Raw genomic sequence first — 72,089 nt, forward strand, 5'->3', positions numbered from 1 at the left:
GATTCACATCATTAGACGCTTACCCTCTACCAAGGATGGATGATCTTGCTGCTGAAATTTCCAGATATAAAGAGTGCGTATCACCAGATACCCCTTCGAGAGGAAGAAAAGATATGCACTGCTTTGAGGCGAACTGAAAATTATACCAGTTTTGTAGGGTTCCGTTTGGCGTCACTAATTGTGTCGCTTGTTTCCAAAGAACGATGGACAGCATCATCAAGCAACATAAGTTGCAGGGAGTTCATGCATATGTTGACAGTGGAGTAATCCAAAAATTTCGGGAAGTTGCTCAGGTCCATAACCTGACTTTTAACGAAGCAAAGTCCATGTTGTCAACTATCTCAATAGATTTCCTTGGGTATACAATAACACACGGAGCAATTAAACAAGATGGTGAACGAATGCGACCAATCAAGGAACTACGTTTTCCAAAAGACAAAGCTGCTATGCGGTGGGTCATTGGATTATTTTCATATTATTTGCAATTGATATCTAAATTCTCCGAGAAAATAAACGTCTTGTAAACAATGACTCTTTTCCCATCAACACGTACGTACTCAGATGCAAAGCGATCTTCATAACTTAACATTACATAACAATGCCTCTTCCTAGATTGTTTTGCAACGATTAATACAAAATTTAATCCGATACTTCTTGTTATGCAAAACGCTCTATGACTCTTAAATGAAAACTGAAATTCTCTTCCTTCAATAGTAGAAACACACTTAACAGTTATACCCGTACTGTACTGCACCTACATCTTAACCCTCTTGTAATCTAAAATGTACAGTGACTGGGCAAAATTCTTAGCTCAATTCCTAATACCTACTCACACTGTAACGTTATCCTGTACTTAAACTAACATATAAATAAAATTTAAAAAATGTAAAAATTTAAAGGTAAAAGTCCTAATCCCACATTAACGCCTTTCTAACAAGCCTGCACACATAGTTGCTTCCACTGCATGAGTTTTTTCTTTCTTTTTTTAGTAACAATGCCCCTAAATCACTTTGAGGAGTGTAACTATTCAGTAGATATATAACCTCTACAAACTAACCCTGTAAGATTCATTAATCACGCAGGGTCGCAGAAATACCTGGATTAGAACCCAGGCGCGAAGAAAATTCTCTCGGGGCTGATGGACCCATTAGATCTTCCCAGACTATCCATCTAGAAGAAGGAAAACTCTGAAACAAAACTTAAGGGGAGGGAGACTTCTCCAGTCTTGGATGACAACATTCCTAGAGCTGGTGACTCAAACAAATTACCGGTCTGAAAACCTAAACTGCTAAAGGAGTAGATAGGCTCTGTTTGTCTCCCGGATTCCACCCTCCTTTGCCTATTTAGTCAGGCGCAGAGACGCTATCATAGAGTTTCGGCGAAACATTCAGTGGTAGATCTTCTTTCTTGTCGAGGGCAATGAACGCCGTTTCCCCCACTCCGACAAATCCCACCCCTCAAAACTGGGCACTTGGGGGTGCTTGATTACCACATATTGCTGTGCAATTAGACTGGATTGACCTTCTTCTGATGGGTTAGGTGTACCGGATTGACAGTTCCTGGCTGCTGTTTTCGACCGGTAGTACAGAGGCCCTAACTCTTTGGTAGCGCGTAGAGCGGCTGCTCCATTAACAGTTGTATAATATCGGGATGTTTGTCGTGCCATGTCGCGCATGGAAAGGGACCCTGACGCCACAGTCCTAGTTGAAGAAAGGTATACTTGTATTGCATGTCTGATACTCTGCATAACCTCTTGTTTAACTCCCCCTTACTGAAACTTTTTAAAAACATGATGGCAGTACAAACCAAGAATCGGACATTTAAGTCTTTATGTGCTTTAGACTAAACATGCAACATAACATCAGCTACTTTTATTTTCTCTAACGCTCTCCCTCGACCCAAGACTGCATCATAATAAACAAAGTCTCTGACAGCATAGATACAGCACTTTCCCTCGACACTAGCGCACAAGTACATGTATTTGGTGACTTTAATGCCCGCCACAAAAACTGGTTTGGTTCCCTACTCACACAGATGCAGCGGGCAGCACAACTCATAGCTTCTCTATATCTCACTCCCTATCACAAAGGGTTTCCTTTCAACCCGTTTCCCTGGCCAGCAAGAACAACACGCATTACTTCTAGATCTGTTTCTGACCACAGTTCCCAATGATAGTATAACAAATGCTGACAGCCCACTCGGGAACGCTGATCATGCAGTGATAATGGTCGAAATCGACCTAAACTCTAGACCCAAATCTGAAGAGCCAGTGCTCAAAACAACGAGATTTTATAAAAAGGCTGACTGGAAAGCCATCAGAGATCTTATCAGAGATGTCCCATAGTGAAATATGTTCTCTTCCTGCTGAACAGTGCACAAATGACACCACTGAATTGTTCAAACCGGCAATTGAAGCAATGCTGCCAATGCTCCCATGCGGAAATTTTATAGCAAGCCTCACTCTCTCCAATGGTTAACAATAATTAAAGGTATTTACTGAACACTTAACGATTGGACATATTTACATGAGGAACACAATAAGTACAGCGCGTAATAGTGTTGTCAACTACAAGGATAATTTAATAATATATGTACAGGCCGTCACGCAATTAATATGTGCCCCCTCAAAAACGGATAACATAACATACAGATGCGAGTTCAAATATCAGTGAATATTTTTTAAACAATATTAGCAATGTAACAATAATACGGATTTTCCTTTTTAAATACTTTATTTAATTTAGATCAATGGATTGTATTTATATCAAATGAATATGTTTTAATAATTTATTTAATTTAGATCAATGGATTGTATATATATATATATATATATATATATATATATATATATATATATGTATATATATATATATCAAATGAATATTTTTAATAATTTATTTGATTTAGATCAATGAATTGCATATATATATGTATATATATATATGTATATATATATCAAATGAATATTTTTAATAATTTATTTGATTTAGATCAATGAATTGCATATATATATACATATACATATATATATATATATATATATATGTATCAAATGAATATTTTTTAATAATTTATTTAATTTAGATCACTAGATTCTCATTATTATTTATATATATATATATATATATATATATATATCAAATGAATACTTTTTAATAATTTATTTTATATAGATCAATGGATTTCTTCTTATTATTTGTATATATATCAAGTGAATATTTTAAATAATTCATGTAATTTTCATTAATGGATTTATGATTATGATTTGTATATGTATCAAATGAATATTTTTAAATAATTTATTTCATTTAGATCGATGGGATTCTCATTATTATTTGGATGTATATCAAATGAATATTTTTTAATATTTTTTTTTAATTTTCATTAATGGATTTCTAATTATGATTTGTATATATATCAAGTGAATATTTTAAATAATTTATTTTATGTAGATTAATGTCTTTCTCATTATAATTTGTGTGTATATATATAATGAATATTTTTAATTATTTATTTCATTTTCATCAATGGGTTTCTAATTATAATTTGTATATATATAATGAATATTTTAAATAATTTATTTCATTTTCATCAATGGATTTCTAATTATAATTTGTATAGATATCAAATGAATATTTTTAAATAATTTATTTCATTTTCATCAATGGATTTCTAATTATACTTTGTATAGATATCAAATGAATATTTTAAAATAATTTATTTCATTTTTATCAATGGATTTCTAATTATAATTTGTATATATATATAATGAATATTTTTAAATAATTTATTTCATTTAGATCAATGGAATTTTCATTATTATTTGTATATATATATATATATATATATATATATATATATATATATATATATATATATATATATATATATATATATCAAATGAATATTTTTAAATAATTTATTTAATTTTCATTAATGGCTTTCTCATTTTAATTTGTATATATATATCAAATGAATATTTTTAAATAATTTATATAATTTTCATTAATGGCTTTCTCATTATGATTTGTATATATATATATATATATATATATATATATATCAAATGAATATTTTTTTAATAATTTATTTAATTTTCATTAATGGCTTTCTGATAATGATTTGTATATATATCAAATGAATATTTTTTAATAATTTATTTCATTTTCATTAATGGCTTTCTCATAGTCATTTGTATATATATCAAGTGAATATTCTTATATAATTTATTTAATTCTCATTAATTTAATAGCTTTCTCATTATAATTTTTATCTATATCAAGTGAATATTTTTAAATAATTTATTTAATTTTCATTAATGGATTTCTCATAACGATGTGTATATATATCAAATGAATATTTTTTAATAATTTATTTAATTTAGATCAATATATTTCTCATAATAATTTGTAAGCGTATCAAATGAATATTTACATATAATTTATTATATTTAGATCAATATATTTCTCATAACGATTTATATATATATCAAGTGAATATTTTTAAATTATTTATTTATGGCTATCTATATCTTTATATGAAATCAATATTGCATAGAACCTTATTTTGTCCTTTCCGGGTGTTTACAGTATTTTGTTACACTTTTTCCCATTGTTTTGTTTGATTCTTTCAGTTGCATCAATCATAAATATTTTATTTCTTTCAGTATTCAGTGCGAGTTCTTACATATTTCGATAAAATTGGTTATGCAGAAAAGTATGCATACGTTAACAAGAATGCAAATTGTCAGTTTTTTTTTATAATTTCTTATAATCCTGGTATTTTATTATTGTATTCTCGTTTAGCTTTATTGAGGCAATAAGCATCTAAAACACAGATATTGTTGTTGGAAATTAGATTCTTGGATTTTTTATTGTTTTTTTTCATCTGTTGCTTGTGATTAACAATTTCAGGCTTTCATGAAACTGGAGGGATGTTGGCTTTTCCAGGATAAAAATAAAACAAAAGGTCCATCTGCAGGTTGCTGTTCTTTTGTCTTTGATGCTTTGGTTTTGCATATTGTGTTGTCCAACCTTCTTCCCTTTCCCATACTATCTCCTTTTTTTACACAGTGGTCACCACTTATCAATGCCCGGAAGCTACTCAGGGATAAGTGTTATTGCAAGTACATTACGTTAGTGTGGAGATTTGATGAAGTGTTTACTTAAGGGGGCGATTCATTAGGAATTTTTTAACGTTGGACTTGAAGACATCCAAGTTGTAGTCAGGAGGGAAGCAGGCAGACGGAACAGAGTTCCACAGGCGTGCAGTTCTAAGAAAGAAGCTTTGTTCATGGAATCCACGTTTTGATTTAGGCAGGGATGAAGAGTGGGTGGAATTTTTCACAGTCGATTCAGCTAGACGGGTGTTTTTTGTGAAAGATTGGCGAGGGGGACCAGATATTGGAGTTCAGACGAGCACCTGCCATGGAAATAACGATAAAACAAGGATAGGCTCGCAACTTCGTCTTGTCCTCTCATTCATTACCTTATAACGGTCTTTTGTGGTTCTCAGAGCCACACATCTGACGTGATCTGCCTCTTTTTGTGGGATAGTTCTTCCCATATGTGAGATGAGGGATCGCAGGCTGGCAAAGGATGCCTCTTCTTTCTTTGCTGGGAGGTTGAGGCTCTTACTCTTTTGGTAAGTATCTCACCAAGGATGCCTCCCCATTTTTCAAATTTTGAGTAGTGGTAGCAGTGCAGGAGGTCCTGCTTCTCTTTGACAGACCATGATTGGTTTTAATCTCCATTCTGTTTCCATTTAGGCTTGTCAAGCGACATGGAGATAGGACGCTTAGTGCAGTTTGGTCATGGACTGGTGGTTATCCTCGTGTAATGTATTGGCTGACTGTGGTATCACCTTTTATTTTTGTTTTATTTCACTTCAGTCGAAGTTCTCAGAAATCAAGGGGCCCACAACCGTGGGCAAACATTGAAGTCTATATGAGATACATAGATATTCGAATGTTCTATTTAAGTTCCTTATTTCTCAAACACTGAGTTAGTAAAGAAGTTGAGAACATAATTTTCCTCTCCCCAATTAACCATTTACATACGTTGTAGTATATCTTTAATTTTGGTCTCTTGGTCTTACTGGATTCCCGGACAAGAATTTATCTAGTCTGGTGGAGTATCAAGCTTCGTGCTGTTACTTGAGGTAACATCCCTTGGAGAAGGTGTACCATTCATTGTAAAAACTAATCTGGATTAACCATAGTGAGATCTTATTTGGTCAGCAAATACTATGTGATTTTGAATATTTAATCAGGGTTTACGTCTATGGAAAAAAGTATCCTCATGCCAGGTTGTTCCGACAAACCCTTGTACAGAGGACATAAGACACTCAAGGACAGTGTCTAGTAGGAATTTAAGTTCGCTCCAAGGTGTGAGATCTCATGTGAACATTCAAAATTGATTTTCTTGAAAAAGAATATCCACATACTTTACATAAATATGGCTTTTCCCCAGTTTGTGTTCTCATATGAATCTTTAAATCCCATTTTTGAGAAAATGAATATCCGCACACTTCACAAGAATGTTGCTTTTCTCTATTTTTTTCATTTTTCTTATCATTTTGTTTAAGCCACGGATGGGGCATCCTACCAGATGTCAGACATACACCTGCTATTTTAGACACTCCAACCGAGAGATCTTTTTAAGATTCTAACCGTCCCTTTAAGTGCAATTGTTTGAATCTCCTTTGCACTTGGTTTACCTGGTATATTTGTAAGATAGTTTGTAAAATTCTTTTTCATAAGTCCGTTTGCTCCTATAATTACTGGAATGATAGAGATCTTCTTAAGGTTCCAGTTTCTTTTCATGTCATACATAAGACCCTGGTATTTGGTAATCTTTTCCCTCTCAGCTCTGTTTAACCCAGCATCATTCGGGACACTAACTTCCACCAAGGTTGCTTCCTTCTCCTTCTTGTCCCATATTACAATGTCGGGTTTTATAGCTCCGTTTTCTAGGTACGTGGCTGTAGGGATTGCATAGTCATAGTGGATGGTATATGACTTGTTTCCGACTGTTCTTTCGGGTATATGTTCCCATGACTTCTTGCTGCATTCGATATTTAACTTATTGCAGATCGTCCAGTGGAGATATTTGCATACTTCATTGTGTCGCATTGTATAGTAGCCGTCCCCTAGCAGAACCTTACAGCTAGAAATAAGGTGGCGCACACTCTCTACTTCTGTGTGGAAGAACCTGCATTTGTTGCCTTTGCTGAGACCACTCATCTTTTTAAACGCATTGGTCATCAAGCCTTGATCTCGGGCAGCTATTATAAACTTATCCTGGTCATAGTGGAGCGATCCATCCTTTAGCCAGCTTATAGACCCTTCCTTATCAATATAGTCTTGGTTATATTCGTCCAGAAAATACTTGGCCCGTTGTTGGTTGGCCCATTCTTCAACTTTCTTGTCATGGAAAGCTTTAGTGTATTTCTGGCGACATTTTCTGGCTATTTCAGTCGCAGGTATCTTTTCTGTTTCTGTCTCACTTGTAAGACAATCTTTCCCAAAATGTTTGGCCAGTTTTGTGATGGATGTTGTTCTACTGGCTCTTGATTCCTGATGTTGGTGTACCATCTTGAGAGTTGGGTTTTTAGAGCTCATCAGATATTGTCCGGTGCTCACAATAGTTGCACGATGTTGATGGTCAATCTCCGAGAGTCCCATACCTCCTTTCCATCTGGGCAGATACATTCTAGACAGACACTGGTTTCTGTATATTACTTTATACATTGTCTCCAGTGTGAGTCTTCATATGTCTCAGCAAGTTTGATTTGTTAGAAAAAGAATATCCACACAATTCACATGAATGTGGCATTTCCCCAGTGTGAGTTCTCAAATGTGTCACTGATGTCAATTTTCGAGAAAAAGAATATCCGCACACTTCGCAAGAATATGGCTTTTCACCCGTGTGAGTTCTCATATGTCTCAAAAAGTTTGATCTGTCCGAAAAAGAATGTCCGCACACTTCACAGGAATGTGGCTTTTCCCCAGTGTGAGTTCTCAAATGTGTCACTAATATGGATTTTTAGAACAAGAATATCCGCACACTTCGCAAGAATATGGCTTTTCACCAGTATGAGTTCTCATATGGATCAGTAAATCCGATTCTTGAGAAAAAGAATATCCGCACACTTCACAAGAATGTGACTTTTCCCCAGTGTGAGTTCTCATATGTCTCACTAATGTTGATTTTCGAGAAAAAGAATATCCACAGACTTCACAGGAATATGGCTTTTCCCCAGTATGAATTCTCATATGAATCAGTAAATCCAATTTTTGGGAAAAATAATATCCGCACACTTCACAAGAATGTTGCTTTTCCATCGTGATATGTTTCACCAAGTTTTATTTTTAAGAAACAGAATATTTGCACACTTCACAAGAATGTGGCTGTTTCCCAGTGTGAGTTGTCATATGTGTCAAAAATGCTGATTTAAAGGACAAGAATATTCACACCTTCACGAGAATGTGACCTTTCCCCAGTTTGAGTTCTCATATTAATCAGTAAATCCGATTTTGAGAAAAAAATATTCGCACACTTTACAAAAATTTGGCTTCTCTTTAATGTGAGTTCTCATGTGTCTTTAATATTGCTTTTCGAGAAAATTAATATCGTTCCACTTCACAAGCATGTGGCTTTTCCCAGTATGAATTCTCGTATGTGTCTTTTATGTTGATTTTTAAAATCAAGAATATCCACACACTGCACCAGAATGTGATTTTTACCTTGTGCATGTTCTTATGTCTCACTAACTTTGATTTTTCAATAAAAGAATATCCACTCACTTCAAAAGAATGTTGCTGTTCCTCAGTGTGAGATTTCATATGTCTCACTAATTTTGGTTTCTTTAGAAACAGATTATCCAGACGAATGTGACTTTCCTCCAATGTGAGTTCTCATGTTTAGTATTCATTAAAAACATTCCTGCAGAAACATCTGCAAATAAAAAAATATATAAATTAATATTGTTTTTTTTATCGTGCCAACAAACAAGAAACATAACTTTATAACACATTTAAAAATCACAGAAATAAACACTTAATTCACATTTATATTGTTTAAATGTTAAATATTATTCATAGTATTTTGTAATAGATAAAGGAATTATGCAATTAATAAAGTAAAATAAACAATAATATAGTAGGAATTTTTAGAAACGATAAGCATACTACTAGCATAGTTATTACTGCTACGAATACAATAATATTGTTAGCAATGGACATATAATACTTTTATAATAAAGAAAAAGGTGAATTTAAATACTAAGTATACTTTTAAAGTTAATAATCCAAATCATTATAGAATCCAGTTACTTAGCAATGGTTATTAGGATTGTCTTTTAAAGTACTTTCATTTTAAGTCACACGCGGGGAAATATATTGTCGTTTATTATTAACTAGTCTGGGTGCCCGGCGTTGCCCGGATGTTGTGAAGTGTGTGTTGTGCAAAAAAAGTGGTAGAAGGCAAGCAGACTCGAACCCGTACCGCGATTGAGGAAAAGAACGTGAATAAAAACGTGATGTTCTTGCTGTTGCATTCATCGGAAAACTGGAAGTGACGAAAGGTAAGGCTAGTCAATCGAAAATAGGGGATAACTTTTTTAAAATATGGCGAAAAAAGCAACTCCTCATTGTAAAAAAAGTGTTCAGTTGAGGGTGAAGGAGTTAATGTTTTTAGCCAATCTTTTGGTATTTGTTCTCCGAAAGATCGAGCTTCAAAAAGCGATCTCGTGAAAATCCGTCGCCTCTGTCAAAAGTTTTAGGCAGGTATACATGATGATTGCAACGTCTTGTCAGACGAGTGCCACTCCCTCAGACATTTAAAATCCATGAGCCCAAATGCCTGATGGAGTATCTATACAAAGACGACAGTTAAGTCTCTCTCTCGGTTAAAAATGTTGAGATCCAGCAACAAGCAAGAGAAAGATAGCCAGCAACAAATTAAACTGCAGACCAGCTTAATGCGGGTACTGGTCTCCCGCTTTATGTTTTTTTAAATCAGAGATTTTCTTCTCCTAGAAAGGTTGCCTTCACCAGGGCTTACAGGAGCCCTCTCCACCCCAATACACATATACACACACACAAATATACATGGTGCTAGTTGGCCATTGACCCAGAAAAAGAGTTCATTCGCCCTTTGGAAGGTCTTGTTTTTAATCCTTCAGGGAGACTAGCCGCCCTCCCACCAAACAATTCTGGTGGGGGACCAGTTTAGTCGCCGGTGACTATGTATCTATGATGATGATGATTGCAACGTCTTGTCAGACGAATTCCACTCCCTCAGACATTCAAAATCCATGAGCCCAAATGCCCGAGGGAGTATCTATACAAATATGATGTTACAGAGTCTTAGCTTTGTACGACAGCTAAGTCTCTCTCTCTCTCGGTTAAAAATGTTGAGATCCAGCAACAAGCAAGAGAAAGATAGCCAGCAACAAATTAAACTGCAGACCAGCTTAATGCGGGTAATGGTCTTCTGCTGTATGGTTTTATAAATCAGAGATTTGCTTCTCCTAGAAAGGTTGCCTTCACCAGGGCTTACAGGAGCCCTCTCCACCCCAATACACATATACACACACACAAATATACACGGTGCTAGTTGGATGTTGACCCAGAAAAAGAGTTCATTCGCTCTTTGGAAGGTCTCGTTTTTAATCCTTCAGGGAGACTAGCCGTCCTCCTCACCAAACAAGTCTGGTGGGAGAACCAGTTTAGTCGCCGGTGACTATGTATACATACATTCAAACAGACAGCGTTGATTTAAATTATAAATGTTTTCAATATCTGTATTAAACTGTGTGCAAATATAGCCGTTTATTTGTTCTCGTTTGGCTTCGTCCACAAACCTGTATCTGTACTAAACTGGGTATTTTCCAAACACTAAACATTAGTGACTTTTTATAGAATTTATAGAATTTTGTTTTTTACTTTTTATTTTTAGATTTCATCAGTTTTTTCATTCAACGAAATATTACATCCCACATTTTTTAATGCATTTTTATATTTCCTATATGTTGCTATCCAAATGATATAAGCAGTTTTAATGATCGATTATCGCGATTTTATTTTTAAAATTAACGTCTGATTGTGACTTAACCTCTCTCTCTCTCTCTCTCTCTCTCTCTCTCTTTCAGGTCACCCGATTGACCTTTGGAAAAACTTCGACTCGTGTCGTTGAAATCTCTGAGAGGCGGTCACATCAGATTCCTGGTATGCTGAAAACGAATAACAAAACTCACGCAGGCATGGATTCTATTTCTACTGAAGGTTAATTTTACAAAATATATTTACAGACTTTTTTTTACAATATGTTGTTCAGTTCTTAGCAAGTTTTAAACGTCTCAAATCTTTAGTCTTCTCTTCGCAGACGGCACTCAGAGGGGTAAGGATAGGGGACGTAATCAGTCCTTGGGGGACGGCGACATTTCACGCAATCTGTTCCCCTTGGAATCAAACGAGAATCTGCTTAATCTTTGAGCGGGTACACATTATATAGTGAGAGGGCGTCGGAGTGGAACTTCTCCTAAGCCAATCAAATTACGACACGCAGGTTCGGATTGTATGTTTGCAGCTCGACTATAGTCGAGAGTTTGGAAATCTGGGGACCAAAATCAACACTCAATTCCCATGACGTCAAAAGGTCACGTCCCATCATTCAGACAGCCACAGTCTGAATGATTCTCTAGGTCGACAAATACAGTCGATTATTCTAACATTCTCACATTTCCTGTTGTCCACCTTTGCGAGGTGGACAACAATATATTTCCGATTTTTAAACAAAGCAAAATATATCTATATATTTCAGTTCAAGTCTTGGGATATCCGCCGTTGCCCGAGAGATATTAAAGCTATCTTATCATAGTTACCCGGCTCCCCAATGAGGGGCAAATCGCTCCCTCAGGTCGATCACGGTACATGATAATACATGTTTGTATACATAAAAGAAATCGAAATCTGTGAATTAGGTATCTTACCTAACATTACACAAAGTATTTCTTTTATTTTTGGAATTTAACAAATTGTTACTATAATTCAATGAATTATTTCATCCAACTTTTTCTAGCGTTTTTTTTATTTGTATAGTTTTGTTATGATTTTTCATCTTTATTTCTTTTTTTCCACCTTCCATATAAATTAGTAAAATGTAGTAACGTTGGAAGTTCAGTAAGGATTTTAATATGACATTTTGAATGGACCTATTCCAATCATGGTGAACGAACAAAACTTATTCCGTCTGCATATCGGTGTGTCTCAAATATTTTATTCATAACGGGTTGATGTTTTACTGGATTTCGGATTTTAAAACTTTCTAATTCGCTTGAGAATTACGTTTCCTTTTGAGACTAAGAAAACGTGAACATTTTCTTCTTTGATAAATTAATGAAAAGTCTTATTATGTGTTTGGTTTATGCCATGCAATGAAACACGTGCGAGACGCAGTAATTTAAACAATATGTATGGGAATTAAATGTTTAATAAAGTTACATATGTTCTGAAAGTGTAAGTCACTTTCATCGTTGCAATTTTAAGATAGACTTATTGAATATATACATTATAAACGTATATCTCTTTTTATGAAAACGCATATATATATATATATATATATATAATATATATATATATATGTGTGTGTGTGTGTGTGAATATTACCATTGTTATTATGAGAAATATATCTGTAAGGAAATGGATCGAGAAATAGAGGGAGGTGTATAAATTATATTGTAGACACGTTTTACCGGAAGTGAGGGTCAGCTGATCGGATTTGCCTGCGAGTCCCGTGATCAGGTTTGCTAGAATCAGTAGAGAAGAACAGACGGCTAAACAGATTGTCCCCTCCCTTCACTGGAGGAGGGGGGCGCTGACGTGTGTGAAAATAAGACTTTGAAAACGAACAATGCAAGCAAAGAAATTCACTTTCCATTCTTCTGCGATCGACACCTGGAAGGTGAATAAAAACTATAAAAAAACAATCATCGTCTTGGAGTGAATGAAGATTCGTCTAAAATAGGTTCCTACTCTCCCCTCCAAGAACAGGATGAATTCCAGGAGAACAAGAGCAACGACGCATGGAGTTAAGGCATGCCCCCAAAATACATGTAACACATACGCGCGCGCACACACACACACAAAATCATATGAACAATTAAATATGAATATATAACAAATAGACAGAACAACTAGCCGATCACACACACAGTTCCCCTTTATTAGATAAACAACAAAATATATCAAGGTTAATCAGAAAACGTTAGTTTCTGCCTTCTCAAAGCACGTGCATATACTTGATATACGAACATTTTAAATTATCAAAACTATCGACAATTTCTTTAAAGGGAATTATTCAATGCCAAAAACGTAACTAATTCGGCTGGAAAATCCACAGTAAAAGTCTAAACTTCAATCCTGCACATTTATGTTATCAGTTATTTTTTTTTTGTTTTTCTTATATATTTCTCAACTTTCAAGTATATTATTCAAATTTATAGATTATTTCAGGAGAATACTCGTTTATCCCTACTCAACCACGAAAGCGTATTAGGAAAAATCGATAGGATCCATCTGTACTACTGCCAAAAGAATTGAAAAGTGCGAAGGATTACATATCTTGCTGACTGTTAACTGGCCGTGAAGTCAATGTTCATTGTACGTTTAACTTATATAGTAAAGTAATCTCCCACTCTAACATATTTTTTCTTTTTAAATTCCTTCTTTGCGGCAGTTGAATGTAATATCAAAACACTATTTCTTATTTTAAATATTTTTTTTTACATAGGCGGCACTACTTATCAAAGCCGATAGGCCACTCAAGGATAAGGGTTAAAGAGTGTACAGTAGTCAAAAGGACAATATAGTAATCGATAGTAATGGAAGTTCGGTAAATTTGCTAACTTAAATGATGTTGTGATTGATTTGTGTATAATTTTTAATTAATAAAAAACGATAATTTTTTTTTTTACTTTTACATTTTTACACTAAATTTGTGTGTAAAAAATATAATATAATTTTTTGTCTTGAAAATTGTTCATTTGTCGAGATCTGTACACGTTTTTATGAAATATGAATCCGGATGTATTACAATAAAATGTCGACATCCCAATGCTTAAACTAAACCTAGCTACACACACCACCAGAACTACGAACCGCACAATTTTTGGCAATGTAAATATAGTTTCTAACAGATTGATGGTTGTTCCATACTGAGATACAAAACAAATCTTTAATTACAAACATTCCTTTAACAACAAAAGTGACGATATAAGATATATTGCGTTTTCTTTTTTTTTTACATAGGCGGCACCACTTATCAAGGCCGGAAGGCCACTCCAGTATAAGGGATAAGGAGTGTAGAGTAATCAAAAGGACAATATAGCAATCGATAGTGATGGAAGTTCGGTAAATTTGTTAACTTAAGTGTAACAGCTCATCAGAAACTTGTTCACGTTGAACTTGAAGGCAACCATATTATAGACAGCTGGAAAGCAGAAAAACGGAAGACAATTCCACAGGCGTGCAGTTATAAGAAAGAAGCTTTGATCATGGAATCCACCTTTAAGTTTAGGCACAGATAAAGAGCGGGGAGAATTATTGATAGTGTTTTCAGCTAGACGGTGTTTCTTGTAAAAGTTTGGCGAGGGGGGACCATAGATTGAAGCTCAGTCGAAAACTTCCCATGAAAATGACGATAAAGCAGAGACAAACTCACAGCATCTCTTCTGTGAGATAGAGGTTGCAGCGAAGAGAAAAGGACATCTCACACCAGGCCACGAAGTCTATTTTGAACCCTATCAAGGCAGGCCAAGTCCTTTCTAGCAGCTCCTGCCCATATGTGGAAACAGTATTCCATCCTTGGACGTATCTGGCTCTTATATAGATAGAGAATTCCATCAGCAGTGAGATATCTACTGGATCGATAGAAGGATCCGACCATTTTTCCAGCGGCCTTGGCAACAGATTTGATGTACGTATTCCATTTAAGATCAGGAGTAAAGGTCAAGCCCAGAAGCCTGTCAAAACTTGAGGCCTCCCCAAGATAAGAGCCATTCATTTTAATTGATGGCAGATGGGGATCAGAACGTTGATGATGATTTTTAGAGGTAATATTTTTTCTAAATCAACTTTTGTTTAATTAATGATGGCCAATAAATGGGTGTTTATTTTATGTAAAATTTATTTTAAAAAGTGATCCAAATTCAAATAGCAAACCACATTCTCTAACCACATAAGATAGACAATAAACAGACAAAAAAATAAAATGTTAAAACAATTTAATATCGGAAAATCAGTTTTTGTGTTTAGTTATCTAACGATTCGACCAACTTCCAAATAAATTGTCATTAATGGTAAAAATTGGTGTTATCTTCGAAATCACATACGTTTTACTAAAACAAATTTTTGAAAAAAATCTAAATGTCATTATTTTCTTAGAAACCACATATGTTCTACTAAAATAAGCGCATATTTTTTTTCTACAAATATCTAAATTTCAGAATGAATAATATATTTAAGGTAATTTTTTTATTGGGGATTCATAATTTTTAATTCGTGTCGGTTATTAAGCAAGGCAAAATCAATAACTATATTTAAATTTTAAAGATTATTTTAAATGTTAGTGAATGATATTTTTATTTACATTATTTTTCACATAGAGATCATCATATATCAAAGTCGGGGAGCCCATAAAGATAAGAGTGATTGAGTATATATAAGTTAATTGGGTAATATCGTGGTAATCGATAGTCGTGGAAATTTGGTAAATTGGTTTACTCAAGAGGACGATTCATCGGGAATTCGTTACGCTAGATTACAGATTACCAAATTGTAGTCAGATAAAAAGCAGGTAAACTGTAGAGGGTTTCACGGGATGGCAGTTTTAAGTAAATAAACCTTGTTCATGGAATCTACATTTAGGTTTAGGCACAGATAAAGAGTGAGGAAAATGATTGATAGTGATTTCAGCTAGACGGGTGTTTTTCGTGAAGGTTTGGCGAGGGGAACCATAGATTGGAACTCAGCCGAGCACTTGCAACGTCTCTGCTGTGGGAAAGAGCTTGCAGGGAAAAGCAAAGAGCATACCCCATTAGGCTACGAAATATATTTGTCAAAGCAGCCTAATGTATTTCTTGCAACTCCTGCCCAAAGGTTGGCAACAGTACTCCATTCTAGTACTACCTAACTTTGATATATTAAGAACAAGTAACTTAGAATGGAAGCCTTTGTCGAGAGATTCATTAATCCTATGAGATAACCGTTCGCATATCTGATGTAGATCTAGCAGAATTGAAACCATATTGCATGTCACTAAGAAGGTTATTTTTTGCTGAGGTGGTTGATTACTTCTCTATTTAACACATATTCAAGCAATTTACTCACGAATCATAGGAGACTTATTGGTCTCTACTGATAGAAAGATGACCGATTACCTGAATTTTTAAAAACAGGCGATTTGATGAGGTTTTCCAGGGTATTGGAACGCAATTTAAATCAAGCATTGCTGATTTTTGTAAAACATTCGTTAAAAAAAAAATGTTTACAAAATTTTTACATTTTTTCATGACAATTAGTTTATTTGTTTTACAATTAGAATCGAAGTCCAGGCTTCTATTTGTTTGATCCGATGTTTTAACGAAAGGAAAATATCATGTTTCAAAAATCACGTAAATTCTTCAAGTAGTTTTATTTTTAAATAAGAAAGTCAAATGTTATGAGTGTTGGAGAAATGAGTAGCTACTAAATTATGCAGTCGAAATTACCTGAATATTACTGAATTGTTTAAAAAAAGACAACAATTGTAATCGTGTTAGCGAGTGAAAATTGCCGTTATCTTGTTTAAATCAAAACGGAAAATTACCTCCGTTTTGAACTCTCGTGTCTTATGATCGTTTTCATCAAATTCTATTTTTATTTTCTTTAATAAATAATTTTCTATCTTATCGATTTTCGAAATTTTTTGATATAATAATTTTAAAAGTATGAAGCAAACGTTGATACCAAGGTTTTCATGTGAAATTCAGTATTACGATTTCCGAAATTTCATCACAATAGTGTAGAAACTCCGAAAGGTCGAACATGGCGTTGTGCAAACTATGTGTTAATGCTCAACGAAAAACAAAATTGGAAAAAGATGCTGTTTCGGTATGAAATGGAAAGGACAATTTGAGAAATCTAAACTTCTTTACTAGAAAAATATATTTTGTTTGTCCATCATTTGAGTAAAATATGGGACCAGAGCAATTTGAAATAAATTTGAAATTTAAAAAAAAAAAAACAGTAAAACGAAACGAAATTTTAATTTCCATTCCATTTTTAAAACAACCCAAGAAAAGAGTGCTTTCGACAATTTTTAACTTCTATTCTACTTGAAATTATTTGTTTCTGTGTCATTTTTTTGTAATTCATAAAATTTGTACTTATTTTGACATGACAAGTACGTAATTCTGTTTTCGTTTAAAAGATCACTCTAATTTACACACGCATCAAGATATAAAGATGTACATTTTAAATTTTCATTCACACCTATTTTATAACGGTGCCCGGAAAACTCGTCCCGGGAAAACTCGTCCCCTTTCGCTAGGAAGGAAAACTGATCCCTTATTGAATAAATATCGATTGAAAACACATTTTATGATCGTTCTGGAAGGAGATATTGTTTTTTTTTAAATAGACTATAGCCCCATAATATTGTTTGAAAATATTTTTACTTGTTTAATTTTTTTTTAAAATAAAATCGATGTTCTAAGTGTCCGTTTTCTACCTAACTGGCTAAGTTTTTAGTGGTTTCACTTATTTTAAAGCGTTTATTATGTTCATAAACGAGACCGCATTTTTTTATATTAATATAAAAAGAATTTACTTATTTTCTGTTGTTTATAAAAGGGTAAAATCGATTTTTCTATCTCGCCGACTATGTTGTTTGTTGTTTAATTTATTTGGAATCGTTTATTCAGTAAAGAAAAAAAAACACAGAAAACAAACAAAAAACATGTCGAGTGTTACGTGAGAACGAGAAATAATGTCCGGTATATCACATCTTAGGGGTCTTGATAATCGCTAAAAAATAGAAAATTAAAGAAATTACTGAGAGAGATTTGGTTTTAAAAAGAAAATAAAGTTTAATATTTTTAAAAATATAATTTAGAGAGAGAGAAGGGGGGGTAAAACTATCCCCCCCCCGAAAAACAACCAACAAAAAATGAAATTAAAAAGATTCTTGATAAACGATAGAGGAGTTTTCAATAAAATTGATTAATAAATTTATTTAGTGATTACTTTTTCTCTTAATGATTAATTTTAGAATTTTGAAGTAAAAATTAACAAAATTAAAAATTAGTTAACGAGAGATTGTTAGCACATGGGGCACATGGCATCTCTCGCGCCAAAAAAATATTTCGCTTTTAATTTATCAGTTAAGTTTTGCAAAATTTAACAGGACGACAATAAATGCTGATAATTGATAAAATTATAATTTTAAATAACGCATGAGTGCATTTGGTATGAGAGAAAACAAAAACATAACAACAAAAAACTATCATAATTAAAAAAACCAAAGCAAAAAACTACCGAAGAATCGAATCGCTCCCTGTTTTTTAATTTTTTGTTTTTGTTTTTTTTATTATTGTTTTTATGACACCAAAAAAACAGCATTAAAATAAGAACAAACAAAAAATTGTAATTAACTTTGTATGAACATAATAAACGCTTTAAAATAAGTGAAACCACTAAGAACTTAGTCAGTTAGATAGAAAACGGACACTTAGAAAATCGATTTTATTTTAAAAAAAATTAAACAAGTAAAAATATTTTTTTAAATGTTATGGGGGGGGGCTACAGTCTATTTAAAAAAAAAAACAATATCTCCTTCAAGAACGATCATAAAATATGTTTTCAATCGATATTTATTCAATAAGGGACCAGTTTTCCTACCTAGCGAAAAGAGACGAGTTTTCCGGGGTAAAGTTTTCCGGAGACGAGTTTTCCAGAGACGAGTTTTCCTCGAGACGAGTTTTCCGGGCACCAATATAAGTATAACATTTAAATAGGGGCTTTTTATTAGATCTAAAGTCGAAATACAATTTTTCAAATATAGCCAATGGTATCGTCTTTATTGACATGTCGAAGAAAGGAACATATCCAAAAATGACTGAAAACGATAATGTAGACAATTTAATATTACTGTGAATATATTTTGAATACAATCGACGATAATTGAGGTTTGGTAAATAAAAGAAACCAAAGAGATCGAATCGTAATGAGGGAATATTTTTTTTAATCTTCAGCATTTTTAGCAGAACTTTAGGTACTTGTACAGTTTAAGCAAGGTATTAAAAAGTGAAAATATCGACAAAAAATTATATTGTACGTATTCGTTTTGGACTTAAGATCTACGAAAAGAAAATTTAATTTAATTTGATCGAGTAGTTTTTTTTTTACAGCGGAAAAACACGTTCTTATGATAGAGCATTGAAGTCAGCCATTATGTAATTTGTTGAACACGTCACGGGGAGATAACTCCATGTAAAGTTCCGATACTCCTTCCCCATTTTTATTACTAGCTTTTCTTCCTAAAATTGAACCTTTTGATCGGTATCATAGCAAATTGGTTTTTAGCTGTAAAAAAAAAAACAAAAAAAAAACACTACTTGATGAAATTAAGTGAAAGTTTTTTCAGAGAACTTCGTTCCATAACGGATACGTGCAATATAACCTTTTTCGATATTTTCATTTTTTTATGTCTTAATTAAACTGTGCAATACCGAACCTTAATCTTTTCGAAATTTGTTTTGTTATTAATTAATGGTCTACACATCATCGTTTTTTTTTTGTTTTTTTTTTTGTAATTTATGGATATTATTGCGACGAATTTAGGATAATTCATCCCCAGAAAACTCGTACCCGGAAACCGACACTTTTTGCTAGGTAGGAAAACTGGTCCCTTATTGAAGAAATATTGATTGAAAACACATTCTATGGCAGTTTTTTTTATTTTTACATATATTGTTTCTAAAAGAGAATACACATCCCATAATATTTTTAACCATACTTTTACTTGTTTAAAAAAAAAAAAATAATTGATTTTTCTAAGTGTTCGTTTTCTGCCTAGCTCCGAAAGTATTTGGTGGTTCAACTCATTTTAAAGAGTTTATTTAGTAAAAAAAAAAAAAAAAAAAGTACTATCCGACATGAGATGATTACGTCTTGGGAGTCTCGATAATCGCTGAAAAATAGAAAATTAAAGAAAATACGGCGGTAGATATAGTTTAACAGATATTGTTGATTATGTAACGAAACGGAACGGAAGACACGAAAAGCTAAACCCTATATTTATAAAAAAAAAAACTTACTTTAGTTTTTAACATTTCTTGTGTTATTACGAACCAATCAATAAAAAGAAAACACTTCTTGTATTACCAAATAATAAAACAAATATTTTATTTAGAAAATTTGGTACTTCATGGGGAATGTGGGCCCTGAATAAACAGATTTTTACTTTAATGATTGCTCCCTCAAAGCGCATGCGCAAAAGTTTTTCTTTAGTTTATTGAATCACGAAAACTTTTTGAACGTACTATTTGAGGCTAAAAAAAGGAAAGCATTATTTGAATATGTATGAAAAATGATTTAACAAAATATTAAGAGGAGAAACTAAAAAAATTAAAATAAAATAGAAGTAAAATAAAAACAATCACGAATTAAAAGTATGAATCAAATCTACCCAAAGAAAAAAAAAAGAAAAAAATAAAGAATATTAAATAGTTTTTTTAATATGCATAAAAATAAATCTTAATATATTTATTTCATGATTCCATACATTTTAATAATCAATATTTTTTAAACACTATACCCATATAGCATATTTGTGATTTGTTAAAATTCAAAATAAAAAAAAGTTCTTTAATTTAAAGAACAAAAACATGCTTTTAAGAATATATATTTTGGAAGAAAAACCTACAAACGAAAACAAAAGAGCCAAAAAAAAAAAAAAAAAAAGTAGTAACGAATTGGTAAATTAGAACGACAAGATGGCCGACATTCAAACATTCAATTGAAATGCTACTTTCTCGCTTTTTCTTACATTTGTTAAATTTTTTGTTACCTTTTTTGTTTGTTTGTTTTCTTCTCTGCTAAATACCTTTATATTCTTACGTAGTCAGAGGGACCATTTTTTTTTTTAGATGAAACCATTTTTGTATTGATTATGCTTCCTTTTACTTTAAATAGGATGTTCAGATTAAATTCTATTCTTATGAGCTGTTGTTTATTAAATTTTTGATGAAACTACAGGATAGTTTTTTATTTGTTCCCGCTCACCACGTTAAGCATGAGTTTCTAAGAAAGAACGTTAGTATTTCTGATCGGTTCGTGTTTTGTATAAGTACCAAATAGTTAAATTGTAATTTTATTTGAAAGAAAGAAAAAAGTTTGTAAAAGTCTGTTAAATTCCGGATCCATTTATAAAACAAATGGATTTTTATTTTCCCAAAGAAATTGAAAATAAAAAAAAGCAAATTTCTTTCTTTAAATTCATGTACATATTTTGGAAGGATAAATAGTGAACGTTGAAGTGAACTACACAATCGGCAGCCATTTTGAGTGGAAAGTTACGCATTTATCATTTAAATTTCTCTACTGTTTAAATTTTAAATTAAAGTTTAACTAAAGCAAGACTCTCCTCCTATAAAGGGGGAAATCGAGATTTTCATAGCAAAAAAAAATAAAAATAAATAAAATTTAAAAAAATAAAACACTTGTTCGAAATGCATTAAACTCACTAAAAGTTATGGAAAAATATGATTTTAAATGCATGGGATTGTTAAAAGAAAGGAAATAAAATATCGCAAAAAAATCTTACCTTAAATAAAAAAACGGATGAAAAAATTGGTTATTACTTTTGTGTTTGTGTTCAAAACAGGAACATTGGTTGATTTGTATTTCTTTACTAAATTGATCCAAACGTGTATTTAAAAAAATAACTGAACGAAGAACGTAAGGATACAATGAATATAAAAATATGAACATTTTAAAAAAGATTAAAAGCGACAAAAAACAATAAAATATTATTATAAAACTTTGTCAATTTTATAAATTCGTTAATTACGTGTGATGAAATGTTTTCATGTCAAGTTCAGAACGTATTGTCCAATCATAAAACTATGATGAATAAAGGTGGTGAATCGAATACGTCTAAGGTAACTGTTCTGCGTTAGATATCTGCTAACTGTTACCATATATATATATATATATATATATATATATATATATATATATATATCTGCTAACTGTTACCATATATATATATATATATATATATATAATTATATATATATATATATATAAATATATATATGGGGGGTTTAAATATGCAAATAATAAAATTAAATATGTATATATATATATATATATATATATATATATATATATATATATATATATGGGTGTGGGTGTGTGTTAAAAATATATATTTATTTATATTTTCAGATATATTATAAGATACATATTTATAAATATACATATATATATAAATTTGGACTGTATAGCTACACTGATGAGTATCAATGTAAATTAAACCCGCCTCGTAATAACAAATGATTATATATGTTCGTTTTTCTATTCATTTAATTTTACTTCAGTCAAAAATCTGAGAAATCAAGGGACGCTTGATTTATTTACGTGATACACAGATATTCGATTATTCCATTACGGTTATCTGCTATCGTTCAAACACTAAGTCACTAAAGAAGTTGATAACATAATTTTCTTATCTATTCAGGCAGAATGAAAAAATAGGAGCCATTACTTTTTGAACGTCTCTATTAGAAGGCGGTTTCTTACATTAGATGATTGATAGGAGTGTGAACCAGATGTTAATGCTTAATCATGAAAATAATGATAGTACAGAGGAAACTTCGCGACATCTCTTCTTTAATTATGATTGCAATAGATTCCCTACATTTGTTTAGTAAAACTCATGGGAACAAATCGTCTTCTCGACAATTCTTCATTTATTTGTTGCCAAAGTTACTGTCAAAATGGTTGAATCATTTTATCGTTTCATAAAATACTTTACTGTTGATGCAATAGTTTACTTAGATAACAATTATCAAAATATGGTATTGTTGCTACACCTGGGAATGTACTGCTAAGAAGCTCTTTCCTACATAAACAAATTATTAAATCAAATACGCAATCTCATGGAAGATGAGATATTATCTCCCTACAGCCCTTTTATTACCAAACATAGAGAGCTAGTCTTTATCCACTCCGTTTCCATGATAGCTGTTCATCACGAACAATATTCTGATCAGGACCATTTTAAAGTACTTTTCTTTCTTCCTTTATGTATTTAAAATCGAACGGAACTTCCACTGCAGAATGTTGTTTTTAAGTTCAATGTAAACAAATACCCATCGAGCTATGCACTTAAGTGATCGAATTTTGTCAATTTTTCCTTTCGTTACAACCCTCGCATACTATTGTCTTATTGTTCAATTATTCGTTCACATTTATTCGAGTGTCATCCCGGTTTCATCAAAATATATATATAAAACAGATTGGACATAGGACTCTTGTGCGTTTTCTATAACTCATTTATAGAGGTTGTGCATAGTTTTAAAGTCAGCTTTGATTTTAAAGGAGGTGTTATCAAACTTCAGCCTGCAGGCTAGATCTGGCCGCCAAAGTCTTTAATCTGGCTCGTTGACCTCTTATGGAAAACATAAAAATATCAAGAATAAAAAAAATGAAAATGTGTGAAAATAGTGTTTTTTTTCCTTTTGTTCAGAAAATATATATGCTCTTTTCTCTTCCCTGCACCCTCTCTCCCACAGAAAAGACGTTGCGAGCCTGTCTTTGTTTTATCGTTATTTTCATGGCAGGTGCTCGTCTGAGCTCCAATCTCTCGTCCCCCCTCGCCAATCTTTCACGAGAAAGACCCGTCTGGCTGAAACAACTTTTCATCTTTTTCTTCTAGGGAGTGGAACAATGCAACTGACTTGATGTACGTGTTCCATTTCAGGTTATGAGTAAAGGTCAAGCCCATGATCTTATCAAAACATGGAGCTTCCCTTGTACGAGAGCCATTCATTTCAATTGATGCCAGATGGGGATCAGAGCGTTGATGAGTTTGGTTTTAGATGCATTTTCCTCAGTAAACTTTATTACAAGACTATGCACATGCTTTGCAAGAATAAAGATTTGACTATTTTGTATATTTTCAATAACAACACTTTATACCTGCTGTTTTGCATAACAGCTTCGTCTTTGGTTTTCTCAATGCTTTATGAGTCCATTTGGTAAAATGTTTATATCTTTTGAAGACTTTTATAGTTTTAAACCAATTTATTCCTTCTTCAGATGTACTATATTCTGTTCTTCCGCTTAGAACGATCAATTAACATGGTTTGAATGAAAATATTTTTATTAATAGAATATATTTCTTATATGTATCACTAAAATAAAGGTTTTAGAATAAAGAATATTCACAAATTTTACATTAATATGGCTTTTCGAAGTGATTTCTCATGGGTTTGACTAAACTTGATTTGTCATGCACTTAACAAGATTATGGCTTTTCCTCAGTGTGATTTCTCATATGTTTCATTAAAGTTGATTTTTCACAACAAGAATATCCACACACTTTACAAGAATGTTGCTTTTCTCTTTTTTTTTTCATTTTTCTTAAACTTTTTCTTCTAGGGGATGGGACATCCAACCAGATGTCTGACATTTACCCCTATTTTAGTGAGTCCAACCAAGAGATCTTTTCAGGATTCTAGCCGTCCCTTTCAGTGCAATCGTTTGTATTTCACTTGCACTTGGTTCACCGGGTATGCTTGCTATGTACTTTTTAAAGTTCTTTTTCATAAGCCCATGATGACTGGTATAATTGAAACGTCTTTTAATTTCCAATTTCGTTTAATATCATACATAAGTCCTTGATACTTTGTAATCTTTTCCCTCTCAACTCTGTTAAGCCCTGTATCATTGGGTACACTGACCTCTATTACGGTCGCTTTTTTGTTTGCTCTGTCCCAAATCACTATATCTGGTTTAACAGCTGCATTTTCAATATATGTAGCAGTAGGGATTATGTAGTCATAGTGAATAGTGTAGTTGTCATTCCCAACTGTTCGTTCAGGTATATGTTCCCAGGAGTTTTTACTACACTGAATGTTGAGTTTCTTACATACCTTCCAGTGAAGGTATTTGCAAACTCCGTTATGGCGATCTGTATAATAACCGTCTCCAAGTAGGACTTTGCAACCAGAAATCAGGTGGCCCACACTCTCAACCTCAGTGCTACAGAACCTGCATTTATTATTGTTGCTTAGACCACACATCTTTTTGAAGGCGTTTGTCATGAGGCCCTGGTCTTGTGCAGCCAATATCAACCTCTCTTGGTCGTAATGGAGGGATCCTCTTTTGAGCCAGTCCAGGGAACCATCCCTATCAATATATTCTTGGGATAGTTCAGTCGGTAGGTATTTTGAGTCTACCTTCCACTGTGGGATTATTCATGAACTGATTTAATTGGCTAAGTTCCTTTCTACAGGTGTTTATTTTTTTTATCAGCTTGGCTTTCCATTTTGGGGTTGCTTTGGTTACATTAGGTGTTTTATTTCTGCATATGTGATGTTATTTAGCTACCTGAGGTCTATTGCTTCTGGAACAAGCCTTATAAGAGCAATATTGACTTTGATGATCAATGACTTACAGAATCTTAAGGCTTGTATTTTAGGTAACCTAGGCCTTCCTTCCATGCTCATATTGTTAACTTTTTCTATTGTGTTACAGAGTTCTTCTTCTATTTCCAATTGCTCATCATCTGGTTCTGGAAGCAAAACACAAGATGGAGTGTTTCCTGGTGAAGGAGTTATTTCACACGTTGATGGAAATGCAGATGTGTTCCCTGCTTTATAGTGAGAGTGAGCTGGTGTAGAGGATTCTGTAGGTATTTGAGTTCCTGATATAGAGTGATGCACTTCTGTTGTACTTTGTTCTGTAAGGGTTATCTGTTGGGTAGCTACCGATAACTGTTGCACTGATCAAAGGTGGTGGTGTTGCGGACTCACATTTGCGGTCTCATAAAATTCAGTGGGATACAGAATAGGTTTCTCTAGTGGGTTGCCTGTGTGTTTATTAGGACTGTTATTTCATCTCTCATGTATTTTAGTTCTTCCTCGTTAAACACTCGTTCTTTTAAAATATTGTATTTTTGAGAGGTTAAATTACTCCGTGGGACATGCACAGAAATAGAAAATAGAAGATTTCCCTCCAGGTTTCTGTCCTTTGCGTTTGTTTTACATATTTGCTCTTAGCGTATTCAATGCCCAAAATTTTCCCTTTTTTTTCATTTTTCTTAAACTTTTTCTTCTAGGGGATGGGACATCCAACTAGATGTCTGACATTTACCCCTATTTTAGTGAGTCCAACCAAGAGATATTTTCAGGATTCTAGCCGTCCCTTTCAGTGCAATCGTTTGTATTTCACTTGCACTTGGTTCACCGGGTATGCTTGCTATGTACTTTTTAAAGTTCTTTTTCATAAGCCCAGTTGCTCCTATGATTACTGGTATAATTGAAACGTCTCTTAATTTCCAATTTCGTTTCATATCATATTCATATCAACTCTGTTAAGCCCTGTATCATTTGGTACACTGACCTCTATTACGGTCGCTTTTTTGTTTGCTCTGTCCCAAATCACTATATCTGGTTTAACAGCTGCGTTTTCTAGATATGTAGCAGTAGGGATTATGTAGTCATAGTGAATAGTGTAGTTGTCATTCCTAACTGTTCGTTCGGGTATATGTTCCCAGATGTTTTTACTACACTGAATGTTGAGTTTCTTACATATCTTCCAGTGAAGGTATTTGCAAACTCCGTTATGGCGATCTGTATAATAACCGTCTTTGCAACCAGAAATCAGATGCCCCACACTCTCAACCTCAGTGCTACAGAACCTGCATTTATTATTGTTGCTTAGACCACACGTCTATTTGAAGGCGTTTGTCATCAGGCCCTGGTCTTGTGCAGCCAATATAAACCTCTCTTGGTCGTAATGGAGGGATCCTCTTTTGAGCCAGTCCATGGAACCATCCCTATCAATATATTATTGGGATAGTTCAGTCGGTAGGTATTTTGCCCGTTTATGGTTGGTCCATTCTTCTTTTTTAACACTATGGAACTGGCTAGTGAATTTTTTCCGACTTTTCTGGGCTATGTTAGTGGCAGACTTGTTTGGGTTCTCAGTATCATTTGTAAGGCAATCCTTTCGGAAATTAGTGGCAAGTTGTGTTATAGATGTACTACTTGCTCGATTCTGATAATGATCTTTAATTTTCATAAGCTTGGGGTTACAGGAACTTATTATGTACTGACCTATGCTGACGATTGTGGCTCTGTGTTTATGATTGACTTCCGAGAGTCCCATACCTCCTTCTCGCCTGGGTAGGTACAAACGAGGCATGCACTGATTTCGATAAATAACTCTGTACAAGGTTAACATTTTCTTTGTCTTTGTGTCAAGCCAATTTATGTCTTTCTGAGGCCAGTCAATAATGCCAAAACTATATGTTAGTACTGGCATGGCAAGTTGGTTAATTGCCGTAATTTTGTTCTTGTTAGTGATTTCAGTTTTGCAGATTTTTCTTACCCGGCGTAAATATTCTTGGCTTAGTTTCTCTCTCATCTTTGAATGCTGGATGGACTCATTTTTATCAATGCCGAGGTATTTGTATGTTTCCTGTTCATCCAGTTCTCTGATTACACTATTTTCATCGTGCTGTATATTTTCAGTAGATATCTTCTTGCCAGCTTTCAGAGTACACATAGCACACTTATCCAGCCCGAGCTTCATTTTGATGTCATTAGAAAAAGTGTGGACAATTTTTAGTAGATTATCTAAATCCTTATCCGAGCTAGCATAAAGCTTAAGATCATCCATGAAAAATAAATGGTTTATTAACTTTGAGGATTTTCTTTGGCGGCTGTAGCTTAGATTATAAGCACCTTGGCAGTTTTTTAGAAGCTTACTTAGAGGATTAATTGCCAAGCAAAATAGTAGAGGAGATAAACTGTCTCCTTGGAAGATTCCTTTTTTTATTCTTATATTTGGGATGGATATCCTTCCCCCGTTATGGTTTAAGGTAATGGATGTTTGCCACTCCTTCATTTGGGCAGTTAAAATTTTCCCCAGCGTGAGTTCTCATATGACTCACTAATTTGGATTTTACAGTAAAAGAATATCCACATACTTCACAAGAATTTGGCTTTTCTCTTGTGTGAGTTCTAATATGTCTCACAAAATTTGATTTGTCAGTAAACGAATGTCCACACACTTCACAAGAATGTATCTTTTCTTCAGTGTGAGTTCTCATATGTCTCACTAAATTTGATTTGTCAGTAAACGAATATCCACACACTTCACAAGAATGTGGCTTTTCCCCAGTGTGTGTTCTCATATGTATAACTAATGTTGATTTTTGAGAACAAGAATATGCACACACTTTACAAGAATGTGGCTTTTCTCCGGTGTGAGTTCTCATATGTCTCAGTAAAGTTGATATTTCAGTAAAGGAATATCCACACACTTCACAGGAATGTGGCTTTTCTCCAGTAATCAAATTTTGAATTATTTCAATTATTCAGACTAGTGTTTTCATCTTGAATGTTATTTTCAAAACATTTCGGTTGATGTAACCTCCAACCTTCTACAGGTATCTTGCCGAATTCTGAAATCTGCATAGAATTTTGCATGGAATCCTTTATTTAATCCACGGCGGCAGCATACTCTCGTTCCATCAGCCATGACTGGGTAAGAAGTTATTCACAATTGTATTCTTAGTATCCTCAACACTGAGGATTGAACCTTCAACCTCCAGAAGAATGTCACTTGCAACTAAAATTATCAGGTACTTTATCAGTTACATCACAGATCCTTGCAAGATTCCTGAGTTTGACAAGATATACCTGAAGAAGGTCTAATATGACATTATCCAAAATGTGAAAATAACACTCGGATGAGAACAATAGTTTGAATAATCCAAATTATCAATCCTCATCTCAAAAATTAAATTTTATTCATCATTGTTTAATGTTCGTTTCTATGCTAGCATGGCTTGGACGAGTTTGCCTGATGGCTCTTTTCCAGGCTTCTTGGTTTTGTGCAAGGCTTAGTCATAATCTGAATTTCCCAAGTTCATCCTTAACTAACTGAATCCATGTCTCCATGCCCTCTAAACCCATCAACCTCAATAAATCTACATCCATTAATTCTATTTACATTATCCATCCTTTCGACATGTCTATACCAATTCGATCTATTCTGCCGCTAAACATCAACTATGTTGCGAATGTGTAATCTATTCCTCAATTCTTCTGATGATTTTATTAAAATAAAATTTAAAAAATTTAAAAAACAAAACTGCTTGCTATTATCATTGTTTAACGTCAGTTTCCATGCTAGCACGAGTTGGACGGTTTTGCCTACACTGGAAGAAAAGGGTAAAGGATGATTTGGATCGAGATGTTGCGTTGGGTATTATTGAACTGGTACCAGCAGGCACACCTACGATCTGGTGTTCGAGGATGGTAGTCGCTCCAAAGAAAGACGGGTCACCAAGAAGGTCGGTAGACCTACAAAAATTGAATGTAGCAACGATGAGAGAGACTCATCACACACCATCCCCTTTTAATCAGGTGTCTGTGGTGCCTGCCCAAACCAAAAAGACTGTCTTGGACGCATGGAATGGGTACCATAGTCTGCCACTCTCCCCAAAAGCCCGGGACGCGACCACATTCATAACGGAATGGGGTCGTTATCGGTATCTCAAGGCTCCCCAGGGTTTTCACGCATCCGGGGACGGGTACACGCGCCGGTTCGATGACATCACAGTTGACATGCCTCGAAAGACCCGGTGTATAGACGACACACTCCTATGGGACAGGTCCTTAGAATTGGCTTTCTGGCATACTGTGGACTATATTACCCATTGTGATAAAAGTGGGATAGTCTTTAAGCCTGACAAATTTCAATTTGCTGACGATGAAGTTGAATTTGCCGGCTTTGTGATAACCTCGGACGGCGTGAAGCCAACTAAACAAATGACGGAGGCTATTCTCAATTTCCCGACCCCAACGAGCATTACTGGTATCAGGTCCTGGTTTGGTTTAGTTAACCAGGTGTCGTATACATTTGCACAGGCCGATATAATGGCCCCTTTTCGAGAGTTTCTGCGGACAAAGAACCGTAAATTTTACTGGGATGACACATTGAATAGACTTTTCGAAGAGTCGAAGAGGAATATCGTTCAGAAAATCGAAGAAGGGGTGAAAACCTTCGATATGAACAGAGCGACCTGCCTTTCAACCGACTTCAGTAAGGTTGGCATTGGGTATTTTCTGTTCCAGAAGCATTGCCAATGCCCAACGGAATTAGGTCCCAACTGTGGTAAGGACCATTGGAAGATGATTTTGGCCGGGTCTCGCTTCACGAAAGATGCAGAATCTCGTTATTCCCCTATAGAGGGGGAGGCTCTAGCGCTGATTTATGGCTTGGAGTCTTGTAAGATGTTCATCCTGGGATCCCCAGACCTATTGGTCACCATGGACCACCAGCCCCTAGTGAAAATTTTCTCGGATCAGATCCTGGAGAATATAAAAAATCCGCGCCTGTTCTCATTCAAGGAGCGGTCGTTGATGTACAGGTTCCAGATTAGGCATGTTCCTGGGAAACTCAACGCAGCACCGGACTGCACATCCCGATACCCGGTGCCGTAAGACACAGCAGACTAAAGGGCACTGACACTTCCCAGCAAATCGAGGGGAGTATACAAGCATCCATCATAGCTGCATACGCACATGACCCCAAGTTCCGAGCGATCACCTGGGATAGGATAGTCGCAGCTGCAGCCACCGATGAGGAGTGCCGAACGTTGGGGTCATACATTCAAGACGGGTTCCCAAGGTCACGCCACGAACTACCACCAGAAATCCTGCAATTCTGGCCGATGGCAGACCAACTATATTGTCTGGAAGGGGTACCCATAAAAGGGAACAAAATTTTGATACCAAAACAGCTTAGAGCCGAGGTGTTAGAGGCATTACACTCCGCCCATCAAGGGGTGAATTGTATGTTGGTTAACGCCAGACAACGGTTATTTTGGCCTGGTTTAGACGCCAGCATCCGACAAACAAGGGCGCAATGTCGGAGTTGCAATTTGATCGCCCCATCCCAGCCTAGGGAACCACTAATGCCACCCATAAACCCGGAATTCCCATTTCAAAAGACAGTCACTGACTTGCTAGATATGCACGGGAAAAGTCACATGGTATACGCGGACCGATATACCAGTTGGATTGAGGTCGCACCACTACCATCAGGAAGGGCTGCAGCGGTGTGTAACACCCTGAGGGTTTGGTTTTGCACGTATGGTGCGCCGGAGGAAATATCATCCGATGGAGGGCCACCATTCGATTCACTAGAATACAAATTGTTCCTAGAAGACTGGGGCGTAAAAAGGCGCATATCATCTGCACATTACCCCCAGAGTAATGGCCGAGCTGAACTGGCCGTAAAAACGGCCAAAAGAATGCTGACGGACTGCGTTGATGGCTATGGACACCTACATCATGATCGGGCAGCACGGGCGATGATGACTCATAGGAATACGCCCAGTCAGGACCTTGGATTGTCGCCGGCGGAAATACTATATGGTCGAACAGTAAGGGGCCATCTCCCCGCACTTCGCAAAAAATACTGCATCCACAAGCGTTGGATGGAGACCAGAGATTTGAGAGAGAGGGCGATGGCGAAAAGGCATGTACTTAACAAAGAACAGTACGACATACACAGCCGCCCCCTCCAACAGCTCCGAGTCGGCGAGTCTGTGCAGGTGCAGAATCAGGAGGGACCAAATCCACGACGATGGGCGAAAACTGGGAGAGTCGTCGAGACAATGGGTAACAGGCAGTACAGGATACGGTTGGATGGTAGCGGCAGGATCACATTACGCAATCGCCGTTTCCTCAGGAAAATCAAACCGGTCATGGATACGCCGGAGTATCCACCCACTCAACAACCCCATCAACCACCTCCCCAAACACCAAGGAGGGAGGACAGCAAACCACCGTGCAACATGCATGAGATAGTGGAGGTGGAAGAAGCTGATTGTGACACATCAGAAACAGATATTGAGGTGGACCAAGATCCGATCAACCACAAGCCAATGCAGACGAGTCCGGTCCCACGACGCAGCATGAGGGTAACACGAGCACCAAGGCCACTTTCCCCTCAAATGCAAGGACCAACTCACTACTACACGGAATTCTCCAGTCACATGACCACAAAACGACGGTAGTGTGGTCAAATGGTGGGGGGAGGGCATGTAGAGAATAGGAACGACCATTAAGATGGGACACACAAAAGAGTGACACCGTCGTCTGATTAGTAGTATATATAGAGCACGCACGCACCGGGGGAAGAACGACGACTACGACGATAGTCGACTCGGAAACCTTACATACTACAAATTAAACAAACCTAGGTCATTAAACTCTCGCAAAACACCCAACACGATGACTGGGCCGGGAATAAATTTGGATGGGAATTAAAAAACACTACAAATTAAATAAACCTCTGATACAAAACTCTTGCAAAACACCCAACATGATGACTGGTCCGGGAAGAAATTTGGATGGGAATTAAATAACACTACAAATTAAATAAACCTATAATACTACACTTTGGCTAAACACCCAAAACAATGACTGGGCCGGGAATAAATTTGGATGGGAATTTAATAACACATCAAATAAAATAAACCTATGACACTAAAATCTTTAAAACACAAAACACGATGACTGGGCCTTGAATAAATTTGGATGAAAATTAAATAACACTACATTTTAAATAAACCTATAATACTACACTCTGGCTAAACACCCAAAAAAATGACTGGGCCGGTAATAAATTTGGCTGGGGATTAAATAACACTACAAATTAAATAAACCTATGATATTAAACTCTTGCCAAACACCCAACACGCTGACTGGGCCGGGAATAAATTTGGATGGGAATTAAAAAACACTACAAATTAAATAAACCTATGATACAAAACTCTTGCAAACCACCCAACATGATGACTGGTCCGGGAAGAAATTTGGATGGGAATTAAAAAACACTACAAATTAAATAAACCTATAATACTACACTCTGGCTAAACACCCAAAACAATGATTGGGCCGGGAATAAATTTGGATGGGAATTTAATAACACATCAAATAAAATAAACCTATGACACTAAAATCTTGCAAAACACCCAACACAATGACTGGGCCGGGAATAAATTTGGAGGGAATTAAATAACACTACAAATTTAATAAACCTATGATACTAAACTCTTTCAAAACACAAAACACGATGACTGGCCTTGAATAAATTTGGATGAAAATTAAATAACACTACAATTTAAATAAACCTATAATACTACACTCTGGCTAAACACCCAAAAAAATGACTGGGCCGGTAATAAATTTGGCTGGGGATTAAATAACACTACAAATTAAATAAACCTATGATATTAAACTCTTGCCAAACACCCAACACGATGACTGGGCCGGGAATAAATTTGGATGGGGATTAAATAACACTAAACATTAAATAAACCTATGACACAAAACTCTTGCAAAACACCCAACACGATGACTTCGTCGGGAATAAATTTGGATCGGAATACAATAAACCTACAAATTAAATAAACCTATGTTATTAAACTCTAGCAAAACACCCAACACGATGACTGGGTCAGGAATAAATTTGGATGGGAATAAAATAACACTAAAAATTAAATAAACCTATGATACTAAACTCTTGAAAAACACCCAGCGCAATTACTGGGCCAGGAATAAATTTGGAAGAAATTAAATAACACTAGAAATTAAATAAACCTATGATACTACACTCTTGCAAAACACCCAACACGATGACTGGGCCGGGGATTAATTTTGATGGGGATTAAATAACACTACAAATTAAATCAACCCAAGATGCTTAACTCTTGCAAAACACTTAACACAGTGACTGTGCCGGGAATAAATTTGGATGGGAATTAAATAACACTACAAATTAAATAAACCTACGATACTAAACTCTAGCAAAACACCAAACATGATGACTGATCTGGGAAAAAATGGGGATGGGAATTAAATAACACTACAAATGAAATAAACCTATAATAACAAACTCTTGCTAAACACCGAAAACAATGACTGGGCCGGGAATAAATTTGGATGGGAATTAAACAACACTACAAATTAAATAAACCTATGATACTCAACTCTTGCAAAACACCCAACACGATGATTGGGCCGGGAATAAAGTTTGATGGGGATTAAATAACACTTCAAATAAAAAAACCCAAGATGCTTAACTCTTGCAAAACACCCAAGACAATCATTGGGCTGGGAATAAATTGGGTTCGGAATTAAATAACACTACAAAAAAAATAAACCTCTGATACTAATCTCTTGCAAAACACCCAACACGATGACTGGGCCGGGAATAAATTTGGATAGGGATTAAATAACACTACAAATTAAATAAACCTATGATACTAAACTCTTTCAAAACACCCAACACAATGACTGCGTCTTGAATAAATTTGGATGGGAATTACATAAACCTACAAATGAAATAAACTTATGTCATTACACTCTTGCAAAACACCCAACACGATGACTGGGCCGGGAAAAAATTTGGAAGGAAATTTAATAACGCTACAAATTAAATAAACCTATGATACAAAACTCTTTCAAAACACCCAACACGATGACTGCGTCGGGAATAAATTTGGATGGGAATATAATAAACCTACAATTTAAATAAACCTATGTTATTAAACTCTTGCAAAACACCCAACACGATGACTGCGCAGGAATAAATTTTGATTGGAATTAAATAACACTACAAATTAAATAAACCTATGATACTAAACTCTTGCAAAACACCCAACACGATGACTGGGCCGGGGATTAATTTTGATGGGGATTTAATAACACTAGATATTAAATAAACCCAAGATGCTTTACTCTTGCAAAACAACCAACACGATGACTGGGCCAGGAATAAATTTGGATGGGAATTTAATTAAACTACAAATTAAATAAACCTATGATACTAAACTCTTGCAAAACACCCAACACGATGACTGGTCTGGGAAAAAATTGGGATGGGAATTAAATAACACTACAAATTAAATAAACCTATAATACTAAACTCTTGCTAAATACCCAAAACAATGACTGGTCCGGGAATAAATTTGGAAGGGAATTAAATAACATTACTAATTGAATAAACCTATGATACTCAACTCTTGCAAAACATGTAACAAATATGTGTAAGGAAAAATTCAAGATGGCGCCTGACTCTCTTTAACACGGCAAGTTCAGGAAAAGATGTTATAAATGTTGCAGCAATTCAATAACCGTTATACACCGGTTCTGCACGGAATCCAACAATGGTAAAATATCCTCACACGGCACAAGAAGCAACAGCCACACAATTCCCCGGCCAACTCAATCATCGCTCTCCCCACGTCTTTCTCATCACCCCCTTTTATCGTCGTTTTAGGCCGGCTAAATTTTCATATTCCGAGAATTCGTGTGACTTTGCGAGACATCATAATTTACAAAAGACGGCGGCCGCCATCTTGGTCTTTCTTTTCTATGTTTGGTCGGTAATGCTGAGCTGGTCTCGAGATAAGTCTTTTCCCCTCATCCGTCTCTCCCACGTACCCACACAACATGCAAACACGTGGGCGCTTATCTCCTGGATGCACGTTACAAAACACCCAACACGATGACTGGGCCGGGAATAAATTTTGATGGGAATTAAATAACACTAAAAATTATATAAACCTATGATATAAAACTCTTGCAAAACACCAAACACGATTACTGTTCTGGGAAGAAATTTGGATGAGAATTAAATAACACTACAAATTAAATAAACCTATGATACTAAACTCTTGCAAAACACCCAACACAATGACTGGGCCGGGAATAAATTTGGATTGGAATTAAATAACACTACAAATTAAATAAACCTACGAATTAAATAACACAACAAATTAAATAAACCTGTGATACTAAACTCTTGCAAAACACCCAACACGATGACTGCATAGGGAATAAATTTTGAAGGAAATTTAATAACACTACAAATTAATTAAACCTATGATACAAAACTCTTGCAAAACACCCAACACGATGACTGGTCCGGGAAGAAATATGGATGGGAATCAAATAACACTACAAACTAAATAAACCTGTAATACTAATCTCTTGCAAAACACCCAACACAATGACTGGGCCGGGAATAAATTTGGATGGAAATTAAATAAACCTACAAATTAAATAAACCTACAAATTAAATGACACTACAAATTAAATAAACCTATGATACTAAACTCTTGCAAAACAGCCCCATCGAGAAAAAATATGGAAGGTGAATTAATCATTAATGTGATATTTATCGGTAATACAACATCTTCGTGTTAACAACCATAGAACTATTTTGGGAACAGATGTTTTGTAATAATTCAATTTTGTTGATTTTTCTATAAATATGTTTTGTCAAAAAGTCGAAACTTTAATGACTGGGAAGGAAAATATAAAGCCAGAATTAAAAGTTTCACTGAAGTTTTTTCAGTCGATCATGAAAAAGGCACAAAAATGTCAGAGGTGAATTTTAATAGAATACACAAGTATTGAAGATAAAAGAAAATGTACCGTTCATTGATAATTAGTTCATTGAAAGACTTTCAAAAATTGTTATCTTTTTTTAATTACATTTTCACCCCAAACAATTCAACTTGCCACTTTCGTGTAGGAGGCTACTATCAGGGGCAACAACTACTGGGGTACTATGTAGGGATTTCTGCAGCAAGATTTCGGTTCACGTTACATTTGAACTTCCGCATGTCAGTACAGTTGGGGAAGCAGGGACCTGGAATGCATTTCAAAGTCTAGCGGTTCTGGGGAAGAAACTACTGGAGTAGAAAGATCTTTTACATCTAGGGATCTCTACTGTGTGGGGGTGGGATTTAGCTACCTGTCGGGTTTGTCGAGGGTGTCTGCAGTTCGCCAGAGCATTGAACATTAAAATACTTGTAGAACAGGCAGAGGGATGCAAAATTTCGTTGATGGGACAGAGGCTGAAGCTTAGATGCCAGTTGGAGCCTAGCAGATTGGCGACTTTCTTTTGAACCTTGTCTAGGAACGAGAGACTATTAGCAGATGCACCAGCCCAACTAGGACAGTAATACTCCATACATGGGCGAATGCTGGCCTAGTTGAAGTTAGCTAACATCTATGTGAAAAAAGAAGTCAAAAGCAACTCGCGTAAATTTTAAGCAATTTAATCATGCGACCAGTAACAACTTGTTTTCAATAAAATCTAATTCTATGAATTTAGACAGAAAATACTCAAAATTAAAATACTTGTAAAACATAAAGATGCAACATCGTTATTAGATTGTGACTCTTCTTGAATTCTGTCTATGACAAAGATAGTTGTGGTAGTTATACCAGACCAGATGTAGCAAATTAGTGTTTTGACCCTACGAATGGCTCAGAAAAATAAGCACACATGGGTACTTGGTACTTTTCCTGGTTTTGTAATTTTAAAAAGTAAACATTGATTTAATGATTATTTTTGTTGTGTCTTGAGAATTATTTTTATTGAATGACTTTATGTTTGAATGCAGAACCCAGAATGCTACTCAGATAATAATAACAATAATAATAATAATAACAATAATAATAATAATAACAATAATAATGATGATGATAATAATAATAATAATAATAATAATAATAATAACAATAATAATAATAACAATAATAATAATGATAATAATAATAATAATAATAAAAATAACAACAACAACAATATTTAGCTTAATCTTTAGATTCTAACCCAGCATAGTTTACACAATAAAAATTCAAACTCTATATATTTTTGTACGTTTCAAGAAGTCTGCAAAGAAACACTTTAAAAATAATAATAAATATTAAAGGTTTTAGAATGTGGGATAACTTTCCTATTTAAATCAACTTTCAACAGCCTTAAAAATACATCTGCGAAGCTTTAAAATACATCTGCAAAGAAGGAATTTAAAAAAAAATAATAAATATTTAAGATTTTAGAATGGGTTATTAATTTCTTATATAAATTCCATGTAAAGTGAGCACCCACTTAATGGTCAGTTAGTGATCATTGTTTGTGATTTCGAAATTTTACCAAACAATTTACTAAATGAAAGATACCGTAAAAAATATCGTTGTTGGTTTTCTTAAATTTCTTATATTTGGTTTCATATAAAAATGGGGGGGGGGATCATTTACAATTATTATTCGGGGATTTTGTTTTTTACTCTTTCGTTGAAAAAATAATAGATTTTTAGGAGATTTTTTAATCGCAATTTCATACTTTTATTCACGTCTTCTATGAAACATATAGAACCAATATTTTTATTAGATTGTAAATTAAATAAATAAATGTAATTTAACATTTAAGTTAATTTTAAAAGTTATTTAATGGAATTGTAAACAAAAAAGAAGAAACTTACCTTTCATTCCAGGAATTCAATGCGAATAAAAATCAAGTTAAATTCTTTGTTCTTTTGTGTTCAAAACATAAAATTTATTTTGATTTTTTAGGATCTCTTTAGTCGATGAATACAACTTTTGTTTTGTGTGTCCAATTCATTAAGGAATGAAATATATGAAAATATAAAAGAATCAAAATTTGAATATGAAAAACACGATTTAAACGTGAAATTATTAAAAGAGAAAATCCACTGCTAAAGATTTAGGTCATCGTAAAACGGTGTAATCATTATTTCGTTCCTCGTGTAAAAATGTCCGTTACTTAGACCGCCGAATTGTTTTCTTATCAAGTTTTGATTATATTTGTCAATACTTTGGGTATTTCTTTGGTAAATTTCTCTTTTGCGAGTCCAATTCATTAAAAAAAATATGTATTAAGATCAAAAATGAGTTTTTAAAGACTGAACATTTCATTATTATTTGGATTAGTCGAACTATTGTTAACATCCAAGATGAGAACAGTAGTTCGAATAATCCAAATAATCATCATATTAAAAATTGACAAACTAAATATTTCACATAAAAACTCAAATAAGGAATAACACAAACAACGAAATATGGAATTTAGACAATACATTTTTTTACTTGGGAATCACCACTTATCAAGGTCCGAAGGCAACGCGAGGATAGGAATTAATAAACAAGACCGTATGACAGTGATCATTAATTGTGTAAATTTGGTAGAATTGGCTTATTTATTGTGACGGCTCAACAAGAATTTGTTTACATTTGATTTGAAGACTACCATGTTGTATCCAACAGTTCAGACCAAGAGTGAAAGAATCTTGCCAAGACAAAGAACTTCCCCAAGACGAGAGTCACTGATTTAAATTGGGGTCAGGGCGTATATGACGAAAGGAGAGAAGCTTGGTTTTCGATGCATTAAAATTTACCGGCCACCTTTTTCCCCATTGCACAGAGTTCTCAAGATCAGAAAAGAGAATAAAAAATATATTGGTTATTGCTGGCCTTTGAAGTGTAGCCATAAATTGCGGTGTCGTTTGCATAAATGCTTACGAATGATCTAAGAATGTGATTTGAGAAATCCTTGATGAAGATTAAGAAGAGAGTTGGGCCCAGGATGGAATATTCAGGGACGCCAGCGTTATTACTATGAGTTTCTGATTTCGGCCCATCAACAACTACTCTTATAAGACTTGTGGATTACAACAGTAAATACATAGTGATACGGAAGTTATCAGAAGAGTTTGCGAGTTCAAACTTGTAGTTTCAACTAAACAAATAGAGTCTGACAATGTTTCTTACTATAACAGTTTAAAATCCTGGAAATTCGAATCAGATTTGAATTGCAAACATGTAACATCATTAAACCATTATCACATAATCCGTTGAATTGGTTGAGAGACAAATTCAAATAAAAAACACATTAAAAAAATTCGAACGTTTCAATAAACATTTAATTTGCTTTGATAATTTTTTGTTCGTCTGAAAACAGACTTTAATAAACGAAGTAGGTTTTTTTTTAAGAAAAAACAAATTTTACGATTTTTAGGGATAATAAATAAATAAATTGACTTCTTTTAATAAAGAGAATGTGGAAACACTAGTTTTTTTTTTTTTTGGTATTATTATACAAACACCGTGACAGCGTTAGGGTTAGGGTTAGGGTTAGGGTTAGGGTTTAGGGTTAGGGTTAGGGTTAGGGTTTAGGGTTAGGGTTAGGGTTAGGGTTAATTCGCTGTCACGGTGTTTGTATAAATTTACCGTTTTTTTCCGTTTGAAAACAGACTTTAATAAGCGAAGTACTTTTTTTTTAAGAAAAAACAAATTTTACGATTTTTAGGGATAATAAGTAAATAAACTGACTTCTTTTAATAAAGAGAATGTGTCTTTTAATAAAGATAATGTGTCTTTTAATAAAGAGAATGTGTATTTTAATAAAGAGAATGTGGAGGGAGACCATCGACTATTTTTTTTCTTAAATGTCGGTCATCGACTATTTTTATTTTTTTCTTCTTAAATGTCGAAAACACTTTTTGAATTTGTATTTCTGTACACACAGATTCGAAAAAGTTGTCAAAAAACAAATATATAACAAATAAATGTTATCAAAGGCAAGATACGTTACTTCTCTACCTAACTGGATAATTTTCTTGTGTTTTTATTTAATGTAACATGTTTATTCAGCTCGAAAAACATACCGTGTTTACCGATGTATGGGAACATTTAAAATGGCGCCCGACTCTCTCTTTCACACGGTAAGTTTGGGAAAAGTGGTTATAAATAAAAACTAGAAAAATACTGTTAGAAAGTCGCTAAATATATGTTACCGTGACATAGGCTGACATATAATCGGTGGGTTTTTAACAGTATTTTGTATATTTTAATTTTTTACTAATTTTCCCAAACTTCAACAGAGAAGCCGGCGCCATTTTAAATTAACAAAAAACCCTTGCCTAGAATATTGTATTCGGTTTATTGGAAAGAGCATAGTATTGCACGTTGAAACTGAAAATATTCTAAAAATTGAACCATTAAAAAAAATTTGATAGATTTTTAAAGTTTGAAAATTGAAAAAAAAAGTAACTCGTAAAATTCAATTGATTTCATTACGTAAAAAATATCTGCATGAATGAGTGCAGGCATTTTGTAAACAATATTTTTTTTTAAATAAAAATTATATTTCTATTATTTTTAAACAACTTTGTAAACATTTTTTTTAAATAAACATTACATTTCTATTATTTTTAAATAACTTTGTAAACAATATTTTTTTTTAAATAAAAATTATATTTCTATTATTTTTAAACAACTTTGTAAACAATATTTTTTTAAATAAAAATTATATTTCTATTATTTTTAAACAACTTTGTAAACAATATTTTTTTAAATAAAAATTATATTTCTATTATTTTTAAACTTTGTAAACAATATTTTTTTAAATAAAAATTATATTTCTATTATTTTTAAACAACTTTGTAAACAATATTTTTTTTAAATAAAAATTATATTTCTATTATTTTTAAACAACTTTGTAAACAATATTTTTTTTAAATAAAAATAATATTTCTATTATTTTTAAACAACTTTGTAAACACTATTTTTTTTTAAATAAAAATAATATTTCTATTATTTTTAAACAACTTTGTAAACAATATTTTTTTTTAAATAAAAATAATATTTCTATTATTTTTAAACAACTTTGTAAACACTATTTTTTTTTAAATAAAAATTATATTTCTATTATTTTTAAACAACTTTGTAAACAATATTTTTTTAAAATAAAAATTATATTTCTATTATTTTTAAACTTTGTAAACAATATTTTTTAAAATAAAAATTATATTTCTATTATTTTTAAACAACTTTGTAAACACTATTTTTTTTTTAAATAAAAATTATATTTCTATTATTTTTGAACAACTTTGTAAACACTATTTTTTTAAAATAAAAATTATATTTCTATTATTTTTTAAACAACTTTAATAGTTTATTTTGGAAGTATATTCTGTGTCATTATCGAGGATGTCAATAGATTGAATAAGACATAACGACAGATCAGCTTCTATAAAAATGGCGTCTTTATTTAGATCTGCCAAACATGAGTACACCGGTAAGGGGGCGTAATTCCAGCCGGTGAAAACTCCTGTTCAGTTCCTTATGCAACATCTTCCCTTTTCTCAATAATAAAAACAGAAGATAAAGACAAAAAAAAAACACAACAAAAAATTAAAACAGTCTACAAAACACAGTGATCTAGGCATTCCTTGGGCTGATTCTGCCCTTTCACTTATGTTGTGAAATCCTTGAATCTCACAGGATCTCTTATTATTCTTCCTGACTGTGTTGTCCGCAACCTTTCCGGACTTGGTTTTGTTGGGGATGGGATCGGATTGAGGTTTTCTCTTATTTCACCTTCATATTGAGGTGATTCTGAGTTACATATCTCTTCTGTACTCTGCCCTTTATTCTTGGGTAACTCGCTCTGCACTTCATATGGCTGGTGTATTCCTGATGTGAGTGGGGGTGTCTCTGCAGTTTTCTTCAAATCTACTCTATTCCGTCGATATAAGTCCCCATCCACTTTTACATAGTATGATTGCTCATCCAGTCTCCTCCATACAACAGCTTTCCTCCACTCTTTTTGACCATTTATGTGTGGTTTCATCCGTACTACATCTCCAGGATACAATGGTTTAAGTGGTTTTACTTTGTGGTTGAAAGAATGTTCTTGCCTCCTGCGGTCTTGCTTCACTGATTTTCTCAGATTTTGGGGCAATTCTGGCTTGAGTAAATTCTCCCTGGTTGGGAGAAGTGTTTTTGTTCTCCTTGACATCAGCTTCTGAGCTGGTGATAAGAGACCTTTGGCTGGCGTATTCCTGTGATCCAACATTGCTAGGTATGGATCAGCCTTATCGTCCATCGCTTTCCGGAAAATGTTCTTTGCCATCTTTACCGCAGATTCCACTTTGCCATTTGCCTTGCTCACCAGCGCCCTTATGTATGGAAGATAATTTATCGGCGAACTGGAAGTTGTTTAAACTGAAATGGCATAACTACGCCATTATTACGTGTTTGACGAGACAGTCATTACAATATCAAACGGCACTTTTGCTTCACACGTTGGGAGATGACGCATTGAAGGTTTACTACGGATCTCAATTTCTAACACCTGAGGATGAAAGAACACCCACCGAAATTATTCAGGCATTCAATAAATACGCTATAGGGGAAACGAATGAGACCTACGAGCGTTACGTATTTCATTCTAGAAAGCAAGGAGGATCAGAGAATGTGGAATCCTTTATTACGGCACTTCGGACGTTAGTCAAAACGTGCAATTTTTGTGACAATTGCGTTTCATCAGTACTCAGAGATCAGGTAGTGCTGGGAATACACAACCCCCAGACACAAGCTGAATTATTGAAAATAAGACAGTTAGACTTACACAAATGTATTGACATTTGTAAGCTGTCTGAAAATGCCACGGTCCAGTCCAGAATCCTAAGGCCTGAAGGAGTGAATAAGGTTGATTTTAAACCGAGGAGAAAGACATCGGCACAAACTGGCAGAGATTGCTGGGCGTGTGCACTGCGGCATGGACCGAGAAAAGAGTTATGTCCTGCATTTGGCAAGACCTGTTATCAATGTAATGGGAAAAACCACTTTGCCGCGAAATGCAAAGTATCAAGGAAAAAGAAGGTGCAGGCTGTCAAAACCCAATATGAGGACCAGGAAAACGAAAGTAGTAGTTCAGACTCTGGACAGGTAGACAACATAACGATTAAGGAAAAGGAAAAAAAAGGAAAAAAAAACACAACAAAAAGTCTGATAAGAATTAAAACAGTCTACAAAGCACAGTGATCTAGGCATTCCTTGGGCTGACTAAAGGGGGCGTAACTCCAGCCGGTGAAAACTCCTGTTCAGTCCCTCATGCAACATATTCCATTAACAACCTAATTTAAAAAGAGAAATTACGAGTGTTTTATATTTTATTTGAAGTATTTTGTTAGGGTTGTAACCCCCCCCCAATTCTGACAGACCTAATGGGCCGTTCATGGTATTTTTTTACAGAAGCTGTGATAGAGGGAGTATATTTTCAGATTAGGATAATGTGAGTTATTTTCAATAGATTACAATAGATTATGTTGTTTTAAAATAATGTTTTCAAATGCGTATCCTACACTTACATTGACTTGAATGATTTAACTTTTTCAAAAGGAAATATCATTTTATTTCAGGGTACCGGGTATATTTGGCAGGTAGTTTTTCAATTTTCTGTCACCGGGTATATTTGCCAGATAGATTTCCAATTTCCTCTCCTCGGGTATATTTACCAGTTAGTTTTTCAATTTCTTGTTAATGAGTCTAGTTACTCCTATAATTACCATATAATTACATCATTTTAGTATGATTAAGATCTTCCTACGATTCCAATTTCTAATTCCATGTCGTACGAACGACTTTCGTATTTTGTTATCCTCCCTTCTCATCTCCGTTTAACGTTGCATCGTTGGAAACACTCATTTCTACTAATACTACTACTATAAGGTTGATTCGTATTCTTTCGTGTTTCATATAACGATGCCAGCTTTAGTAGATCAGTTTTTAATACGTAGCCGTAGGAATTACACAGTCATAATTGATTGTGTATGACTTATTTTCAACTGCTCTTTCTGTATACGTTCGCAACAACACTTGTTGAAGCATTCGGTATTTAAATTTTTACAGATCGTCTAGTGAACATATTTACATTCATCTTCTTAAAATCATTAGCAAGTCTTGATTTTTGTCAGCATTAATAATGATCATCATTAGACATTGATCCTTATTGAATTCACCCGAAATATGCTTAGCCCGTTCTTCTATTTTTACTGCAAGTCCTTGTATACCTTTTGGGATATTTCTGTAGCAGATTTGTTTTCTAATTCTCTCTCATTTATAAGACAATCTTGTTCAAAATGGCTTTATTAAGTGATGTTGGTGTAATATTCTGAGGTTTGTATTTTGAAATATATTATCCAGTACTCACAATAGCGGCACAATGCAGATGACTCCCTACGTCATGCCAATATGGGAAGATAAAGCCAAAGTCGTGTTCTCCGTGTGAGTTCTCATATGTCTGTTTTTATCGTTGCAATTGTTATTTATTATCGTGTCATTTATGATTGTTTTTTGTTGTTTTTAATGAAATCATAGATTTCTTTGCTCTCCTCATTCTATGTTCCATCATTCATTCTCTAATATAAAACTTCACTAATCCTCGACCTCTTGATTTTACGATAACTTTTCTGCGTCCATAATAAACATTTTAGGATCAAGTAAAGATTAGATACCACGTAGCAGACGACAAAAATAGGCGAACAATTCAAGAAGCACCGTTTGTTCGACCTTGACATCGCCTTTAGTTGTTTCTAAACTTGTAAACAGGTCAAATAGCAGGCATATTCGAACAAAACTTTTAAGGATAAAAACAACAACTTTTTTATTTACGCAAACTTTTTAAGTTAAGTAATAAAACGAACGTATTTAAACAAACTATATTTAAATAAATGGGTGTCTTTCTGAGTACGTTCTTTTTTATATATTTATAGAACTTTTAATAAAACTATTATTAATAATAATAATAATAATAATAATAATAATAATAATAATAATAATAATAATAATAATAATAATAATATAAATAAATAAATGGTAGATTTTTTTAGCATATTATAAACACTTCACCCACCCCCCTATATTAAGAACGGCTTTCGGAAAAAGCACCCCAAACCTCAAAAGCCGTTCTTAACATGGGGACGTTGGGAGGTGTTTATTCCGAAAGCCGTTCTTAACATGGGGTAGTTGGTGTGTTTATACTACGCTGGGACAGGTCGTAAAATAATACCAAATAAATAAATAAACCGACGTTATAACTGAGAATTTCGGATGATGTCAATAAAAAAATACACAATTAAAAAAAAAATTGAAATAAAATTATTATAACCAAACTTTTTATGGCATAAACAAATAAAAAATAACTGACTTGTGCGGAATTTTGCGACCAAGAGTAATTTGTATGTACAGTGTGTGTGTGTGTGTGTGTGTGTGTGTGTGTGTGTGTGTGTGTGTGTGTGTGTGTGTCTTTCTTCGTGCGCTTTTAATACAATTCAATATTTATTTAAAGTGTGATGTATATAGGTGGTCAGTGGCGGAGAAATCCTTCTAGACCGAGCCAATTTTTATGCATAATAAAATCACAAGTATAAACAATCGAGATTTTAAAAAAATATATTTTATTAACATATCTTTTATAACTTTATTTTTATAAAGATGAAAATTATTATCACAAGATACAAATCTTTTTATAATTTTTATTTTTATTTAAAAAAAAACAAATAAAAAACTTGCTATTTGCTTACTTCTCCATAAAGACAAGTTTAGCGTCCGAAAATTTCAGTTTCTAATGTTTTGCAATTAATATAGGACATTTATTTTATTTTATTTTATTTTTTTTTCATCATCATCACCATCAACATCATTATTATTATTATTATTATTATCATTATTATTATTATTATTATTATTATTATTATTATTATTATTATTATTATTATTATTAAAGTTCTGTAAATATATTAAAAAACGCACTCAGAAAGACACCCATTTATTTGAATATATTTTGTTACATATACGTTCGTTTTGTTACTTACACAAAGTTTTTTTTTGTGAATAGAAAAAAGTTGGTTTTTAATCCTTACAAGTTTTGTAAATATTTAATACGGTAAATATCCAGATCCGCTACTACAGAACACCGATCACTCTAATTTGTTTTTTTATAGGTAATTGAGGTCGCTGACAACGAATCTGATAGTCAAACTTGGGGCAAATTTACCGTTTGCATGGTATTGACCCCCGAACCCACGAATAACTTTCTACCATTTTGCAGCCTCCATTTACGCTACGCGCGTGCGCTACAGCATAAACGACGGCTTGCTTCACCTAGCAAACTGCCTTCTCACATGGCGTACCAATCAAAAAATTACGCACTGACATTTTTTTTTAATGACTTACAGTTAAGAAAAAAGTACAACAAATTGGGGGACTTTTTTTTTTTTGTTTCGCGTAGTTTTTAATGTGGTTTACAAAAACATAAGCACCAAACATCTTTATGTTTTTCATTCTTTTTTTGCGGGAGGGAGATTCAATTATAGAACTTATGTGGCTTAATAGGTGCTTTTGCAGTTTAGTTAAACGTTTTTCCGTAAGTAATGCACCGACATTTACCAATTAGAACACCATTTAACATTTTCCGAAGATTTTACGCGCCCCAACATCACATTCGCCCCCCCCCCCTGCTTGCGCCCCCAATGTACACAGTAACATCTTCGGAAAATGTTAAATGGTGTTCTAATTGGTAAATGTCGGTGCGTTACTTTTTGAAAATTTGAAAATTCTATGTTCCAGGTAAAAAACAAAAAAAAAAAAACAAAAAAAAAAACAGATAAATTACCCCCCCCCCCTACTCCAACTTGAAGTGCTTTCCTTTTCTTGTTTTATTTCTTTTTCAGCTAATTTTAAATTTTCCACCCAAAAAGTGCTATAATGTATTTTTGAAAATTAGAAAATTCTATGTCCTGGAAAAAAAAATCCCCTCCCTCCCAACGTAGTTTGCTTGGTGAAGCCGTCGTTTATGCTACAGCGTGCATGCGCGTAGCATAAACGGAAGCTGCAAAATGGTGGAAAGTAGTTCGTGGGTTCAGGGGTAAATACCATGCAAACGGTAAATTTGCCCCAAGTTTGACTATCAGATTCTTGAAACGATATATAAAAAGGCAAAAAAAATGTGATTTAATTAATTATCGATTTGTGTTCTATTCTATTTTCTCACATACTCACACTCGCGAGCAGGGCATTTTACATTTCATCTGGTGCAGTTGCAGTGGTGCTGGTGCACTGGTGCACTGATGAGGATGAAAAGATAAAAGGATTTAAAAGCAACTGTTTATGAACATATAAACTGCAAGATGTTTGTATTTTAGTTTCAAGAACCGTTGAAAGATGTCGCTTGTCAAGGATCGATAACTCTTCCTTTTCTAAAAGTTATTGCCAACTAAAAATATATTTTTCTATATTTTTTAGGCACTCTTACATAATTTGACCCGAATTCTCGTTAATTCCCGTCAAGCATGGATAGGACGAGACCTGCAATCATCGGTATCAGCCGCGCGTCGTAACCTTTCCCTACTTTATAAATATTAATTCTTTAATATTTATAATTTTCTTTAGTTTTGCCATCTTGGATCATTTTGGTAAACTTAACTGTAATCCTTATATATATATATATATATATATATATATATATATATATATATATATATATATATATATATATATATATATATATATATATATATATATATATTATATATTTATATATATATTTATATATATATATATATATTTATATATATATTTATATATATATATATTATATATATATATATTTATATATATATATATATATATATATATATATATATATATATATATATATATATATATATATATAAACAAGTAGGGTGCAAGCAAATTACTGAATGTTCTTAGATATCGATTTTTCTCATATTCACATCTGCGAGTCGTAACATTTTACAACATTGCGGTACTTCTCTATCAAAGGAGGTGGTAATACATGGGAGGGCGGAAAACATGCCAAGTAAAACCAAAAATGTGATAACGCGATACAACGTTGAAATGCGTAAACAAACTAGAAACAGTTACTACACTTCCATCGTTAGTCGTTGATTGCATGTAAAACATCAGGTTTAAGTCTGGAATTATAAGTTAAGGTCATCATAAAGTTAACGGAATCGAATCTGATAAAAATAATTCGTAATTTTCATAATGTAATCATGTGATTATTGTTTTGTTTCTTGTTGGTTCAAATCTAGTTTTTGTTATTTGATTGACTTCGCTATTTGTTCAATTCCTTCCTTTTTGAATTGTTTATGTGAAATATTCAGTTTTGCATTTTTTTATATTTGGATTATTTGGATTACTGTTCTCATCTTGGATGTAAACAGTAGTTCGACTAATCCAAATCATAATGAAATGTTCAATCTTTTACACGAGGAACAAAATAATGATTACACCGTTTTACGATGAACATAAGTTCTTTGTTCTGAAGCAGTTGATTTTTTTTTCTTATAATAATTTAACGTTTAAATCGTGTTTTTTATCTTTTAATTTTGATTCTTTTATATTTTCATATATTCAATTGCTTAATGAATTGGACACACAAAACAAAATTTGTATCAATTTACTAAAGATTATATTAAGAAATCCTAACAAACAAACAAATTTTCTGCGTTGGACACAAAAGAAAAACGATTTTTTTTTTCGTATTAAATTTCGGGAATGGAAGGTAAGTTTATTTTTTTCACTTTACAACAATATTATTTAACAACTTTAGAATAATCTTAAATATTAAAATAAGTTTATATTTTATTGCAATCCAATAAAAATATTGGTTTCGTGAATAAAATATATATGAAATGTGACCATGTGGGTCAATGTCAAGTTTCTTTCCAACTACTCCAAAAACTTTAAAGTGATGACTTTTCTAGGTTTTCAATGATGCTGAAAACGAATATCACATTTAAATTTGGGGCAGATTAGTAGTTTTCATGATATGAAGAAATTACTTTTTTAAAAAGTGAGGGATCACTGTCTTATATAAATTTCACGTAAAAAAAGCACCCACATTCTGGCCACCTAATAATTTGGTCATATAAAACAAACTTGAAAATGAAAAAAAAAAAATGAACGAATCTCTTAGTAAAAAACAGCGCCGGTTTGGTGGGGGGGTGCTGAAAACAAATATCACTTAAAAATTGCTTTATGTTATGAAGAAATTACTAAGTGACCAAAAAGTGGGTTCTCGTTTTACGTTATTTTATATAGGAAAGTGATCCCGAACTTATTGAAAAAGTAATTTCTTCATATCATGAAAACTACTTATCTGCCCCAAATTTAAATGTGATATTTGTTTTCAGCATCACCGAAAACCTATTCAAGTCGTCATTTTAAATTTTTTTAAGGAGTTGGAAAGAAACTTGACATTGACCAAAATGTGTTCATTTAAGTAAAATTTAAATATTAAAATAAGTTTACAATATGAAAGGTAAGTTATTTTTTACGCTTAAAAAATCCCATTAAATACCTTTTAACATAATAATAATTCTTTTACGTTTACATACAATGATTTTTTTATTTCGTTTATATAAAATGATTCTTTTATTTCGTTTACATAAAATGATTCTTTTATTTCGTTTACATAAAATGATTCTTTTATTACGTTTACATAAAATGATTCTTTTATTTCGTTTACATAAAATGATTCTTTTATTACGTTTACATAAAATGATTCTTTTATTTCGTTTACATAAAATGATTTTTTATTTCGTTTACATAAAATAAGCACTTAACAGAAGAAAAGAAAAAATAATTGATAAATGTTTACAATCGAATCCAACGTAGTTTTACTGATAAAAAAATAAAAATAAAATGAATTTTTTTGTTTGCCATTACGTCTGAAAAGCCATAAAAAATGTTCCGAAAATAGAATGAAAAAATTTTTTAATACTGACGCCTTTGTTTCATAAATTAAACTGAAAATGAGCACCCACCCCTTCCTAATCTTTTTAATAATAGATGATTCAATCTGATACTTGGATTTTTTAAATCAAAAATGAGTTTATTTATTTTCGTTATTTCTGAGAAAATAATAATGTTTACCATAAACAAAATAAGTTGATTCAAAGTTTGTCGACAACTGAGCACAAAATGTTTTTTAAATATTTTTATTGTTTTTTTTTAAATATTTTTACAAATACTTTTCTGTCCACATTTACCTAATATGTCGATAGAAAATTGTTTGAATTTTGATATTTTATCAAATATTTGGGATTTTCGAATAAGGATAATTTTATTTAATAAAGTTTACATAAAATGAACCCTCATTTATTGGGCATCACTAATTAACAGAAACTTAATATAGAACAAAATAATTTGTAAATATTTACAATCGAAACCAGCATAGTTTTTTTCGGGTTTTTAAAAAAATATTTTTTGTGTTTCTTTTAGATGTAGTTTTATGTCCACAATTATTTATTATGTAGCTAAATCATAATGTTTATCATAAACACAATAATTTGATTCGATTTGCATTTCTAAGAGTACTAGGAGTCGGAGTCATTTTATCAGACTCCGACTCCTTAAGTCTAATAAATTTACTTTTTTACATGGGTCTCCTGTTTGGTTTTACCTGTTTGTTTTTTTTAATTACACAAAATACGACACATTGGCACTTTGATGTAGGGGGCTACTATCAGGGACCTAAGTTGCAGGGATACTATGTAGCGAGTTTAGCAGCAAAATGTTTGTTTACATTACACTTGGACTTCTGCATGTCAGTACAGTTGGGGAAGCAGGAAGCCAGAAGGGAATTTTTAAGTCTAGCAGTAGGTGTATCAGAATTTTTGTAGGAATTTTTGACACCCCTAACACGAAACTTTGAATAAAATATTTAAAAAAACAACTCGTAATTTCTCTTTTAAAAGTGGGTTGTTTATTTTCTTTATGGATTATACTTCAAAAATAAATTATTAAAGTTGTATGAAAAGTAATAGAAATATTATTCTTTATTTAAAAAAAAGAATCAGTAATTAAATTGAGTTTTACGAGTTCAGCATTTTTCAATTTTTAAACTTTGAAAATCTATCAAAATTTTTCTATTGATTCTATTTTTACGATATTTCCAGGGTCAATCTGAAATTTTATGCTCTTTCCAATAAACCGAATATAATATTTTAGACAAATGTTTTTTTTTAATTCACGCTCCTCCCATTTTGAAATGTCTATTGCAAAGAAAATGATTAATTTACTCAGCAAAGTTTATATATATCACAAATTTGAGATAAAGATCAATAAATAATATATTCAAATTGAAAAGTAAAGTCCGAAGTTAAAAATCCCTTTTCTTAAACCACGTTGTTTTTTTGTTTTTTTTTAATGAAACCTTGGTCCTTGCTCCTTTAATTGAAAAAAAATAGTGGTTGAATTACATTTTTCGGGTAGTTATAAGCTTGGAAAGACAGGGGGTACAATTAATTCACGCTTCCCCTATTTTGAAATGTCTATTAAAAAGTAGATAATTAATTTACTCATCAAAGTGGTATATATCACAAATTGGAGATAAAGATCAATAAATAATATATTCAAATTTAAAACAAAAAATAGTGTTTTTTTAGAAATTTACCTTTGAAGTCCGAAGTTTAAAACCTTTTTTTTAACACGTTGTTTGTTTCTTTTTTTTAACTGAAACCTCGGTCCTTGCTCATTTAATTAAGAAAACATTAGGCGTTTAATTACATTGTTCGAGTAGTTATAAGCTTGGAAAGACAAGGGGTGGCATTATTCAATATTTTTCACAAAGTTTCTGACACACCTAGTCTAGAAGTTCTAGGGAGGAAACTATTAGAATAGAAGGCTTTCATACATCTAGGGATCTCTACTGTGTTGGGGTGGGACTTTGCTGCCTGTCGGGTTTGTCAGGGGTATTTTCATTAAGGGGTACAAGAGCTTATAGTTCGTCAGAGCATCCACCATTAAAATACTTGTAAAACAAGTGGAGGGATGCAATATTTTGTTGATGGGACAGTGACTGAAGCTTAGATGACAGTTCAGGATCTATCAAGTTGGCGACTTTCTTTTGAGCCCTGCCCAGGAGCGATAGACTAGTAGCTGATACACCAGCCGAAATATCACAACAATATGCCATACATGGGCGAATGTTAGCTTTGTATTGGTATAAGATATTTTCAAGTGTAAGTAACTTTCTAGCAAGGTAGAGAGAGCCCACCTTCTTCGCAGCAGTCTTGGCAATGATCTCGATGTATCTCTTCCAACTCATGTTCTCTGCCTTGACAGAGTTAAAAGTAGACTTCGTAGCTTAGTGAGGGATGCCATTTTCTTTTCCCTGCAAACTCTTTCTCACAGCCTGTCTCTGCTTTATCATTATTTTCATGGCAAGTGCTCGTCTGAGCTCCAGTCTATAGCCCCCCTCGCCAAACTTTCACGAGAAACACTCGTCTAGTTGAAAAAATTATCAATAATTTCCCCCACTCTTTATCTGTGCCTGAACATAAACATAGATTCCATGAACAAAGTTTCTTTCTTAGAATGCACACCTGTGGAACTCTTCCATTTGCCTGCTTTTCAGCTGACTATAATATCGTCATTTTCAAGTCCTACCTAAACATGTTCTTAATGAGCCGTTTCCCTTAAGTAATCCAATTTATAAAATTTCCATTTACAGTGTTCCATTGACCACTGTATTGCTTATTAACCCTTATTCTCGAGTGGCATCTGGGCCTTGATAAATGCGGACTCTTTTGTAAAATAACATAAGTCAAACGTAGGTATATAAAATTTCAAACATAAAATTTGCATTGACTCCATAAAATATAATAACTTAAAACTTTTCTTAAACTTGAAAAAATATATTAATTATTGTGTAAAACAACTTTTAAAAAATATAATTAAAACTTTTCTTAAACTTGAAAAATATATTAATTATTGTGTAAAATTACTTTTGAAAAATATAATAATTAAAAGCTTTTCTTTAACTTGAAAATATATATTAATTATTGTGTAAAAAACAGCTTTTAAAAAATATAATAATTAAAAACTTTTCTTAAACTTGAAAAAATGTATTTATTATTGCGTGGAAACAACTTTTAAAAAATAGCAATTGTTAAAAACTGGGGTCACAAATTTAAATCCAAAAAGTTTCAGCACTTTGTAAGAACATATTCTGTGGAGATCATAAAATTCTATAAAGTCTCTCCTGTGAACAACTTGTGCTCTATTTCTAATTAAATAACTTCATACCTCTTAAGTCTGCACCTTATAAACCAAACTCAATAATGATAATCATATAAAATCTTACTTAATTCAAGAAAAACTCAATAGTAATGATAATTATATGAAATAATATTTAATTCAATGTAACAAACTCAATAATAATAATAATAATAATAATAATAATAATAATAATCATGAAAACACAAACCATGGCCGACATTTTGTGCTCGTTTGACTTGTTGATCGTGTTACTCTTCATCAATTCTCTGTTTAGGTAACTCATTATAATACATCATCATATTCCAGTACTTTTTTATTCAAGGCTGTAGACTTATATGAGTTTTTTTTGTTTGTTTCTCCCTTTCAATTGTGAATTAACAATGAAAGAAAGAAGTTCATGAAAACATTTGTAATTCTCTCCCTGTTCCCTGTTTCCCTGACTATATAGACGTGCTAAACTTCAATGTGATGTAAACAGCCATATCACATCACAACTCACAGAACATTTTCCTTAAAACAATATACGTTTATAATGTATTTATTCAATAGACATATCTTAAAATACAACGTTTTATTAAACTCAATGAAAATGATTTACACTTTCAGAGAATATGCAACTTATTTAAACATTTAATTCACATATTGTTTAAATTACTGCGTCTTACACGTGTTTCATTGCATAAACCAAAAAATCATCAGACTTTTCATCAGTTCATCAAAGAAGAAAATGTTCACTTTTTTCTTGGTTCATAAAGGAAATGTAATTTTAAAGCTGATTACAAAGGTTTTAACGAAATAAAAATCCAAAATCGATTAAAGGAAATGTAATTTTAAAGCGAATTAAAAACAAAGTTTAAAAAACAATAAAATATCTACTGGTTATCAATACAACATTAATATGCAGAAGAAAGAAGTTTAGTTCGTATACCATGAGTTGAATAGGCTCATTTTACAGGCGATATTAAAATTCATACAAAGCTTTCAACATTAATATATTTTAATAATTTATACTATTAGAAGGTGAAAATAATTAGGATAAAAAATCATAAAGAAACTAAAAAAATATGAATAATAAAATATGCAAAAATGGTGGATGAAATAATTTTTTAAATTTCCAAAATAAAAAATTATTTTACTCAAAATTAAAATAACTACTAGGAAGATCAATTCTGTAATATTTGGTAAGGTAATGAATTCACAGTTTTCGAGAGCTTTTTTGCTATTCAAATATGTATTAAACAGTAATTCAATAAAAATAAAATTGCAATAGCCGATCATTAAAACTGTTTATATCATTTCGATAATAAAATATGTGAATGATAATAATGCATTCAAAAACGTTGGATTAAATAATTTGTTGAATGAAAAACCGTTAATTTCTAAAAATAAAAGTAAAAAAATAAGAACCTTATTCTGTTTCATTAAATTCGCTATTATTAGTATTAACAGATGTGTAATGTAAGGAAAATATCCAGTTAAATATCAAACACATAAATAAGCAGCTATATTTCAACACAGAAATACAAACGAAAGTTATTTTAAAAGACCATATTAGTATCCATTGCTAAGTAACTAGATTATATATTGATTTGTATTATTTACTTTAATTTACTGAGTATTTAAATTAAATTTTCATGTATTATAAAATTATTATATTTCTATTGTAAGCAATATATTTTTTATTAATTTCAGTTGCAACTACGGTAATTGTATGTATATTAGTAGCAGTATATTTTATTAATTATAGTATGAATTTATAATTTATGTTTCTTGTTTTGTTGGCACGATTAATATAAACAGTGATATAAAAATATTAAATTAAATCTTCTTGGAACATCTCCAAATTCATCCTCGAGCACTCGACGCGTTCTCTCTTCTGGAATGGTGTGAGTAATGAATGAAAAAACTGTTGATTTCTAAACATACAATTTAAAAAATAAAAACCTAATTCTGTTGCATTAAATTAACATGAGTATTAACAAATATGTAATGTTATAAAAATATCCAGGTGAATATCAAACACATTATAAATAAGCGACTATATTTCCTCACATATGACTTAAAACGAAAGCTATTTTAAAAGAGAATATTAGTATCCATTGCTAAGTAACTAGATTATATATTGATTTGTATTATCAACTTTCATGAGTATTTATATTAATTTTCCTGTATTATAAACTTATTATATTTCTATTGTAAGCAATATATTTTTTATTAATTACAGTAGCAACTATGGTAGTTGTATGTTAATTATTCCTACAAATTATTAATATATTATTGTTATTTTACTTTATTAATTGCATAATTACTTTATCTATTACTAAATACTATGAATATTATTTAACATTAAAACCATATGAATGTGAATTAAGTGTTTATTTCTGTGATTTTTAAATGTTTTATAAAGTTATGTTTCTTGTTTTGTTTGCATGATTAAAATAAATGATATTAAAATATTAAATTTCATTTAATTTTATTTGCAGATGTTCTTGCTTGAATGTTTTTAATTAATATTAAGGGACCATCCTTCTCCTTAAACAGTATTCTATACACAATTATTTCCTTACGTGACTGACAACAAAAACGGCAGCACACAACATTATTAGACATATATGTGTGAAGAGTTATTTTATCTGGATTGTTTAGCAAATAGTGATAAGAACATCACACATATTGAAATTTGTGAAATTTTTGTTTAATGTTTTTATAAATCATAAGATATCGAATTTAACATTTCAGAAAAACTCGCTAATTTTAAAAATAGAATATTTTCACTTTTACACTACGAAATATCTCTTATCAAACAAATGAATAGTTATACACACTTAAAATTTCTTTAGCATTAAATATAACTTCATAAAAAACTACAGATTAAAACTGAAAAATCAGGATAAAATCTCATATTGCTTATAACTTTCGCCAGGAGAAATTTAATTTAAATATGAATATACACATTACGGAAAAACAACATTCTTGTGAAGTGTGTGGATATTCTTTTATTCAAAAATCAAATTTAGTGAGACATATGAGAACTAACACCGGGGAAAAACCACATTCTTGTGAAGTATGTGGATATTCTAGTTCTGTAAAATACTCATTAGTGACACATATGAGAACTCACAGTGGGGAAAAGCCACATTCTTGTGACGTGTGTGGATATTCTTGCTCTCGAAAATCATTATTAGTTACACATATGAGAACTCACACTGGGGAAAAGCCACATTCTTGTGACGTGTGTGGATATTCTTGCTCTCAAAAATCATCATTAGTGACACATATGAAAACTCACACTGGGGAAAAGCCACATTCTTGTGACGTGTGTGGATATTCTTGTTCTCGAAAATCATCATTAGTTACACATATGAGAACTCACACTGGGGAAAAGCCACATTCTTGTGAAGTGTGTGGATATTCTTGTTCTCAAAAATCAGTATTAGTGAGACATTTTAGAACTCACACTGGGGAAAAGCCACATTCTTGTGACGTGTGTGGATATTCTTGCTCTCACAAATCAAATTTAGTGAGACATATGAAAACTCACACTGGGGAAAAGCCACATTCTTGTGCCGTATGTGGATATTCTTGTTCTCAAAAATCAGTATTAGTAATACATACGAGAACTCACACTGGGGAAAAGCCACATTCTTGTGACGTGTGTGGATATTCTTTTATTAAAAAATAAAACTTAGTGACACATATGAGAACTCACACTGGGGAAAATCCACATTCTTGTGACGTGTGTGGATATTCTTGTTCTCAAAAATCAACATTAATGAGACATATGAGCACTCACACTGGGGAAAAGCCACATTCTTGTGAAGTGTGTGGATATTCTTGTTCTCAAAAATCAAGTTTGGTGAGACATCTGAAAACTCATACTGGGGAAAAAATGATGCTATCCAGCATTAAAAATGAGAGAGAAACTAAGCCAAGAATATTTATGCCGAGTAAGAAAAATCTGCAAAACTGAAATCACAAACAAGAACAAAGTTACGGCAATTAACCAACTTGCCATGCCAGTACTAACATATAGTATTGGCATTATTGACTGGCCTCAGAAAGACATGAATTGGTTGTACACAAAGACAAGGAAAATGTTAACCTTGTACCGAGTTATTTATCGAAATCAGTGCATGCCTCGTTTGTATCTACCAAGGCGAGAAGGAGGTATGGGACTCTCGGAAGTTAATCATCAACACAGAGCCACAATCGTCTGCATAGGTCAGTACATAATAAGTTCCTGTAATCCAAAGCTAATGAAAATTAAAGACCATTATGAGAATCGAGCAAGTAGTACAACATCTATAACAGCTTGCCACTTATTTTGGAAAAGATTGCCTTACAAATGATGCTAAGAACCCAAAAAAGTCTGCCACTGACATAGCCCAGCAAAGTCGGAAAAATACACTAGCCATAGTGTTAAAACAGAAGAATGGACCAACCATAAATGGGCAAAATACCTACCGACTGAACTATCGCAAGAATATATCGATAGGGATGGTTCCCTGGACTGGCTCAAAAGAGGATCCCTCCATTACGACCAAGAGAGGTTGATATTGGCTGCACAGGACCAGGGCCTCATGACGAACGCCTTCAAAAAGATGTGTGGTCTAAGCAACAATAATACATGCAGGTTCTGTAGCACTGAGGTTGAGAGTGTTGACCACCTGATTTCTGGTTGCAAGGTCCTACTTGGAGACGGTTATTATACAGATCGCCATAACGGAGTTTGCAAATACTTTCACTGGAAGATATGTAAGAAAATCAACATTCAGTGTAGTAAAAACTCCTGGGAACATATACCCGAACGAACAGTTGGGAATGACAACTACACTATTCACTATGACTACATAATCCCTACTGCTACATATCTTGAAAACGCAGCTGTTAAACCAGATATAGTAATTTGGGAGAGAGCAAACAAAAAAGCCACCATAATAGAGGTCAGTGTACCCAATGATACAGGACTTAACAGAGCTGAGAGGGAAAAGATAACAAAGTATCAAGGACGTATGTATGATATGAAACGAAATTGGAAATTAAAAGACGTTTCAATTATACCAGTCATCATAGGAGCAACTGGGCTTATGAAAAAGAACTTTAAAAAGTACATAGCAAGCATACCCGGTGAACCAAGTGCAAGTGAAATACAAACGATTGCACTGAAAGGGACGACTAGAATCCTGAAAAGATCTCTTGGTTGGACTCACTAAAATAGGGGTAAATGTCAGACATCTGGTGTGATGTCCCACCCCCTAGAAGAAAAAGTTTAAGAAAGATTTTTAAAAAAAGGGAAAAGCCACATTCTTGTGAAGTGTGTGGACATTCTTTTTCTCAAAAAACCACATTTAGTAAGACATATCAGAACTCACACTAAGGCGAGAACTTGAATGCCTACTAGACACTATCCTCGGGTCTCTAAGGTCTCTCTGTACAGGGGTTTGTCAGAACAATCTGGCATGAGGATACTTTTCCATAGAAGTAAACCCTGACCAAATATTCAAAATCACATTTTGTATTCGCAGCCCAAATAAGATCTCCTCACTATGGCTACTCCACAGCTTTTTCTGGGGAATGGTGCACCTTATCCAAGTGATATTACCTCAAGTAATAGCACAAAGCTGGATACTCCACCAGACTAGATAAAATCTTGTCCTGGAATCCAGTAAGACCAAGAGACCAACATGAAAGATATACTACAACATATAAAAATGGTTAATTGGGGAGAGGAAAATTATGTTCTCAATTCTTTACTAACTCAGTGCTTGAGAGATAAAGAACTTAAATGGAACATTCGAATATCTATGTATCTCATATAGAGTTCAAGTGTTAGCCCCTGGTTGTGCGCCCCTTGATTTCTGAGAACTTCGACTGAAGTAAAATAAAACAAATGGAAAAAGCTACATTCTTGTGAAGTGTGGACATTCACGTTCTCGAAAATCATCATTAGTGACACATATGACAACTCATACTGAGGAAAAGCCTCATTCTTGTGAAGTGTGTGGATATTCTTGTTCTCGAAAAACATTATTAGTTACACATATGAGAACTCACACTGGGGAGAATTGAATGTCTACTAGACACCAACCTCGTGTGTCTTTGGTCTCACTCTACAGGGGTTTACCAGGGACTCTGGTATGAGGATACTTTCAATTTTTAATTTAAAGTAAACCCTGACCAAATATTCGAATTTAAATTAAAATGAAAAATAAAACTAAATCAACAAACTGGCAGTATGTCGCCAGAGATAAAAAGATCCCCTCAGCATTGCTATGCATTGGGTCATAGGAAAATACTGGTGCACCTTCTCCTAGGTGTGTTGCCACAAATAACAACACTAAGCTGGACACTACCACATTAGTCAAATTCTAGTCCTGTAATCCGGCTAGACCAAATAAAGAATACGAGGAAAAGACAATATAACCAAGTAAAGGGGTCTATTGGGGAAAATAATATTTTTTTTACTGCTTCATATACTCAAGGTATGAGAAATGAGGGAGATGTCTACCAAAAATAAAAGCTACAGTATTTGAGTCTCAAGTTAAATCTTCAACCTTACCAAAAGAGAAAACATCACTAACTACAACTAAAAACTTACTTTCAATTGTATCCCAAGTACATAAATATCTCCCAAAAGATGTTAGAGAGTCAATTGAGAAGAAAGCTTTTAGGGAAACAGCGATTGATTTCACCAAATCTAACAAACCCAATGGAGTAGAGAGGAAAAATGGACATTGATTTGGTCAATGGAATATTCACCAATTAAAATAAAATATAATATGGAATATATGGAATATTCACCAATTAAAATAAAATATAAAAAACTAACAGAAAGTTGTAAGCAATGGAAAGGACTTTTAAACGCCGCTGCCCAAATGTCGTGTGAAACCCCAGGTGAATAAGTTTAAAACTTACTATTCCTTCCGAAACCCAGCGCAGATGTCAGAAAATCAGGCTGACATAAAAGCCTTAGCTGCACAAAAAAAACCCACAACTTTAAAGCAAAAAGTACAAATAGACTTTTGCAACAAACCCAAGAATTGTTTATAGAGGCCTCGTTAGACAATAAATAAAGGTGAGCTTCCCATCAACTCCAGCAGATGTTGAAAACTTCTGGAGGCCACTAAAGTACATAAAGAAAACAATTGGATAAATAATACGACTGCTCTCATGTTGAAGTCCTCAACTGTCTTTTGGCGAATCTCTGCGAGCCTGTGTTTTTATACTGGTTACATTGTCAGATTATTCACTGATGTTATTTTATCCGACACTGGCTTACTTGTTGGTGCTGATGAAAGCATATCTGCTAATGAGATATCTTTCTCTGGCTTATATTGGAGTATGTAATTGTATTGCTGTGCCCATAGTAGGAGGTTCTGTAGGCGTTTTAGTGCTGTTAATAGTGGCTTTTTGCTGATTGAGACGACGGGCTTGTAGTCAGTCAAAACTATCACTTCTCTTCGTTGAGTATAGTGGCGGAATTTTTGTAGACCATATACAACTGCCAGCATATACTTCTCAATTTGTGCATATATGTGTGTTCGTCCACTGATATTGACCTACATTTAAACGCAACTGGTGTGTCAACTTGTGTTAGCACTGCTCCTAACCATACTCACATGCATCATTCTCCAGTGTCACTTTCTTGTGGGGGTCGTAGTATGTAAGAATGGGTGAGTTCGTGATTGTTTCTCTTATAGTCTTTAAAGGTTCTTGTTGGGAATCTGACAATGTCCACGAAACAGAGTGTAAACATATGCAGAGTGGCTGAAATGACCTCAAACTACAGTCAAGGAATGCGACTAGATACAGCCCAGGTGATGAGGGTACGTAAAACCAGTTGAGTGAAGGAACCTGTCTCCAAAAGAACATGTCTTTTGTGGTTATACACACGTGCCTAAACACAGCAGATCGCAAACTGGGGCATGCATGCAGCAAGAAGGACGACGCGAAAACAGGCACACACCACACGAACAAATGAAAACAAGAAGATCGTTGCACCTCAACCACGAGTATATCAATTAGACACATCATCATCAGAGAAGGATGAAGATTACACCTACTAGGTGAATACAATAAAACCGCCAAAGACAAAACAGTAAAATGAGGTCAAATGCCTTATGCTTTTGAATAAAAAAAGTTCTTTTTCAGATTGAGACAGGGGCATCTATAATTACTCTCACTGAAAAGTTTTCCAAGAGGATGAAATCCTATAAAGAGGTCTCATCAATGTTGAACAAGTCGTTGATGAAACAACTCGTTGTAGATCATCAAGATATTGGCATGTTGAGCTCGATGATGCATCCACCTTTCAGAATGCTTTGACCAATACTGTTGGCGTCGGTTATATTTGACCTGAACTCCTCAGCAAACAGATTCCACAGAAAGCTGAATGAACAATTTCAAGTCATGCAGGGAGTAATTATTGTAGATGATCTAGTAATTTATTGGAAATTCGAAAAAGAACATGACGGGCGGCTCCCCAATTTACTCCAGAAATGGTAAACAATAGGAGTAAAACGTAACCCAGAAAAACTAGAGACCCGACTAAACGGGATCTCTTTCATGGGCATCATATCACCAAAAATTCGACCTAGAAGAAGTGAGGCCTATCATGCACTTGTTTAACGTTGGCAAAAGTGTTGATTCTAATGGTTTTTATTTAAATCTATATTTGTTTTACTTAAGCCGAGATATGCTCATCTGAGTTTAAACGTTTAAAACCGTAAAAACTTTCTTGTCAACCTAATAGTTTTCCCCCACCTTTAGAAGACTAGTATGTAAGTAGCCTCGTACAAAGGCAAATAAAAATTATTTTATACAATTTTCGCTTCCTTTTTTTGTTTTTAATACTGCATATAACACGATTCTTGTTCTTTTCTCAAAAAAGAAAACTATTTGCTTGTTTTATTTTGTTTTTATTTTAACTCCAAACTCTCTTTTGCATTCATGGTTGGTATTTTTGGATTATTAAAAATATCACTAAATTTAGTGTATTCGTATATACAAACAACTATCAAGTTTAACCCGATTGTGTTCTTTTAAAACTATTGTTTCAATAAGAATACCCGTTTATGATACATCAAATTGCAATTAAACGAAATTTTTACAATTCGTGTCATCCATAATTTTTGTGAAAATTATTCTATCTAAATAAGCATACCTTTTTATGATACATAAAATTGCAATTAAAGAAAATTAAATTGTTCAGTGCATTTTTGGTAATATGCCATATAAATGTCTTTTTTTATTTTTAGATGTCTAAAATCTCAAACTAATAAATATGTGACTGATGTTTGATATATATTTTTAATAAGAATAATACATGCACTTTAGTATCAGTTCAAAGTCCAATTAGTTTATCGTGAAAAACGTGTTCTCAGAGAGTCGTTATATAATAGGATCAGGGCTAAGAAGTCACTGCTGTCAATGATCAACTTCCTATGACGAACAGTACAATTATGTCTATTCATAGATTGCTACAATCTTAAACTAATATCAACATAAAAATGTATATTTATTGATTTTACAATGAAAAGCTCATCAAATTTCTTATACAAACGAGTTAGAAATCGAACAACATGAATAAATTATTATTCATCCTTAAAAGTTCAATCTTTGATAAATAAAGAAACAAAGTTATACAGTGATGAAATAATTTTATTTTCAAACTTTCGAAGTTATTCAACCGAGAAATAGTTATAAAAATGGAATTGAAAATTTACCAAACAATTGGAACATGACAATGAAATTAGGAAACCTGGGGATATTACAATAATTGTAGAACAATATTGCCAGAATATCGATTGTATCAACCAGAAGCATTAATATATGTGTGGCATTTGTTGACATATAGTATGCTGTCGTTTTCCTCAATGCCAATGTATTTGTAGGGTTCGTGTTCTTCTAGATTTCTGATGTCAGTGTTTTCATTCTTCGTATATATCTTTTTTTCAGATCTGAGCTGCATATTCTTGGTATAGATCTTTTTTGAGCATACACTTCGCACATTTATCTCGGCCAAACTTCATTCCGATGACATTGGAGAAGTGTTATTCAGGGCATCTATTTCTATATAAAAAAAATAAGAGACGTTTACATAAGAGATGATTGTCTTTCCTCCTTGTGACTTCGTAGTATGGTTGTTTTCCACACCAGATGGATCTTGCATATTTCAAGGCACCAAAGTAATAATGACTGTCAAATGCCTTATGGTTATCGATCCATAAAATGTGATTCACACTTGAACTCTATATAAGATACATACATATTCGAATATTCATTTAGAATTCTTTATCTCTAAAAACACTGAGTTAGTTAAGGAATTGAGAACATAATTTTCCTCCCCCAACTAACCATTTTCATATGTTGTCGTATATCTTTAATTTTGGTCTCTTGGTCTTACTGGATTCTGGGACAAGAATTCATCTAGTCTGGTTGAGTATTCAGCTTTATGCTATTACTTTGCATAACATAACTTGGAAATGGAGCTCTGTTCTTCATAAAAGATAATGTGAGTTAGCCAGCATGGGTAGATCTTATTTGGGCAGAAAATATGTGATTTTGAATATTTAGTCAGTGTTTACTTCTATAGAAACAGTATCCTCATGCCAGGTTGTTCTGACAAACTTATGTTCAGAAAGAACTTAGACACTCAAGGATAGTGTCTAGTAGGCATTCAAGTTCTCTTTTTACTGCTTGTGTTTATCCTTTTTCTTCTAGGGTGGTTGGGACATCCAACCAAATGTCTGAGATTTACCCCTAATTTAGTGAGTCAATCCAAGAGATCTCTTTAGCCGTCATTTTCAGTGCATTTGTTTTTATCTCACTTGCACTTGGTTCATCGGATATAGTTGCTAAGTACTTTTTAAAGTGTTTTTCATGAGCCCAATTGTGGCTATGATGACTGATATTATTGAAACTTTATTTAGTCTCCAATATCGTTTCATGTCATACATAAGTCCTTGATACTTTGTTATCTTTCCCTCTCAGCTCTGTTACGCCCTGTATACACCGACCTCTTTTATGGTCGCTTTTCATTTGCTCTGTTCCAAATGACTAGATCTGGTTTAGCGGCTGCGTTTTCTAGATATGTACCAGCAGGAATTATGTAGCAATATTGGATGGTGTAGGTGTCATTCCCAACAGTTCGCTCGGGTATTTTTACTACACTGAACGTTTAGTTTCTTACATATTTTCCAATGAAGGTATTTGCAAACTCAATTATGGCGATCTGGACGAAGGTTATTATAATAACCATCTCCGAGTGGGATTTTGCAACTAGAGATCAGGTGGTCCATACTCTAAACCTCAGTGTTGCAGAACTTGCTTTTATTGTTATTGCTTAAATCACTCATCTTTTTGAAGGGGTTCGTCATGAGGCCCTAGTCTTGTGCAGTAAATGTTAACCTCTCTCTCTCTCTAAATCGTAATGAAGGTAACCATGTCTATCAATATATTCTTGGGCTCATTATGAATGTTGCCCGTTTATGGTTGGACATTCTTCTGTTTTAATTCTCATTTGTGGGGCAGTCCTTTCCTAAATAAATAGCAAGTTGTGTTATGGACGTTGTAATACTTTCTTGATTCTCTAGATGATCTTTAATTTTCATCAGGTATGGGTTACAGGAATTTAATATGTACTGGCCTATGCTGAAAATTGTAGCAATATGGTTAACTTCTTAGAGTCCCATAACTCCTTCTCGTCTAAGTATATACAATCAAAGCATGCACTGGTTTCAAGAAATTACTCGGTGCAAGCTTAACATTTTCCGTGTCTTTGTGTCAAGCCAATTTATATCTGAATAATGCTACAGTGGCATGACAAGTTAATTAATTGTTCTAACTTTATTCTTGTTAGTAACTTGGGTTTTACAAATTTTCCTTACCCGGCGTAAATATTCTTGGCTTAACTTCTCTCTTATATTGTCATGCTGGAGGGACTCATTTTCATCAATGCCGAGGTATTTGCATTGTTTTTGATTTTACCACGTTCATCGAGCTGTATGTTTCAGCGGATGTCCTCTTGCCAGCTTTCAGAGTATATTAAGCACACTAATCTATCCCTTTTGACGTCATTGGAAAACGTGTGGACAACTTTTAATAGATGACATAACTCCTTATCCGAGCTATCATCAATGGGAAATAAATAGTTTATTATCTTGTGTGATTCGTTTTGGCTGCTGTAGTTTAGATCATAAGAACCTTGGCAGTTCTTTAGGAGCTTTCCGAGAGGCTCAATTGCCAAGCAAAAGAATAGAGGAGATAAACTTTCTCCTTTGAAGATTACATTATTTTATTAGTATCCAGGAATTGGGTGCACTACCAAATGCTTCCTGAAAATCTATCCATGCCATGTTAAGATTCCTTTTTCTTTTCTGCAATTTTCCAAAATGGTCTTGTTGATGAGCAATTTATCTTTGGTTTCCAGGCAGTTTTTTTTCCTGCATCCTATTTGTTCTTCCTCAAGATAATCTCCGGATGCGAAAAGATGTTCATAAACGTTATCAACTATCAATCCAGTGAATAGCTTGTAAGTCGTGGCCAGGCAGTTTATTGGACAATATTTGCTAGGGTTTTTGGTTTCCGTGCTTGTATTGCCTTTTATTAGCCGGGTTTGTGTCGGTTCATAAGCTTTAAATATTCTGGTGAAGCATCTGCTATAATGATCGTGTAGTAATGTGAACTGTTTTAACCAGAAATTGGATATGTTGTCAATGCCAGGTGTTTTTTTACAACTCGTGCCAGCTTTCATCCAATTTTATCTCGTGTTTTTTTTCTGTAGAAAGTTTAACTCTATATGAGATACATAGATATTTGAATGTTCCATTAAAGTTATTTATCTTTAGTGTGAGTTCTCATATGTCTGATTAAATTTGATTTATCAGAAAAAACATATCCACAAACTTGACAAGAATGTGGCTTTTCACCAGTGTGAGTTCGCATATGTATGGCTAAATTACATTTAGCAGAAAACGATTTTCCACAAACTTGACAGGAATGTGGCTTTTCACCAGTGTGAGTTCTCATGTGTATAACTAGGACTGATTTTCGGGAATAAGAATTTCCACAGACTTTACAGGAATGTGGCTTTTCCCCAGTGTGAGTTCTCATATGTGTCATTAGGTCTGATTTTGCAGAAAAAGAATGTCCACACACTTCACATGAGTGTGGCTTTTCACCTGTGTGAGTACTCATATGTTTCACTAACGCTGATTTTTGAGAAGAAGAATATCCACATACTTTACAAGAATGAGGCTTTTCGCCAGTGTGAGTTCTTATATGCATAACTAATGCTGATTTTTGAGAAAAAGAATATCCACACACTTCACAAGAATGTGGCTTTTCCCCAGTGTGAGTTCTCATATGTCTCACTAACTTTGATTTTTCAGAACAAGAATATCCACACATATCACAAGAAAGTGGCTTTTCACTAGTGTGGGATGCCATATGTCTCACTAACCCGGATTTATATAAAAAAGAATGCCCACAAACTTCACAAGCATGCGTCTTTTCCATAGCGTGAGTTTTTATACACCTCACTAAATGTGATTCTCGAGAAATTTTCTTTTTATAACGTCGGACTTGCACGTTTTTCTAAAATTGACCTGGAATAAGATTATTAACTGAGTTCTAAATAATATACTTTTTATCCTCGCATTGTTTTCTAAATTCACAGATGTTTAAGCAAATTCGCGAACAGACACATACCATTCCCAGAAAATATCATTTATTTTACATGCTTAAGATATATTTATGGTGCTACGGTTTCTCATATTATATACAATATAGTTTTTTTGGCAAAGACATATTTTCTGCCATTTGTGATTTGATCTGTTCCTTTTGATTCATTTGAACATTAAAGACAAATTTCAGAAACAAAATCTTCCAGATTTCGTTAAATAATAGAATCCTGAGAAATACATTTCCAAACAATAACTTTGTTTCTTCACGTATATTTCAAAATTTTTTAAAGAATATTGTTTAACGATTATGATGATCTATTTAGATTCAATATAGGCGTTCAGGCAGGAACATCTGTAAATAAAAAATAGATGAAATTAAATATTTTAAGTATCACCATTCACATATTAAAGTTCTGTTTTTGTTCTTGTTTCCAATCTTAATTGATTGAACTCATGAAATCTAGATTATTCTTATCGAAAAATATACATAAGACACATAGGAAAAATATTTTCTTGACGAAGAACGAGTCGATACAGACGTGCTTAAGGATATAGTGTAGAGAAAATTAAACAGAATTACATATGATTATAAAGAAACGTTTTAGTTTTAGGCATATTTCATTGAATTAAATAGAATTACATATGATTATAAAGAAACGTTTTAGTTTTAGGCATATTTTATTGAATTAAATAGAATTACATATGATTATAAAGAAACGTTTAAGTTTTAGGCATATTTTATTGAATTAAATAGAATTATATATGATTATCAAGAAACGTTTTAGTTTTAGGCATATTTTATTGAATTATATAGAATTACATATGATTAACAAGAAACGTTTAAATTTTAGGCATATTTTATTGAATTAAATAGAATTACATATGATTCTCAAGAAACGTTTAAGTTTTAGGCATATTTTATTGAATTAAATAGAATTACATATGATTATCAAGAAACGTTTTAGTTTTAGGCATATTTTATTGAATTAAATAGAATTACATATGATTATCAAGAAACGTTTTAGTTTTAGGCATATTTTATTGAATTAAATAGAATTACATATGATTATCAAGAAACGTTTTAGTTTTGGGCATATTTTATTGAATTAAATAGAATTACATATGATTCTCAAGAAACGTTTAAGTTTTAGGCATATTTTATTGAATTAAATAGAATTACATATGATTATCAAGAAACGTTTTAGTTTTAGGCATATTTTATTGAATTAAATAGAATTACATATGATTATAAAGAAACGTTTTAGTTTTAGGCATATTTTATTGAATTAAATAGAATTACATGTGATTATAAAGAAACGTTTTAGTTTTAGGCATATTTTATTGAATTAAATAGAATTACATATGATTATAAAGAAACGTTTTAGTTTTAGGCATATTTTATTGAATTAAATAGAATTACATATGATTATAAAGAAACGTTTTAGTTTTAGGCATATTTTATTGAATTAAATAGAATTACATATGATTATCAAGAAATATTTTAGTTTTAGGCATATTTTATTGAATTAAATAGAATTACATATGATTATAAAGAAACGTTTTAGTTTTACGCATATTTCATTGAATTAAATAGAATTACATATGATTATCAAGAAACGTTTTAGTTTTAGGCATATTTTATTGAATTAAATAGAATTACATATGGTTATAAAGAAGCGTTTAAGTTTTAGGCATATTTCATTGAATTAAATAGAATTACATATGATTATCAAGAAACGTTTTAGTTTTAGGCATATTTTATTGAATTAAATAGAATTACATATGATTATAAAGAAACGTTTTAGTTTAAGGCATATTTCATTGAATTAAATAGAATTACATATGATTATCAAGAAACGTTTTAGTTTTAGGCATATTTCATTGAATTAAATAGAATTACATATGATTATCAAGAAATGTTTTAGTTTTAGGCATATTTTATTGAATTAAATAGAATTACATATGATTATCAAGAAACGTTTTAGTTTTAGGCATATTTTATTGAATTAAATAGAATTACATATGATTATAAAGAAACGTTTTAGTTTTAGGCATATTTTATTGAATTAAATAGAATTACATATGATTATAAAGAAACGTTTTAGTTTTAGGCATATTTTATTGAATTAAATAGAATTACATATGATTATAAAGAAACGTTTTAGTTTTAGGCATATTTCATTGAATTAAATAGAATTACATATGATTATCAAGAAACGTTTTAGTTTTAGGCATATTTTATTAAATTAAATAGAATTACATATGATTATTATTGGATTGATATTTTGTGTCTGCTAATTCTAGTTAAAATCATTATCATCTTCAGACTCATTTTCTTCCCTACAGAAAAAAGTTGCTTATGTAGTTACATCGTATTCTTATTTACTTTCGAATGCATATTGATTTATTATTTTTACTTAAACTGTTTATTTTAACTGTTATTCCTTTGTGTAATAGCGTATGTAAATTTGTTTTACTATCATTTCGGACGTTAGTAATAATAGTACAGTTATTTTATTGATATTTTGCTTTTAGTTTTAATTAGTAATGATTTTATTATTACTAGTTAATTGTTTTTACAAGTTTGTTGAAGTATAGATGTGTTTTCTAAATTGGAGTTAGGGGCAGAACTGTAAATTAATCATGTATTTGGTGATAATACTTTTTCAGACCGATGTTAATATCCTTGTTAATAACATGGTAGTGAAATCTATGCATTATTAATATCCTTGGCAACAACATGGTAGTTAAACCTATGTATATGTTTTGATAATCTTTCAATAGGAATTTGAATTAATATACCAGCTTAGTTCTATCTAGCAATCAAATAGAGAAAGAGTAGTTATTACTTATAATGCAGTTCGATTTTTTACTTTATTATAGTAATTTTTTTTCTTATTAAAATCAATATATTTTATGTTTTTCTTAATAATACTTTCGGAAATTTTTCGTAGTGCATTTGATTCCGATGACATACTTTTATTTTGCATCTGTATTAAAGTCACCAGCAGAAAGAGTTTGTCCATGTGTGGGAGAGAACGTACGGCCATAGATCTTTTTCTTCTTCAGCACTATATAATGTTGAAGCATAAATGTTGACGAGTTGCACATGTGTGTCACAATCAAGAGAGATTCAATGTCATAATTATTTTATAAATCGATTCAGAACGTAATTTTTTTGGCAATATCGGACCGAATGGATAAGGTGACTCTTGTTCATATTTCACAGACCAGCAAGTTATTTTTTTTCTATTTGTAAATAACGAATAGGAAGTTTCACACTAAATATCGAAGCCAATATATCCTTTTTTTTTGCTGCATCAATATCCAATTTCCCTTATTCTATGTAGCTAAACTAATTTAAAAACTTTAAAAACATTTGATTTAATTTTCTATGGGTATTACCTATGGGTATTCAGGTGCCAACCTTTTATAATATTTGCTAATATTTCCTCCGAGATGTATAAACATTGAAAACTCATGGTTAAGGAAATACATTCTACTATACTGAATTCTTTGTCTTGCATACAATAAAATTTCTATATTTGAAATTTAACTTTTTCAAATCACAAATTTTTAATTCCTAAATTATGATATATATATATATATATATATATATATATATATATATATATATATATATAGTTTTCAATGTATATATTATTATATATAGTCTCTGTAATATATATATATATATATATATCTTAATGTATATATAGGTAAATATATATATAATATAATCTCTGTAATATATATATATATATATATCTTAATGTATATATAGGTAAATATATATATATATATTATATAATCTCTGTAATATATATATATATATATATCTTAATGTATATATAGGTAAATATATATATATATTATATAATCTCTGTAATATATATATATATATATATCTTAATGTATATATAGGTAAATATATATATATATATTATATAATCTCTGTAATATATATATATATATATAGATATATATATGTAAATATATATATATATAGATATATATATATATGTAAATATATATATATATATAATCATATATTGTTAGTCAACATTTTTGATGGCCGACATATATTACAACAGCAAACAGTTATGTGCCTTTCATTGCGATATTTCCCACATGCCCTCTAGGTAGAACTCTTATTAAATATTCACAGCTAAACTGTATATGGAATGTCATTCCATAGTTGAAACATGGGGACGCGATAGATTGGAGATGGTCACTCAGCAACTGTACAAACAGTTGGGTTTCGATATATATATATATATATATATATATATATATATATATATATATATATATATATATATTACATGGAGGTCACCACTTATCAAGGCCCAG

At 32.6% G+C, this 72,089-nt stretch overlaps 1 protein-coding gene across 1 annotated transcript; it reads right to left on the reverse strand.

The window, feature by feature from the left end:
* Positions 1-6,553: 6,553 nt before the first annotated feature.
* Positions 6,554-38,907, reverse strand: LOC145271083 (uncharacterized). The gene is made up of 2 exons (XM_080126627.1): positions 38,640-38,907; positions 6,554-8,957 (listed from the first exon to the last, which is right to left on the reverse strand). Exon 2 carries the CDS (start codon positions 7,748-7,750, stop codon positions 6,632-6,634), a length of 1,119 nt encoding a protein of 372 aa, XP_079982753.1. The 5' UTR covers positions 7,751-8,957; positions 38,640-38,907; the 3' UTR covers positions 6,554-6,631.
* Between the last annotated feature and the right edge of the window lie 33,182 nt (positions 38,908-72,089).

The sequence above is a fragment of the Euprymna scolopes genome, chromosome 46 (assembly GCF_053919585.1).
Source record: "Euprymna scolopes isolate OS-2025 chromosome 46, ASM5391958v1, whole genome shotgun sequence".
NCBI lineage: Eukaryota > Metazoa > Mollusca > Cephalopoda > Sepiida > Sepiolidae > Euprymna > Euprymna scolopes.

Excerpts from the sequence above, each read along its gene's own strand:
- LOC145271083 (XM_080126627.1), bottom strand. The coding sequence starts at position 7,750 with ATGTATAAAGTAATATACAGAAACCAGTGTCTGTCTAGAATGTATCTG.